Source organism: Chinchilla lanigera, unplaced genomic scaffold, assembly GCF_000276665.1.
Source record: "Chinchilla lanigera isolate Chin_1 unplaced genomic scaffold, ChiLan1.0 scaffold00141, whole genome shotgun sequence".
Classification (NCBI taxonomy): Eukaryota; Metazoa; Chordata; class Mammalia; order Rodentia; family Chinchillidae; genus Chinchilla; species Chinchilla lanigera.
In genome coordinates this window covers 35,717-103,941 of record NW_004955542.1, presented here as the reverse complement: position 1 = coordinate 103,941, position 68,225 = coordinate 35,717, and the positions used below count along the sequence as shown (strand labels likewise).

Sequence of the window (68,225 nt, the reverse complement as noted above, 5' to 3'; positions counted from 1 at the left end):
CAAAGCCACAAGGTGAGGCAGGCTTAAGGTAAGAACTATAATCAGTCAATAAGATTACAAGTATAGTCACTTAGGTAATATTGATCCAGTGGCAAATTCTAGGATGTATGTGAGGAGGGACAAAACTATGGTCAACCAATAAGTACACAACAAATGCAATTGCTTGGGTAATAGTGATTAAATGGGAATGAAAGGGGGAAACAAGTCACGTAGCAAGCACATGGGCAGACAAGGACTTTCCTGGAAAGCGTAGGTTAAGGAGGTTTGGTCCTCTTCTCCAAGGTGATTGATGTCTGTCTAGAATATCAATCACTGCTGCACATCCCTAGGGGAAGTATATGGGTGAATAGTTCTTTTTCTTCAAGCCTGACCTTCAGTGAATATTCCTCCAGCCACAGTTGTCTTCTGCACTGACCCCTTAAGGTCCAGCTGTGTCTGAATGCCTACAATATTTCTATCTATAGGTAGAAATAGTATAGGTAGCTACCTGTACTATTCCCCCTCTAAAGAAGTATATCCCTAACTGCCCTGAGGGGGCAGGGGTTCAAGACTAATCTGGCTGCTTCCAGCTGAAGAGGGTTGTAGTTGTGATTGGCAGTTAGAGATACCTCACAGAGGGTCTGTCTAAAGGCTCTCGATAGGCACCAGGTGTTCTTGTCTTGGGTAGATATATAGCTTTTAAGTCTGGACAGAAACAATTTAGTATGCATGGGCCAAATAATAAAATCGACAGGATAATTATTTATATAACCAACAAAATTTTCCACCATGAGGAACCAGTAATAGTTTTCCATAAAGAGGATAAGGAGAAGGTCCAGGGGATTTCAGAATCTGACATGTCATTAACTTGTCATCTAATATATTGAACAGCTAGAGATATTAGCAGAAGGATCAGGAATATACACATAACATTCAGCTTTTATAATTGTACAAATACCCACCCATGCTGCTGGTTAGAATATCTAATGCCATTCGATTTTGGAGGATGGCTTGCCCCTTTAATTTTACTTCATTCAGTAGAGAGAGACCAGCTGCAGTGTCATTTAAGGCCCACTGAGTATAGTTCATTAAGGCCTCAGTGTGTTGCATGACATCCTCTAACCCTAGGGAAGAGATAAAGATAGAAGGCCAAATGATCATACCAGTGAAACAGTCTTCTAGACCATCGATGCCATAGGGAGGGCAAGTTTGCAGGTTTGTCAATACTTCTGCCTTGTAACCATGCAAATCCCAGTGTGCATTGTGCATCTTCCTATCCATCCAGGTGGTAGCCAGGGCCACAAATTGGTTCCACAGGACCAGAGAGTGCTACTGGGGCCTTCCCATCTAATTCCAGGGTGATTAAACCAGTTTGTTGCAAACCAGTCTTCAGCCTGTGAAGTTATTGTGTGTATACATTGTTCAGGGAGTGTCCATCCCAAGTATTTAGTAGAGTTAGGCCAATGAAAATATGAGTGATTTTTCTGTTCCCAATGTAAGGGGGCCTTTCTGTTAAGATGTCCTATAGTGGCAGTTAACCATAAATAATTATCCCATATCTGAAAATAGGCCTCTTGATATCTATGGTTGTTGGGCCTCAGGATAGGACCCTTAGTTTTATTTCATAGAGGTCCTTTTTTGAGCCTTTAAAGAGGCTTCAGTGGCATTGTTAAAAAAAATTCTATTATGTCCAGGATTAGGAGTACAGTTTATTTAGTTACCTTGTAATGGTGGGCTAAACTATGAACCATTGAACTCTTTCATAATTCACCCATATAGTCTTGTAGTTTATTCCAGTTATCTCTTTGGAGTGGGACTACCCACAAATGAAGTCCAGATGTACTTGACAAGGGGAGCAGGCCACATGTCCAGCAACATGTTTGTTGTAATGACTGCATATTCTTGTGCCCACCTTAGAAGGGAATTGCATTCTCCCTTAAGTGGTAAAGTGATCAGTAAAAGGGCTAAGAGTAATATCTTAGATTACCTATCTGAAGACTTTGTTTTTTTCTTGAACAAGAAGTCTTCTATGTGTTCACAGGAGTATTCCAATGATGGTTTCTCTCCCTTTTTTTTTTTTTTTTTTTTTTGGTACCGGGAATCAAACTCAGGACCTTGTGCTTGCCAGGCAGGTGCTTGTGCCGCTGAGCTATATCTCTGGCCCCCAGTGATGGTTTCTCACACTCAGTGACAGTCTCTGGTTCCCAGGACTTGAGTTTGGTGTGGTATATCCAGGAGACCAGGGCTACTACCTTGACAGCTGATGGAGCTGACAGGTTGATGGTGTATGGTCCTTCCTGAGTTGGTCCTCTGTCCAATTATGTTGGTGGAAGATCTCCAAATGATATAGGAATGAAACTCCCAACCTGCTAGAGGTCCAAAACACCGAGTTTGTGTTCTCTAATATTGAATGAATTGTAGGAACAATGGAGGTTAAGAGTAGGAAGAATTTATTGAGAGAAAGAAAGCTTCTGTCTAAGAGGGACAGAAGGGACCTCTTCTTGCTCACTGAGCTGAGCCTCTTCCTCCCTGTGTGCGTATCTCAGTTTCCTGTAAATGTGTGTAATGCAAACAGTTCAACCTATTCACAGAGTGTCACTGTCACTGAATTCAGTTTTAATTTCCAGAAGGTTGATTAGGACATTTAGAAAATGTTGGTGGCCTGTCTTGGTGATGCTGTTGTATCTCTCTCTTCTGTGATTTGATACATAGGTTCTGTGTCAGGAATCACAGCATCTGAAGTCTTAGCGGATCTGACTGTTTTCTTATGTGTGTGATTTGTGATGTAAACTCATATTTGTTCAATTTTTTTATCTGTGGGGATTATTTAAAGCCAGGTGGGGCGGGTAGTCATCCCTTGCTCAGCTCAAGGTCTCTGGGACGCTGTGGTCTTGTGCATTTGGCTGCAAGCCTGTGTTTGGCTGCTTGGTGGCCCTTGATGTGCAGCTTTGGTGAGAGTCGGTTCTGTCCACACTAGCTGTCTCCAGCCACCCTTTGGGTGCTTGATCAGTGGCTTTTAGCATTATGTTACCCACACTGGTGCTGCCCTCAGTTTGCTCCTGTTGGGGAGATGAGGCCATTCTATCCCTACCATGGTACCTAGTTGGGACCCTACGGAAGACATGTGAGCAGGAGTTGTTAGTGTGTACACAGACTCGGATGATGCAGTGCCTCTCGTGGCTTTGATTTCAAGCAACAGAACAGGCCAGAGGCCAGAGGCCAACTGCATCTCCAGGGTGCTGGTGGTGGGGACACCCCTGCCGATACAACTCACCCTGTGTCTTCTGTGTCATCGGGTGTCCTCAGGAATCCACTGTGGTCCTTCCTTTGTTGGGGGCAGTGAGTTCCTTGGACCTCTCACTTCCCAGGGTAGATAGGCAGGTGGGGTCCTGAACCTGGCTGTGCAGGGGCTGTGGGGTGCTGGGCCACCACTCTGTGTGCCTGTGTTCCTCCTTGTCTCCTACTGAGCCCACTTCTGTGCCACATCCCTATCTGTGTGGGTCCCCCTGCCATGACTGCAGCCCTGGGGTCTCAGTGCTGGGACCTGGACAGGAGGGTAGTAGGATGAGGGGCTGACTGGGCTCCGTGATACAGGTCCAGATGTAGCCCATGGCTGTCACAGGCAGGGTGGGGCTCCAGCAGGTCAGGGTGGCCACTTGGATGGTTTCCAGCGTTGGGGTGGAGCCCTGGGATGGGCTCCTGGGGGTGACAGTGGGGGAGCAGGACCTCCAAGGGTGTGAGGGGAGGACATGGAAGAAGCTATAGAAACTAAGAGTACAGTGACTGGGGTGGGGGCATGTGTGGGGCAGGAGCCTGGTGCCTACATCATTGCAGAGAGAAGTTGGGCAGCACAGGTGCCCACATCTGCATGGGGCTGAATGAGGGTTCTGGAGATCCCTGGCAGGGTGTCAGCCTGCACAGCTTGATCACTCACCCTTGCTCCCAGGGGACGGCAACCTGCACCTGAACGTGACAGCAGAGGCCTTCAGTGCAGCGCTGCTAGCCGCCCTGGAGCCCTACGTGTACACCTGGACGGCCACGCAGCAGGGCAGCGTGAGTGCTGAGCATGGCTTGGGCTTCAAGAAGAAGGATGTCCTGGGCTACAGCAAGCCACCCACCGCTATGCAGCTCATGTGGCAGCTCAAGGCCCTGCTGGATCCCCGGGGCCTCCTGAACCCCTATAAGACACTGCCCGCCCATGCCTGACTAGCCTCTGCCAACTTTGTGGGGCAAGGCTACGGCTCCTGGGAGCATCCACAGGCAGCTCTGCTGATGTGGATGAGCTGAGCCCCTGCCACAGTTCCCTGTGTCTTGTGCCACAGGGCGGGTGACCATGGTCAGGTCTGAGCCCTAGGGACAGGTGTGCACATCTCCCCTTTTCTGGAAGACCTGCCCAGCAGGATGGCCAGGTCTGGTGGCCTGGTGTGGTTGTCATGGGTTCTTTAGGAGGGGATGAACACCCTGCCCCTCTTCAGCCATGGCCTAGGAGCCTTACTGAGGTGCCTGGTTGCCTTGTAGCCCTGCCATCAGGGAGGTGGCACATACTCTATGATGAATTTGCAGTAAAGGTGACTCAGCCACAACCCTCTCTATGTTCCTGTGACTGGATACTCGCCGAGGGGAGCTGTGAGGCACCTGCTGTCATATTCCCAATACACCAGTGTTAGGGGTCAGTGGTGCTGTCAGGACTGGCTGTCCCCATCCCTGTCCCCTCAGAGTTAAGTTCCTGGTGGCGGAATGGCAGAGGCCAGCTGGTAGGGTGGCTTGTGTGGCCCTCACAGTGGCCTGCAGGGGGACCTGAGGCTTTACCTGCCATCCCTTGAGGCCACCTGCTGCTAGTGTCCTCTGGCTATGGGTGGGCCATGTCCTGATGGAGGATAGTGGTTTTTTTCTGGTACTGGGAATCGAACTCACGACCTTGTGCTTGCCAGGCAGGCGCTGTGCCACTGAGCTAAATCCCCAGGCCCTGGAGGTGAGTGTTTTCCTGGAGTGCTCAATGCTCTAGCAGTGTCAGGGCATAGGTTGTAGGTCAGGGGTCAGTTTTAAGCCCCTGTGCTGCTAGATCGTGGGGCCCCTCCACTTTGCCAGCCTGGAGCTGGCTCAGTTCTCTGTGGGCCCAGCTACTGTCCCCTGTCCCTGACCAGATTTCTGCAGCAGCCCTATGGCATGTGTGCACGGGACAGGCCCTGACACAAAGTCTGGCTACGTGCATGTGCTTAAAGGTTGGCTGTGGATGCTCTCAGTTCTGACTCCCTTGGGGGAGATGTTCCCTTCCCCTCTTCTCTGCTAGCTCTGCCCTGGCCACAGTCCTGGGTGGGCAGAGCATGGGCAGCATAGCCAGGGACAGCTTGTGGGGTTTTCAGACCAATGTTACCTGCACAACCCCTTGTCCAGCCAGCTCTGGGTGGGGCCCTCTATTCTTAAATTTGTCCTCAGCCATGGTCTCCACACTGTTGTGGTCTGTCACCTGCCATGACAGTTGGGTGAGTCCTGGGGCCCTGGGAGGATGCTGATGCCCGATGTGGGCTCCTGCTTAGGATAGAGGATGAGTCCTGTCTTAGTGTGCTAGACCCTGGGAAGCAGGACCTCCCAAGAGCCTGGTGTGGGGCCTGCATGTGGGTTTGAAAGCACCATGCCCTTGCCCTGCTGACCATGGCACAGATTCTTGGAGCTCATGGGCCCAAGCGGCTGCCATCTCCTCTGCTGTCCCTACCACTTACTGGCTCACTTCTGTCACCCATGGCTGGGGAGGGGCACTTCCAGGACCCCTCCCACTTTTTTGTGCTGAAGTTGCATCATGAAGTCAGTGATATCCGTAACATGCAGTGAAATGTAGCCTGGCAGGTATGGCCGAGCGGGACAGGGAACCTGGTGCTCGCCGCCACTTTGATATTAACTGTAGCTCACCTGTGACAGGGAGGATGTTAGTTTTCACACATTGAGAAAATCCTGTTAGACTCATTGGGAAAATGACAAAACCACGTTTTGATTGGAGGACTTGTCTCTCTGGACCTTTTGGTGATACACAGTAAAGGTCCCAAGGATAGAGACCACCTGGAAAACACTGGGAGTCCCTGCCTTACCTCACAGACAACCCCTGGGAGCTGTGGATGTGGGTGTCTGGACCTTGCTGTGATGTGGGGTGGGGTCCCCAGCATCAGAAGCTCTAGCCCCAGGTGTTGGCAAGTCCTGTGGTCCCAGTTAGCAGAGAGGAACAGGTTTTGTCCAGGGTGAGCCTTGTGGAGGGTGAGGGTGGCCTGCGTTGAGGAGGCAGGAGCTGCCTTTGTGTGTGGATTACGATTTCATCTCCAGACTAAGCCCTGCAGTGTGAGACCTCACATTGCAGAACTCAGTGTGTGGGAGGGTGGTCTCAGGTGAGTAAGTTGTAGCCAGACTTCAGCACCCCAGAGAGAAGGGAGGGTACAGATGTGGTCTCAGCCCTGGTGGTGGTGGGGTGATCAGAAGCTCTGTCCCTATGGTCTCCAGCAATGAGGGACACCAGGGCTGCAGTGTCCTCCAGGAGAGCTCGTGTCCTGCAGGCAGGACCACTTGGGTTGGGATCCAGGATGTTGATAGCAGTGGACCAGAGGTCTGTGCTGTCCACTGTGCTGGGCTTCTGGGGTCCTGCCTTGCTGCGCCTGGCCATGACACCAGGTGACCCTGCCCTTGGCCTGGATCCCTCCCATTACTGCCCACCAGGGCCCCTGAGGCCAGGAGGCTGTGCCCCCTGCAGGGCCCCTGCCTTTGAGGTGTGTGGCCTTGGCTCAGGGTTGAGGCCATCTTGGAGGAGCCCTCCTACCCTGAGTGCCCCGTCTACCACTCTTCCTGGGACCACAGCCTGAGCAGCACAAAGGTGGCCATAGCATCTTCCCAGGTGAGGCCCCAGATGGCAGTTCCTGGTGACTGTTCTGGAGCCAGGGTCTGTGTGTCAGATGCCTGACATCACCTCTGCCCATTCCCATCCCACTCACCCAGGCCCCTGGTGCAGGGGTCCCATGAAGGCTCAGGGGACAGAGTCCTTGCTCATGGACACCTTGCTCTGCCCCACTCCTCAGTTCTGCTTGCCCTGCATGAGAGCACAAAGTTTCCAGACAAACACTTGGTGGGACACAGAGAAGGTGGAGCCTCCAGGTGCCTTCACATGTGGTCCAGCTGTGGGGATGGCCTGCTTGGTGCCCACAGGCACGTGTGCACTCAACCTCTCGCTCCTGACCTGCCATGTCTCCTGGGCTATAGCCACTCATCCCCGCTAACCCCATCTACCTGGGGTGTCCCCAAACCCATTGATCCCATCCACCCTGAGGGTCCCTATTACTGCCAGCCCTGACCACCCTGGGTATCTCTCTCCACTGTGTGTTCCTATTGTGCCAGCTGTGTGCACTCTGGGTGACCCTCTACTGACTGCCCCTGTCCAGCAGGTGTACAGATAGTTTGGGTGGGACCACCACCTAGGAGTCAAGTGGTGCCCATCTGCTTGTGGGCAGAGTGTAGGTGCCCAGAGCCACCTTTGAGTTTCTGTGGCCTTGGGCCCCTGGGGATAGTGTGTGATGGAATGTAGGGCCCAAGACTTGGGGATTGGTGGTGGTGAGGTGGGTTCAGCCTGACTGGGAGGATCTGCTACTGTCAGGAGAGCAGAGAGCAGAGGCCTGGGGTGGGGGCCATGAGGAGCCTAGGCTAGGCTCTTAGTGTGGTAGAAGGTGAGTGGCATGGGAGCTGACTGACTCCACCTGGCATGAATGCACTGCAAGGTCCCTGGCCAGAGGTGCCTCTGCTGCGGGTCCTGCTAGCCTGCCTATGGCCAGTCTGCTCCTGCTCAAGAATGGGAGGCTCCTCTGCACCCTAGACCTCACACCTGATACCCAGAAACCAAGAACTGGCCTCTATTCTGCTCTGATCCCTTCCCCGCAATGGTGCTAGGTTTGCCCCTGGCCAGCCTGGTAATGCTGGCTGAGAACGGGGAATCTTGGGCTCTGCTGGCCTCCTGGCACTCTCCTCTCCTCCTTACCTCTGGCCTGGCTGCGCCTGGCACCCAGGATGGGCTGGCCAAGACCAGAGCTGTGCATGTGGGACCGTCCTTCATTCTGAGCAGCTGGGGGCTTCAGGGCTGGCCAGAAGTCCTTGTGTCCTTGGTAGGTAGAGGCACATGGGCCTGTCCCACAAACTACATATTTTGGTTTCTTGAGTTACTGTCTTCCCCAGCTGCTACCTCAGCTGGGTGGGGCTGTGGCCTGCATACCCTCTGAATCCTGCTCCAGGTCACAGCACTGCCTTCCTCTAGCTGGCAGGACACTTGTCTCTGAGCCTCACTGTTCCTGGGCTGCCTGACACTGGGCCACCACTCTACACTGCAAAGTCCCCTCCCACCTGTCCTCAGCAGCACAGAGCACTGGCTCATACCTTCTGCCCAGGTCCCACACATTGCTCAGAATCCAGGAACCAAGACTTCAACTTGGGAAGGAGACACTGGTTTCAGGCCCTCACGGAGAATGCCTGTCTGAACCATGCACTGGCTGAGGTATGGGAGTTGCTTAGGGGACATATGATGGACACTCTTTTGTTTCTGGCTGAGCCTGTGTGCTGGGCAGGAGGGATGACTTTGATTCTCTAACTGTAAGGCTGGAGTCCTGGAAGCCAGACATTCTGTATAAATATGCTAGTGTTTCCAGTTGTAGCCTGTTAGAAAGAGCAAATTCTCGTTCAGTTTATTCAAATCTTTATGGTGCCATAAAAATAAAAATACTCATAAATAGGTTTTGAATTTAGGAGGAGCCAAAGAGGGAGAAAAATATATATCTTCATATATCATATGTATAAATATCCCATAAATTTATTAGTTCAGTTTCCTATAATTATTTCTTGTTTGAATTCTCTGTTTTTCCTTTTTCTTTTATGGTGCTAGGGATCAAACCCAGGCCTCATGCATGCTAGGCAAGTGCTCTACTAGTAGGCTTCACCCACAACCTCCTTGTTGATTGATCTTTGTTAGGGACTTCACAAGCCTATCTGTTTCTTCATTGACATTCTAGGAATTTCTGCTTAGTCCCTTGATCTTAAGATTGTCATCGATCTATCCAAGAGTGCTTGGTAGCGTCTTTTCTACAAACCTGAGTGCAAATCCTTCCAGAGAAGAATCAGACTGAATGACAAAGATTTGAAGCTGGGCAAAGTGATGCATAACTGTAATTCCAACTACTTGGGAGGCTGCCCAGCACACAGGCTCAGCCAGAAACAAGAGTGTCCATCATATGTCCCCTAAGCAACTCCCATACCTCAGCCAGTGCATGGTTCAGACAGGCATTCTCCGTGAGGGCCTGAAACCAGTGTCTCCTTCCCAAGTTGAAGTCTTGGTTCCTGGATTCTGAGCAATGTGTGGGACCTGGGCAGAAGGTATGAGCCAGTGCTCTGTGCTGCTGAGGACAGGTGGGAGGGGACTTTGCAGTGTAGAGTGGTGGCCCAGTGTCAGGCAGCCCAGGAACAGTGAGGCTCAGAGACAAGTGTCCTGCCAGCTAGAGGAAGGCAGTGCTGTGACCTGGAGCAGGATTCAGAGGGTATGCAGGCCACAGCCCCACCCAGCTGAGGTAGCAGCTGGGGAAGACAGTAACTCAAGAAACCAAAAGGAGGCTGAGGCAGGAAGATGGCACGTTTGAGGCCAGCCTGGACAATTTAGGGAAACACTCTCTCAAAACAAAAATAAAAAGGGCTGATACAGTTCAGTACTCGAGTGCTTGCCCAGTTTATGCAAAGTCCTGCATTCAATTCCCAGTACCAGAAAAACATCAACTTGGAATGATTAAAATGTCAATAGGAGTTCAGCAATTGACAAAGAAATTGTTTTGTTTTTTTTTTTTTTTTTGGGACTGGGTCTCACTATACAGTTCAAGCATGCCTTGAACTCACTTTGTAGCCCAGGCTGGCCTTGAACTCACAGTGATCCTCCTGCCTCAGCCTCCTAAGTGCTGAGATTACAGGTGTGTGCCCCCATGCCCGGCTTGTAAGTTATTTGTATTGCATCCAGCGTTTCAGGATAACAGGGATGGGTGATAGCACCATACCAGGCCATCAGACACTTGTGTCCATGCATGTATACCTTAAAGATTGAGCATCAATTTATTATCTGATGTTTCCTGAATAATCCAACATACCAAATAAGCCTAATTAGTCACCGTCTCTGCAAGGTGAGGCCACGTCCTTTGACCTGGGTCTCCAGGGCCAACCAGAAGACTTCAAAGTACAAAGAGGTTAAATCTAGAACTCTGAGCTCAAGGAAGTCTGCCAGACGTTGAAAGGTTAAAACAGATAGTCTAAATTATGGTCACAAATAGCTGTGGAATAAAATAGTTAATCATTTAAGCAGAGTTAGAAGTAATTACTTTATAGGGCTATAAAGGGATTAAAAGACTTAAAGCAAATAGATGTTAAAAAACAAAACAACCTAGACTCAAATATATAACTCTTTTAAGACTCAATATTCCTAAGTAACCAAAAACCTTGTAAAGATAACATGAAATACCGGAAATTGTCTTCTCAAAGTCTTTGCTTCTAGGCCACTTGCAGCAGCCACAGGGCACTTTGCGTGTGACAGTGAGCATGTGGGAGACCTGGTTAGCCCCTGGACGACAACCAGATGAAAGGAGCCTGAACGTCACAGATGGTGGATGTGCCGGAAGCTGGGTGTTGTCACCCCACCGAGGACAGCGACCAGGAGGGCATGCGGAAGTGTCTAGTTACACAGCATGATTCCAGATCACCAAGAAAATACAAGAGCAAAGAACTGCATTATCCAGGCCTTTAAGACGAGTCTGTTAGTGTCAGGCACAATGGCAGAGTCAGAACCTGGAGCTGAGGCAGGAGGATCACGAATTCGAGGGCAGCCTGGGCTACCAAGTAAGTTTGAGGCTAGCCTGAACTGCATAGTGAGACCCTGTCTCAAAAAGACAAAAAAAAAAAATTTTTTTTAAAGCAGCGGAAACACCTGGATTTGGGCCTGTCCCTTCCTCATTTGTCCAGCAACTGTCAGCTCTGCAGCTGACCCCTGGCTGCAGTGCACAGAGATGAGGACCCTGCATCTCCTTTCAGCTGTGGGAAGGGAGCTTTGCCGGTCTTTCCGTACCCACCAGGGCATGTCCATGGATGGATGGATCCGAGGGTGGGTGGGTGGGTGAGATGGGTCTGGTCCTTCTTGATACCTGGCCCACCTGCCATGGCCTGCCTGGGGATGGAGAAGAGGCCCAGTGAGGAGCCTAGCCTCCCATTCCAGCCCAGGAAGCGGCCCAGCCCTTCCTAAGAATGGAACAGTTAAGCCCTTTGAGGTGAGGGGTGAGGGTGTGGCCCACATCTGAGCCAGCAGGTGGGTTTCTTAGGATGTAAGATGACATTTGACCATCATGGTCACACCCCACCTGGTGCCTCTGCCCCGCCCCTGGCAGCCGAGAACTGGGGCAGCCTGGGTGGTGAGACCTGGGGCTCTCAGACCTCGCCTGCCAGTGGCACTGCTAGCGTCCCAAGCCAGCATGCTGTCCCTGCTGGGCAGCTCTCAGAGGTGAGGTGGGGTGCAGGGTGACAGTGGACCAAGGTGCTTTGCTCCCTGGGAGTCCTGAGAAGCTGGGAAAGGAGGATATGTCTTGGAAGTCTGCTTGGATTGGGATTTTAACTCTAAGTCTTCTTTAAATTTGGCCTCTTTTGGTTTCATTTCAGATGGCAGAGAAACCCTTCCCTGTCCTTCCTGGGCTTGGGTTGTTGTGGGTACCTGGGGCCCAGGGACCCATGGGGTTCAGGTGGCCTGGGGTCTGGGCAGGGTCTCTGTCCCAAGGCTAGACCTGTGCTTAAGAGGACAGTCTGGGGCTAGAGTCCCTCACACTTCTGTGCATTTTAGGATGTTTGGGAACAGGGAATGGGGCCTGGAGGGGTTAGGGTGCCTGTTCCCACTTCTAGGGGTAACCGATGGTGTGTACCTCCCCCAGGAACAGGGAAAGTTGGGTTTTCTTTCTGTCCAGGCTGGAGGGAGGCAGGTGTGGTCTTTAGATACCTTGCAGTCTACCTTGCTGTGGTGTTTTCGGGGTTCCTGTAGGGAAGAGTCTCCACCTCTGCCTATATCCTGACTGTAGCCAATTTTGCTGTTGTGACTTGTGGAGGCTACTTGCCTGGGGTACCTAGATCCCCTCCAGCTCAGGGCCTTTGGTCCCTGCCCCCCACACCCAGGAGGCTGCTGCCATATCTTGTTTTTACCTCGGTAGCAGTAATGGTAGTGGGCAGCTGGGCCTCCTGCAGCCAGGTGTGGCCTTTCCTGAGAAAGGTCCAAGCTCTTGTGCAGCCTGAGGGGGTGGGGTGCTCTGGGGAGCCCTGGACACTGGTCTGGGATCCTGGCCTTGCTGCTGTAGGATGCCTGCAGTGGCTGCTGGAGTTTATATCCTGATAAGAATGTCTTTGGCCTTGGCGGCTCTGGGTGCCCTGGGCTCCTGGAGCTCATGGGGCTCAGTGCAAGGTGCCTCCACCTCCCAGCTATGCTGAGTCATTTCCTGGCCCTGCACAGCACTGGCCAGTGAGCCCCTGTCCACTTTCCCGGAACTCTGCACATGCAGGAGGCTTGGCTCTAGGCCCAGGGCATTTGGTCAGTTAGTAAGCAAGGAGTGATAGCTGTGGGGACACATGGATAGGGTGGGCCTCAAGTCAGGCAGGGGCATCTGTAGCCCTGGGCAGTTGGAGGAGTTGCCTGGAGTGGACATGAGGGACCACCTGTCTGTGTGGGGTCCAGTTCTGTTCACTGACTTCAGTAAATCCAGTCTGCTAGGAAGGATACCAGGGGGCACAGGCCCTATGCCCGGATTCCCCTAGGCTCCAAAGTGCCGATCAGGGCCCTGCCTGCCAGGGCTCCTGGCTGTGATGCCTCAGGCACAAACTCTCAGCCACCAGCAGGTCATGGTGACCTCAGCTTGGAGGCATCCCCAGTAGGCTCTCTTTCTGCCTAGGACCCCAGCCTGTGGCAGTGGGGCATCCTGAAACCTGCCTTTCTGGAGTCTCACCAAGGGACAGAGCTCTGTGGCCCTGGGATGCACTGTGGCTTTGGGGCTGTGTAGTAGAGTATGGAAGCCTGGCCAGCTTGCTGGTACCCATAGTGGTGGCCATGTCTAGGTGGGATAGGGGCCTAGAAGAGCCCCTTGGAGGGCAGAGGCTACCTTCCTGCTCGGGAGAGCCCACACTGAGAGGTCAGCGTCTCCCAGACAGATCAGGTTCTCACCTGCTATTGGGCCTAGGAGGGGAGCAACTCTGACTATAGGAGTCACCGTGTGTCCATGGAGCCTGGTGACCTGTCCCCAAGAGGGTGGTATGCTGGCATGTCCTGGGATGTCACCCCACCTGTCAGTGGTTTGTGTTCAGAGCTAGGTGACCCCATGCCCTGGGGTGCAAGGTCCTCGTGGGGAAAGGTATGTGGTGCAGAGCCCATAGTAGGGCCACAGAGCCCAGGAAGTGCCTGGTTTTCCCATCCTTTAGTGGCTAAACCCCTACTGAAAGAAAGATCTAGAAAGAGGTGCTCAGACAGAACATTCTAGATGTCTGTGGAACCACCAGTTCCACCCCCACCCCTGTAGATCTTTGATGTGACTCAGGCAGTCCCTGAGATAGGGCCGTCCACCTCTCCTTAGTTACTGGCCAGGGGTGCAGGCTCTGGGTCCTGGGTGGCCCTGAGTGGGTCCTCTGGGAGCCTGTGTGTGGAGGCTTGAGCTGCCTGCTGCTGTGTTGTGGTAACCACTGGGGATGGATCAGCTGGGGATGCCTGGATGGCTGTCTCTCCTTAGAGCCTAGGCTAGGGCTCAGGCAGGGCATCCAACAGAACTGGGGAGACAGCGTGAGCACCCCGACCGGCATGGGGGCTTCTTTCCTGTGAGCAGCAGGGCTTCTACTCCTCCTGTGCCTCTCGGCCTGGCAGGCTATGAGAAGCTCCAGGATGGGTAGGGTTGTAGGTCCTGGGCCAGCATCTTTGTCCCCTGCACTGGCTGCTCACTGCGAGGAAGGGGCTGTAGGGTAGAAATGGCTGTGGCAGCTGCCCCTCAACACCAGTAGGCAGATAGAGCTGAGCATTCCCTGCGAGTCATTTTGGACAAGCCACAGGTCCTGGAGGCCACGGTGGGCTGAGGGCTTCAGTGCATGTCAGGGGGCTGCCACCTCTGCTGGCTGGCTGGGCTGGGCCTTCTTTGATGGAGGCAATACAAATTTAAAATTTTAGAATAAATGGTAATTCCCTCTCAGGGTGAAAATGGATGAGGGCATGGGGTTGTCTGGATTGGCACAGTGGCCATGCAGGGGAACTCAGAAGGCCTGGCAAGTGGGCCCATGACACCCATGCTCCCAAGAAGGGCAGCCACAGTGCCCAGGTAGGAAGCTGAACAGCACCACTTAAGTTCATCCTGGGTCCTCCGGGAGGCTGAGCAGCCCCCTGTGTGAGCTTCTTGGCCTTACCATGGAGAAGAAATGTCTGCTAGGCCAGGGAGTCTGCTAGCTCAGCAGTTACAGCACCTGCCTGGCAAGTGCAAGGTCCTGAGTTTGATTCCTGGCACCACAAAAAAAAAAAAGAAAAGTCTGAAATGTCTGCTGTCTTTACAGCAGGAAGCCGCTTGCACTGAGAGCCAGCCAAGTGTCAGCTGGTCACCTTCCTGCCTGCTGTTCAGAGTCAGGATAGTGGCTGCAAGCTTGTTAAATGTTCAAGAGGTTCATCTCTGTCTTAAGGGAGGATTCACAGTCAAGAGATGCTTAAGTCTATGTTCTATAGGGAGACTTTCTTTCCATTTTTGCACCCAGGAATTGCTATTTATTTTTAAGAATTTAAACATTGTGTTTGTCCTTCTATAGACGAGAGCAGACCAGGCTGGCCATGGCAGTGGGCAGGGCTCTGGGTTGTGGCTCTTGTATCTCCTCCTCAGGCAGGAAATGGGTTTGCAGGGTGGTGTGTGTGGCTGGAATAGGGCCAGGTGGCCAGCTGGGCACATCCTCCATGTCTGCCCGGATATGGGGTCTCAGGATTGCTCCTGCCTGGGTTGGCTCTTTTTTTTTTTTTTTTTTTTTTTTTTGTTTTTTTTTTTTTTTTTTTTTTTGGTAGAGGGAATTGAACTCAGGACCTTGCACTTGCCAGGCAGGCGCTTGTGCTGCTGAGCTATATCCCCGGCCCTAATCTTTTGGTTTTTTTTTGTGGGGGTGGCTCTTGATGGGGTACTGGTGGCCAGTGTGTGTTGGGTTTAATGAGCCTGAGCTGGGCGGTAACAGTGTGCATGTTTGAGGCAGGGCTTTATGTGGAACAAAGTGAGGACCAAGTAAATGACAGGTAAGTCCCGCAGAGCTCTTATCAGGTGGATTAAACCCTAACTATATGAGGCTTTGAAACACCCTGTCCCTCTCAGGTACAGGCTCTACAGGTACCTTCCCAGGAGCTACTGTCCAACAGCCATGGCCCCTCAGTGACTTGGGACCTGACTCAGGGTGGCCCTGTAGGGGTGGAGAGGAGCCATCCCCTCTCACTCAGAGGTGGCACCTCCAGTAGGGACCCTGACTGTCACCGCTGGCCACTTGCTCTTCTCCATTTGTCCCTGCCAGTCTTGGACCTGAGTGTCCACAGAGCTTTTGTCCACTGCAGTTGTGATGCCCACAAAGGCCCCTTGGGTTCACCATGGCTCAGGGGGCCTCCTCCAGGCTGCTTGGAGCTGTGTCTGGAGGACTTGGGGTAAGTGTGGAGGTGAGGGGTCAGGCCTGCAGGATGGAAGTGTGGCTAGAGGAGAGCCTTGCAGGGTGGGATGGGGGTGCTGCACTGGGGTTCTGACCTGTCCTGCATGCACTTATGGACCTCCTCATCCTACCATCTCCTACATTTTTGAGACCTGCCTTCTTGATATGGAAGACAGGAGAGCAGATGGGACAGGAGGGAACTGATAAAGCTGTGGCCTTGTGGGTGACTCTCCCACACTCATCGCCCAGCTCTGGCTCGAGAAGGCCCAGGAGCACACCAGCACCCAGATCAGGAATCTTCTGTGGGACTTTTGCCTAAATGCAAGCCCCTTGCATTAGGAATGTGAGGCCCTGTCCTAGTCAGCAAGGTACTCACCCCTCCCCCCCGCTTGCTGCTTCCCTATCCTGGGTAGCTGTGTGTGCCCCACTCTGTCTGACACTTCCTTCTGTCCACTGTCAGTCAGCCAGCTGCTAGCAGGGTTAGGGTCAGGCTAGCACCTGTGTCCTTCTGGGATAGGGTGAAGTAGGAGAAGACACAAACTGTGTCCCTTGGCAGGATGCCAATCCTCCACTGGGTTCAATACTGTGACTTCCTCCAGCCCCTGTGACCTCCCAGGGCCACTCCCACATGCTGTCTATCAGTTGTTGCCCTATGGTGGGTTTTGGCATTCTGTGCAGTTATGATGTCCAGGGCCTTCATGCTTTTCCTTGGCCTGTGTCTCTGCCTGTCCAGCTGGCCCTTGTTCCTTGTGCTGCTAGTCCTGGGCAGAGTGGGCTGAGCCTGAACCTGGGGTGTGTTGGTGTGACAGGGAGAGGGCCGGGGTGAGGGAGGGCTGTGTGGGCCTTCGTGACACTGAGCTCCACCCATAGGTCCCTCCGGACCATCCTACTTTTGATGCTGGCTGTGCTCCTGCTGGTTGGCCTCCTGCATGTGCATGTCAAGCTGTTCCAGCCGTGAGTCCATTGTGGGGTCCCTGTGGGGTCCCAGGAAGATTCTCCAACTCAGCAACTCTGGTGGCATGGCTTTGGGGGTGTGGACCTCATCCTGCCCACCCTGGGGCACTGGCACCTGCTGGCAGCCCGTGGCAGGTCACATGTCCCCACTGAGTTTCTGTCTCCCCTCACGGAGAGGCCAAGAGGCCTTCCTGTGGGGATCTATTAGTGTCCAGGGCCCCCTGAAGAGGTGGCCTGGCCCCCAGGGTGGAGTCTGGGAGGGTGAAGGTCACATCTGTGCCCTCTTACTGCCTGTGTACCCCCAGTAATCTTCCCCAACTGGTGGTACAGCTTCTGGCAAGAAGCCCCAACTCTGCACGAGTCTCTATCCATCCGCTGGTTCCCAGCTCAGTGAAGGGCTCTGGACCCTGCCCTCTGGGCACTAGGGCAGGGAGGGCCTAGCACCTGCCCCCTCTGGCCCTGTGTCAGGCTGGTTTTACTTTAGGGCCCTTCTTTGTCCCAGGGTGAAGGTTTGGGGTCAGCCAGGGAATGATGGGTGTGTGGCTGATGTCACTGGGCCAGTGCTACACAGGTACCCTGAATGCCAGGAAGCAGGCTGCAAGGGTGAGGGGTGCTTGAGTTAGTGCTGAGCCTACAGCCTGGGTGGGAACTCTTCTGTTGCAGTGGGTCCCCTGGCTACAGGGTGAAAGGGGCTGCAGACAAGGGTCACAGTGATGGGGCTAGGGTTGGGGACTGAGGTTGAGGGTGTGGACACGAGGGCCGTCAGGGCGGGGTTCTGTGGAGGGCACGCTGCCAGGGCTGAGCCTTCCTGGGTCCTCCCTCCAGCCAGCTCAGGGCTGAGGTGCAGGGGCCACCTGTCACCAACATCATGTTCCTCAAGACGCACAAAACAGCTAGCAGCACAGTGCTCAACATACTCTACCGCTTTGCTGAGATGCACAACCTGTCCGTGGCGCTGCCTTCGGGTCCCAACATCCACCTGGGTTATCCCTGGCTCTTCGTGGCGAGATATGTGGAGGGCGCCCTGCAGGCTGGGCCTCACCCTGGGCCTCCCCGACAATTCAACATCATGTGCAACCACCTGCGGTTCAACCTGCCTGAGGTGGGGCCCTAGGGCTGGGGAAGGTGGGGACTACGGGGGTGGGGTGAGGTGGGGAGTGGGGACAGAGTCCAGAAAACTGAGCAGGGTTCTGAGCCCCAAGCTGCAAGGGGCTTGCAGTTGCTCTTGGAATGAGATCCAGCAGCCTTCGGTTGTCTGCCTGGCACCTACAGCCCCCTCCAGTTCCTTTGCCTGCAGCCCTTTCTGCTCTGGATCATGGTGCACAGCACTCTGGTGAGGATGGGCCTCACACAAGTCCCTCTAGGGCATTTGGGTCTCTGCTGAGGGCCCAGCTCCTCCCAGAGGCGCCCCTGATTTTCCTTCCCAGAGGAACTGTGCGTGAGGGTGGAGAAAGGTGTGGCTCAACACTGGTGCAGCCCAGAACACAGGTCTTCTGGGTGGTGGGCAACACGGTGGCCTGGACTGGCTAGGGCCGGGTGGGCAGAGGCAATGGCGAGAGGGCGGCATGTGCCCGTGCTGGAGGACACAAGTGGCCCAGCTGTCTCCTGGCTTGTTGCTCCAGTGGGTGACACGGGGATCCGCATGGGGCACAGGAGAGAGAGGGGAACCCAGACCCCACACAGGAAGCAGGCTGGCCAGCAGACGGGTGGCGGGGCGCGCCTGGCCTCCCTGTGGCAGAGCGGCTGGCTGGCTGGTGGCCCCTGGGCACGCGGGTGTCAGGAGGGCAGGCTCTGTGTTCCCACGCTGTCACCTCCGCGAGCCCGCAGCACCTCCCGCTCTGTCTCAGCAGGTGCAGAAGGTCATGCCCAAGGGCACCTTCTACTTCTCCATCCTGCGGCACCCGGTCACCCAGCTCGAGTCCTCCTTCACCTACTACAAGGACTTTGCACCCGCTTTCCGCGCCGCGAGCAGCCTGGACGCCTTCTTGCAGGCGCCGCACCGCTTCTACAATGCCAGTGCGGGGCTGAGGAACGCGTACGCGCGCAACAGTATGTGGTTTGACCTGGGCTTTGACGGCGACGCGCCGGCCGAGGACGCCTACGTGCGCGCGCGCCTGGCGGAGGTGGAGCGGCGCTTCCAGCTGGTGCTCATCGCCGAGCACTTCGATGAGTCCATGGTGCTGCTGCGGCGCCGCCTGCGCTGGCGGCTGGACGACGTGGTCGCCTTCCGGCTGAACGCGCGCAGCCCGCGCAGCGTGGCGCGCCTGTCGCCCCTGGGCCGGGAGCGCGCTTTGAGCTGGAGCGCGCTGGACTGGCGCCTGTACCTGCATTTCAACCGCACCTTCTGGGCGCGCGTACGCGCTGAGCTGGGCCCGCGCCGCCTGCGTGCCGAGGTGGAGCAGCTGCGCGCGCGCCGCCAGAAGCTCCAGACCCTGTGTCTGCAGGACCGGCTGCCTCGCAGCGGGGCGAGCATTGCAGACCCGCAGCTGCGCCCCTACCAGTCCGGTGACGCAGACATCCTGGGCTATGTCCTGCGACCGGGCTTGGACAAAGCCACGCTGCAGCTGTGCCAGAGGATGGTGACGCCTGAGGTCCAGTACATGGCCCGCCTCTACTCGCTGCAGTTCCCCCAGAAGCCCCCCAAAAGGATACCCTTCCTGGAGCACTAGAGCCCTCAGGCGCCGCCCCTCTGCAGCCTTTCCTGGAGACCCAGGCCACCACTGCAAGAGGGAGAGCTGCAGACCCTCAGGCCGACACACTCAGGGCACAGTCCACACGGCCCGAGGTGAGGAGTCCTTCCAGGAGACCCGTGCCCTCCCCAACCGAGGCAGACTGGGCTGCGGTCCCAAAGAACCTCAGAGCAGCTCATTGAACTTCCTTGCCCCGAAGTGGCACTGGTTCCCGGGGATGAGCCTGTGACCTCCCTCAGAGCTGGGCCTGGGGTTGGCAGCATGGTGAGCGGTTTGTTTCTGAGAACGGTTGAGCTTGAGAGACAACGCCAAGCTGCTCCCACGACAAAGGGTTCAGCTCGAGCCCAGGTTGAAGGGGCTCCACATTCCCCTCTACCACTGGCCTGAGGAGTGCGGGCAAGAGGACACCTCATAAGACCAGGAAGCTGGGAATGGTCTGCTTGGCCTTGGTTGTCTAGAGACCGTGTTGGAGGAGGGGTCCCTTTCCTTGATTATCCACAAAGAGGACCTGAAGCCCCTGCCTCGCAGGACAAGGACAAGGTCCCTGCTGCCTGGAGCCCATGGGTAAAGTGGGGTCACACACCTACCCTGGGAAAAGTGGGGTACCTGGAGCACCCAGGAAATGTAGGCACTCACATGCAGAGCCCAGAGGCTCAGCCAGAGCCTGTTTGCCTGGGAGGGGGTTCCTTCTGTCATCCAGGGCCTCAGCCCGTAAGACCCCGCATCCCCCACATACCTGCTGTGGGTGGGGCATGTCCAGGTGGTCCCTGTTTTTCAGGGGAATCAGCATTTCACAGAAAGGGGGGATGTCCAAGCAATCAGAACAAGGAGCCCCTGGGACAGTTTAAGAACCTTTCCAGTACAATTAGAGATGTTACAGTGAATTTGAGAATAGGAGAGAATATTTGAACATGGATACAATGACTTCAAACCAAACCCGAATAGAGACAGTGAAGAAGATGGGCGCTTGCCGAGAGCCAAGGACCTCACACTATGCATAGGGTCACCTGGCTCAGCCCAGAGGAAGGTGTGGGGGAAAATCCCTGGGGGACGTAGGGGTGGAAGTCATATCCGAGATGAGCCCATGGACAAATAATGGGAATCCTCGCCAAGGGAAAAGATGAGAGGGAGGAATCTCAGTCAAGCCAAGAATGGGGAAAATTGCCACACGCTGAGGAGAGATGAGCTTCTCAGCACAAGTTCCCGTGTGAGCACTAGGCGAGGTCTGCCGCTCCCTCAGAGAGCGTGGGTGGGTGTGAGAACCCAGAGTAGGGAAGCACCGTGGCCCATAAACAGAGCAGGTGACTGTGAGGAGGGGACGGGCAGTGGCCACTGTGCCCACAGCCCTGCCTGTGCCTAGCCACATGTGCAGCGCTGCTCCCGGCTGCACAGCAGCTGTACAGTTGAAGTAACAATGGCATTTTAATGTCGCCTTGTTTTTCCTTCCAGGTTGGTGGGATTTAAACTGTTATCATCATTTTGGAGGTAAATTTGGGGCTCTTTACTACAATGTACAAAAGCCTGTTGTTTGTGGTAGAGAATTCTGGAAACCATCTGTTCAAATTATCCATTAGGCAGGAGTGTTTAAAATGCTGCTGTACTGTGGAGTCAATAAAACTGGGGACATGGAATGTGACTTAAACTCCTTTTCTTGGGGGCATTTTCAATCCTCCTCTGTGATGGTGGTGGGATCAGGGCCAGCCCAAGGGCCAGTGCCCTGAGAGGTTGGTTGGACTCAGTTCTAGATCGCAGGCTGCAGCCCATTAAGGATGGACCAGTGAAGGAAAGTGTTCCTTCTGTGTCGGGATCCATTGGGTTCTTGCTGTATCCCGGGAAGGAACAGCAGCAAGAATGAGAAAAAAATGGACAAGAGACAAAAGCTGGGATCAGGTGGAGGTCCTCTCTGTCATCGGAGAAGGGAAACTACTCAAGAACAATAGAGCGTTTATTTATACCAAGGGGTTGGTTAATTTTCATCTTGCTGTCCAGCAATCAGTTAACAAGCTACAATGGCTTGTTTACATGCTTTGGGGAGCTCCCATGTTCTTGGAGCTCCCGTGTTCTTGTTCTGGCTTCGTCCTGCACATGTAATTACTTTCCACCTTCTGCGGCTCTCAACACTTTACACCAGTGGGGTGAATCCTCGAGTGAGGCCAGGGTCCTGACATGGCCGTGGACTGTGGGGTGACTGGCGGAGGTGGGTGGAGGCTGGGCAGGATTGTGAGGCACAATGGAGGGATGGCATATCCAGGACACCTGTGCAGAGCACAGTGCCCCGTGGCAGGGGAGGCAGCGTAAGATACAAGTCTCCTGACTTTTTAGAGAGAAGCTGGGAATACAGATCCTTATGTGAAATCTCCAAGCTGAAAAAAGCCATCAACAAGTCAGGCATTTTTCAGGGTTGGGAGTTGAGGTTGTTGATAGTCATGGTCAAGCAATCGTCTGTGAGTGCCCCTCCTTGAGAACCTCCCTGCTTTATTTATTTATGTCAGGGCTGGCAGGAGTGATTCTGTCTTGATCCTGACAGCTTTCCTATTTCCCCCTTTCCATCAAGACCATTTCTTTGAAAACATTGCTGATAAGCCACCTTGTAGTTAGGTTTGGTTGTCCCTTATTGCTAGGATGGACTTGTGCCTGTTGTTGGCTTCTTTTGGTCTCACTGTGGGGCAAACTAGTGGCTGCTAGGTGTCAGTATCCAAACCCTTTTAGCCACATTTGAGCAACAAGGATGTCGGGAAAGAGTGGTTCTTGGCTGTTTGCCTGGAGTCCGTTGTTTGTTACATCCACTATTCATTCTGTCTGTTCTGTGGTGACAGTATCATCTCGAAGCACTGGCACCAGCATTATTTCATGAAGAGTTGTACCTCTGTGTAATTCCGATACGCAACTGGTACAGGGTTTAAAAAGGGAAGCAAAACCAACAAGAGCAAAACAAGTCAAGTTTGCATAATAGTTTAGAACTAAGAACCTAGGCTTAAAGTGACTGCCTAAATCAAATGACCAAGAGGAAGTGGGTGACAACTGCTGTCATCACTGGACCTGTCCTGTACACAATTGGGTCTCAGTTTCCTCAGGGGGATTTATTCAGATGTAGCATGTATACTAGCAATGCACAGATATTTTCTTATTTAACCAATAGATAGAGGGTATGTGTGTGTGTGTGTGTGTGTGTGTGTGTGTTGCTTGGGGTGGAACCCAGGGTCTTGCACAAGATAAGCAAGTGCCATACCACTGAGCTACAAACTTAGCCCTTTTGGTTTTATTGTTTTATTTTAAAACAGCCTTATTAGGTTCCATAGGCTGGCCATGAATTCATAATCTTGCTGCCTCAGCCTCTTGAGTAACTGGGATTACAGCTATGCAATACTGATCAACTACTAACTACTTTGTTGTTTTCGTTATGGTGCTGGGGATTGAATGCAGGACTTCACAGATGCTAGGTAAGTGCTGTTTTACTGAACTATGTCCTCAGGCCAATCTAGAGTACTTTTATCATTTGAGAGCACATGACTATGTTGAAGTAAGAGAGTGTTATAAAAAAGGCCCATGGTTATACTTCAGACAAAAACTTGCATTAGCGGTGTTGCTGGCCACCTGGTAGATAAAGGGTCCCATAGGTCAGAGCCTATCTTTGTTGCCTGTAGCATCTGTTGACTATAGGGCTTTAACCACAGCATGGGCATGTGCTGCAGATGGGCATCAGTGAGAGAAGTGTCGAGAGAGCAAGAGTCTCATCATAATCTGCACTCTTATTCTGATGTCAGTTTCTCATCCAGATTTGCAGTTTCAACTTCTCCAGTCATGGCACTGGGAAGTACGGTGACTTTCTGTGCAGCCCATGACTTGTTCCCTGAAGTGTATGTCAAGTTGTGCAGCTTCTGCTTATGGGCTTTAGGAAGGACAGTTCCTGCTCTTAAGAATTTCACTGATTGAGGGATCCTGGAAGACTTTGGGACCCAACCCAGTCTATAGGTAGATGATAAAAACCTTGAAAGCAATGCACAGAGCCATGATCAAATGACAGGTGTATTATGGTTTGCACTAATCAGCTTTCTCATTACTGGGCCCAAACACCTGGAGCCTCCACTGGATGGAGAGGGTTACCTGGTACCTGGTTTCAGAGGAGTCAGTTCATGGCTGGTGGTTCCAAGGCAGAAATATCATAGCTAAAGGGCCTGGCAGAAGACAGCGGCTTACCCCATGCAGCCAAGAAGCAGAGAGAGAAGAGGGAGACAGGGACAAGAACACACCCTTGCAGGTCACTCCCAGTGACCACTCTAAGCAGGCCCCACCTCCTCACAGCACATTCAGCTGTGAACTCATCCTTGGCTGGACTCACTGATGAGTACAGAGCCCCCTTATCCAACCACCTTTTGAAAGCCCTACCTGTGATCATGTGAGGCTTTGGAGGACATTTTAGATCTAAACCATAACAGCTTTTCTTTAACAACTATTGTCTCTATAGTCGCAATCTTTATCAGAGGCAACTAAAGAAAAACAGATTTACCCTATACAGTAGACCTCAGTTCAGGAACGCTTTTTTGGGGAACAATTCAGCTCCCAAACAGCAGCACTTGGCAAAATTTTGCTTCTGTTCTGGACCTCCACATCAGGTGATGAACATGACCGTGACCATATTCTCTGCAATAATAGAACAAATTAAGTTTGTGAATCGAGCTACCGCTGTAGTAACCTTGGATTTGGAAGCCTTTTACAGGTAGCAAGCCACACTGAGGCTGACCTGAGAGCCCACCTATGGTCTTGTGAGCTCTGGGGCCTGCCTGTGAGGCAGGAGGCTAGGGCTTGGCTAAGACTAGGTGGGAAAGTAGATCTAACCTGTTAATTACAAAATCCCAGGCCAGGGATGCAGAACAGTTCCCAAAGCCCTGTACATGGACTTTTCCCAAGAGCCCGAGCAGGTTTCTGATAGGATGGTTGAGACCTGATGCCAGCCTCAGGAGTGGGAGTTACAAAGAGGACAGTTGCCACTGAGCACTTATTACTGTGTTCCTTCACAGTGGTCCACCCTCACGCTGGAGGGTGTACTTCTTTTTCTTTTTTCTTTTTTTTTTGTCTTTTGGAGACAGGATCTTGCAGTTCAGGCTGGACTTGAGCTCACTTTATAGCCCAGGCTGGTCTCAAACTCTCAGTGATTCTCCTGCCTCAGCCTCCTGAGGCAAGTGCCACCATGCCCGGCTTGCAGGGTATACTTCTTTCCTACTTTTACTTGGCCAAATTCACTCTGCAGAGCCTGTTTCTTTTCCTTCTTTTAATAAATGTAAAAGCTTGCTACTGCTTTTACTTCTCTTGGCCAGTGTTTTGTTGGGGAGAGAAAGAACCTGGAAACCACCTTTAAGAGGCTCTAGCACCCCAAACCTGGTAACACTGAGGGATGACTTTGATTCTCTAACTGTAAGGCTGGGGTCCTGGAAGCCAAACATTCTGTATGAATATGACAGTGTTTCCAGTTGTATCCTGTTAGAAAGACAGCAAATTCTCATTCAGTTTATTCAAATCATTATGATGCCATAAAAATAAAGATACTCATAAATAGGTTTTGAATTTAGGAGGAGCCAAAGAAGGAGAAAAATATATATCTTCATATATCATATATCATATATATAAATATCCCATAAATTTATTAGTTCAGTTTCCTATAATTATTTCTTGTTTGAATTCTCTCTGTTTTTCCTTTTTCTTTTGTGGTGCTAGGGATCAAACCCAGGCCTCATGCATGCTAGGCAAGTGCTCTACTAGTAGGCATCACCCACAACCCCCTTGTTGCTTGATCTTTGTTAGGGATTTCACAAGCCTATCTGTTTCTTCATTGACATTCTGGGAATTTCTGCCTAGTCCCTTGATCTTAACATTGTCATCGATCTATCTAAGAGTGCTTGGTAGCATCTTTTCCACAAACCTGGTTGCAAATCCTTCCAGAGAAGAATCAGACTGAATGACAAAGATTTGAAGCTGGGCAAAGTGATGCATAACTGTAATTCCAACTACTCAGGAGGCTGTGGCGGGAAGATGGCACGTTTGAGGCCAGCCTGGACAATTTAGGGAAACACTCTCTCAAAACAAAAATAAAAATGGCTGATACAGTTCAGTACTCGAGTGCTTGTCCAGTTTATGCAAAGTCCTGCATTTAATTCCCAGTACCAGAAAAACATCAACTTGGAATGATTAAAATGTCAATAGGAGTTCAGCAATTGACAAAGAAATTGTTTGTTTTTTTTTTTTTTTGGAGACTGGGTCTCACTATACAGTTCAGGCTGGCCTTGAACTCACTATGTAGCCCAGGCTGGCCTTGAACTCACAGTGATCCTCCTGCCTCAGCCTCCTAAGTGCTGAGATTACAGGTGTGTGCCCCCATGCCCGGCTTGTAAGTTATTTGTATTGCATCCAGCGTTTCAGGATAACAGGGATGGGTGATAGCACCATACCAGGCCATCAGACACTTGTGTCCATGCATGTATACCTTAAAGATTTAGCATCAATTTATTATCTGATGTTTCCTGAATAATCCAACGTACCAAATAAGCCTAATTAGTCACCGTCTCTGCAAGGTGAGGCCATGTCCTTTGACCTGGGTCTCCAGGGCCAACCAGAAGACTTCAAAGTACAAAAAGGTTAAATCTAGAACTCTGAGCTCAAGGAAGTCTGCCAGACGTTGAAAGGTTAAAACAGATAGTCTAAATTATGGTCACAGATAGCTGTGGAATAAAATAGTTAATCATTTAAGCAGAGTTAGAAGTAATTACTTTATAGGGCTATAAAGGGATTAAAAGACTTAAAGCAAATAGATGTTAAAAAACAAAACAACCTAGACTCAAATATATAACTCTTTTAAGACTCAATATTCCTAAGTAACCAAAAACCTTGTAAAGATAACGTGAAATACCGGAAATTGTCTTCTCAAAGTCTTTGCTTCTAGGCCACTTGCAGCAGCCACAGGGCAGTTTGCGTGTGACAGTGAGCATGTGGGAGACCTGGTTAGCCCCTGGACGACAACCAGATGAAAGGAGCCTGAACGTCACAGATGGTGGATGTGCCGGAAGCTGGGTGTTGTCACCCCACCGAGGACAGCGACCAGGAGGGCATGAGGAAGTGTCTAGTTACACAGCATGATTCCAGATCACCAAGAAAATACAAGAGCAAAGAACTGCATTATCCAGGCCTTTAAGACGAGTCTGTTAGTGTCAGGCACAATGGCAGAGTCAGAACCTGGCGCAAGCCCAGCAGCTGGCTGGGGCCAGGGAGCAGTCAGCAACTCAGTGGACGCTGGGAAGATGGATCCCTACGTGGAGGGCAGCTGATGAAGAGGTGGACAGATTGTAGATTAAAATCAAAATCTCTTGGGTTTTTCTTAAGCACAGCTAAATGTTCAAGAAAAACGTTGCTTTAAACAGGGAGAATTGGATTTTGGTTTTATATCAGTGTGTTAATGCTCACTTTTAAGTAAACCTTACAAACAATTTTCTTTTAATTAAAGCCAATGGCTTACATATAAACAGTTTTCTTTAAATTAAAGGCAAAATTTGTCCTTCATGCATCTCTGGGACTGGCTCAGACCCTGTGTGTCCTGCTTAAACTTTTAACATTTTGGCCTACATGTCTTTCTTCCTTTTCAGGACAGTTTATTTGGTATGTCTCACTATGTAGTTTAGTCTGAGCTTGAGCTCATCAGGTAGCCCAGGTTGGTCTGGGCTCATAGTGATCCCCCTCATAGATCCAACTCATAGTGATCCCCCTCCCTCAGCCACCCTAGTGCTAGGGACAGCTCAGTCAGTATACTTGAGGACAAATTTTTTCTCCTACTAGTCAAGATTCTTTCTTACACAAAAAATTTGTGTTTCTAACATTCCTCACAAAAATGAGTCATGCTTATAATTTCCTTTACATCTCTTTCTACTTGCTGTTTTCTCTCTACATTTCTGTTCTCTTCCTTAAGTTTGTATTTTGAAAAAATCTTTAAAAGTTTTTCAGATGTAGACAAAATTACCTTTTCTCAATAAAGGAACATTTATGGCTTTCTTATAGTTTTCCTTATAAAAACATCTTATTTTCTTGTATTCTTTACATAGAGATTTACATGTATTAATTAGAAATTCTAAATCTCAGGAACCTGAATTTCTGGTGAAGATCCAAGAGTAATGAATTATCTGCCATATAGAAGTAACTTATGAAAACTCTTTTTTTTTTTTTTTGTCTTTTTGAGACAGGGTCTTGCTGTGCAGTTCAGGCTGGGCTTGAGCTCACTTTGTAGCCCAGGCTAGTCTCAAACTCACAGTGATCCTCCTGCCTCAGCCTCCCAAGTGCTGGGATTACAGACATGTGCCACTATGCCTGCCTAAAAATACATTTTGTAATTTATAGAAACATACTTTCCCATAGAACATTTTTTCTTAGTGTGGAATAGGATATTGTGATTAGGGTGGAGTGTCTCCTTGATTGGCTTTAGGATCTGTTGGGGGGATGGGTGGAGGACACTCATGGGTGTGTCTGTGGGTCCTGGAAAGTGGCCTTGGGGTCCATGTCTGGTCTCAGGTCCCGTCCTCTCTGGTGCTGTTCCCTGCCCTGCCTCCTGGCTGCCACGACTGAGCAGATTTGCTCTACCACACGTTTTAGCCATGGTGCCCCTGCCTTGGGGCCAGCTGATGTGGACTAAATCCCCTTAAAATGTGAGCCAAATTAAATGTCTCCATCTAGTAACACAAAAGCTGACTAATGCAGATGTACTGATTAATAGACCTATGTACATTATTCATATAGAATTCCTTTCAATGGAATCTAAGAAGCTAACAGGCTTTGGGTTATAGTTAGCAATTGGGGGGCTGGGGATTTAGCTCAGCGGCAAAGGCGCCTGCCTGGCAAGCGCAAGGTCGTGAGTTCGGTTCCCGGTACCGGAGAAAAACCAAAAAAAAAAAAAAACCACAAAAAAACAAAAAGCAATTGGTATTTCAGTATTTTAATTTTATGAGTGTCTGTGACAGAAAAATATAACTTTAAAATTTCATATCATGTGAAAATTGATTTATATTTAACCTGTTTTTTATTTGCATAATTAATTTACATTTAATAATTATACCAGATTACTTATCAAAACTGACCTGTTGGACAAACAACCTTAATTTCAAGTTTTTTCCCTGTTAAGGAAAAGTTCAAAAAGTTGAGTTTCTGTGCCTGACGCACAAGACACCCTTGTGTCTCATCTGCACATTTTTTCTTAGGTAAACTCATACTTTTATGGTCTTAAAGATCAAAGAGGTAAATATAATCCTGCCTGGCCAGCAAACCCAGGTAAAACTATGCTAACAATTCTAAAGACATCTTCATTTTAGTTTTACCAAATGTAAAACCAGCTTGTTTAACAAAGATGTACTTAAGTCATGTGAATCAAAAATCGTGTGGGTTAGTTATCATCTTGGCCACTTCCTCATCGTGGGGCATAGTACCAGACACCCAGAATCTGAGGGATGAGGGGCTATTTTGGCTCGTGTTTCTGAGGGTCCAGTCCATGTTCAGCAGGCTTAGGCAGAAAAGCAGTGTGGGAGGAGGGACCAGGGTAGGGGAAAGTGGCTCACATCAGGGTGGCCAGTAAGCAGAGAGAGACGGGATGAGCTGGAGAGGGAGGTACTTCCTTCTAGCCCACACCCCAGGGATTCAGTTCCTCTGACCAGACCCCACCTTCTAACAGCAAGTCAGCTTTATCACCTCCAAGGTTCAGTCACCTTCCGAAAGCCCCACCTGTGAGTATATGAGATTTTGTGGCACACTCTTTATCTGAACCAAAACATTCTGCTCCTGGCCCCAAGGACTCATATATATCCAAGAGTTTCAAAAGTTCTAACAATTTCAGCATTGCTGAAAAGTCCAAGTCCAACATTTCTCCTGAGACTCAAGGAAAACTCTTAGCTGTGAGCCCCTGTAAAAATAAAAAAGAAAGTTAAATACTTATGACGTACGATGGGCTGTAAATAGTTTCATTGCAAAAGAGAGAAATTAGTGGATAGAAAGAAATCAGTCTAAATCCAGACTTAAACCCTGCAGAGCCAACATTAAATCCTGTTTTTCCATGTCCAGCACCTTGGGCAAGTTGTGGGAAGACGTGAACTCTGAAGATGACAGACTTTGCTTTGAGAAGAGGACCCCCACTACACCTCTGGCACAATGCCAGAGAAAGGCTGCCTAGGAAATCGGTTCCCTGGGATTCACTTCACAGCTTTCAGCCATCCAGGCACTCAGATAATTCAAGGGGCTTTGGCTACTGTTCTAGCTGGCATCAGACCTTGGCATTATTCACATAATGCTGGTTTTATAGGCACACAGCATGCAAGAGTTGCAGAGTCAGGGAGGCCTCCGCCCAGATTTCAAAAGGTTTAGGCCAGGCAGTGTGCCCCTGAGAGTGCAGTGTGTGAAGCTGTGCGTGATGCTGAGAGTACAGTGGAGATCACAGGAAGCTGTAAAAGCCAGGGATGTGGAAAGTGTGCTGAGGAAAGCTGCAAGCAGTGTGCACATCCATCCCAAGGGAGAAGCCGTAACAGAAAGTGACAATGCCTCTGACAAAGTGTTTAAGTCACCTGTCAAACAATTAAACTTCAAGGTTTTCATTTGCCCTTGGTGGATAACGGTGGGTAGTCTTAAGACTGTGGACCAGATTTTTTGGGTAAGGCAGTACTCAAAGCAGCTTTGTTTTTTAAAAAAGCCTCTTTTACCCTTTCCCCTCCTTTTTTCAGTCTCAAACCAGGAAACACTTGCCAGATGTTTGTGCTTTAGCCAGTACCCACTGGCATAACAACTCTCTAAACAACTCTGAGTTTAACAACAAAATTGTCTTTTGTTTTTGTCTGCCAATACAGTTCGTTTGACTAATCAACATAGGCAGGAAATATGTTAGAAATGATTTTTAAAATGTTATTTGCTGTTTTTCATTTTTGTTTTTCTGGTCCATGTGACAGACAAAGCAATTTTTGTGCTGGACAGAGATCTTTTATTATTGCTCTGAGCCCAAGGTTTTGACTTAGGCATAGGGTGGCTGAAAAAGGCAGAACTGTTTTATCAGACTAGACCACTGTTCTCCAGGCAAACTGAATTTTCATCTCCAGAAGAGCTGTCTCTATGTCTGTGTTGCCATGGAGCTCTGTAAATTGCAATGCCATTAATTTGAAGTTGTTTTTCTTTTCCTTACCTTGGCTAAGATGTCATAGGAGAGACTTTTACCAGGCTTTGCCCTATTTTTGTTTCAATCTGTCTTTAATTATAATATAAGGAAAACGTCAACAGATCCAAAATAGGTGAGAAAACAGTAACAACAACAGCTACAACACAGTGAAGGAATCTGTAGCCTATGCATGTTAACCGTGGGCTGCAGTTTAAGGAGGATCCTTTCCCACTGATTTAACATTAAACACCAACAACTGCGTATGAGGAAGGACCATCACACTGATGCTGGAGTTCTGGGGTGATCTTCATGGGATGCCTTAAAATCTGGGATCCCACTTTGCTTCTGATCCATCTCCCAAGCCTAGAGAAAACCCTACAATTCCTGTCAGGGAATTTTAAGGATTTAGGCAAAGTATTTTGCTTTGATCAATGCCTGTAGCCCAGGATTTTATTTGTTTTAGTTGACAGATGTCCTTTGTCCAAGTTGGTATCACCTGTGACTGGGTTTCTAGTTGCATGGAAGTTGTCTTGTGGCGAACTTGCCTGCCTGTCATCAGGAGGCTTTCACAAACAGAGACGAGGGGTTCTCACGGCTAGGGGCAGCCATGCTTGTGGCTTTTCACTGGCCGTACTGTGGTTATTTTCTTCTTAATAACCATCTGGAATGGTTATTTTCACTCCCACAAGATTATCAGAAACATGTAGGGAGGAGAAAAGTTAAAGAGTCAAATCATTCGTAGCTTTTTTTTTTTTTTTTTTGTTTTTTGTTTTTTAAGCTGGGGGAGCAGAGTGCCAGTCTTGTTATATTGCCCACACTGCACTCCCACTTGTGGACTCAAGTGATCCCCTCACCTCAGCCTCCCAAGTAGCTGGACTCTAGGCATGGCCACTATGCCTGGCTCAAGGAATCAAATCACTGAACCAATGAACCAAAATAAGGTACTGTCAAGAACTTCGAAATTAGGCATGCCTAGTAAACAAAATATTAAGCTATATGTCCAGAACCAAAAGAGAATTCCGGAGAAGCTCCTCAAGGTCCTTGCAGAATATGACTTCTGTGGAAATCTGGGTGCTTACCATGTCCTCATACTAGGAAGTACTTGCCCTCATTGTCTAGGCAGTGCAAGGGCCTTTATCTAAGAAGGCCTTATACAAACCAGGCCCCAAGGTCAGCAGGGAGCCTCTTCCCAAGGGAGGGCATTACACCTGACAAGGGGCCAGGGCAGGAGGACCTAAATGGGTGGGCATCAGTCTCATTTCCCAGAGCCCCTTGCTGCGGTCCTGCCTCTCAGAAATGGTGGTGACTTTAGGTCAGGGGGCCTAGGCTGCCCAAGGATATTTCACAGACACAGCATGGTGGGGCTGGCGGGAGCCCTCGGAGACAGCTGGTGCCAGGTAGGGGTCACACTGGGCCCAGAAGGCTCAGGAAGATGGAGTTGGTAGGGGTTACTTGGTCCTGTGAGGCTGGGGAGTATGATGCGGAGCTGCAGCCCGTGGGGCCTGAGGACACTGAGGGTCAGTGGCACTGCTGCTGTGTTGTGCCCAGGACTCTTCTGCATCTGGAGGTGATGACCTGTGGGTGCCCTTGGTGCTTCATAGCCCTCCCAGCATGGCTGTTGTCAGCAGGTCCCTCCCTTGTCCTGAACCCTGTCAGAGGAAGCCTTACTCTCTGGGCTACATGCTGCTCTTTGGATGCTGTGTCCTCCCTGCAACTCCAGGCCTGGCTCTGGGTTTACACCCACTAGAGCTCAATGACCTACTGAGGCAGCATGGAAAGCTGTGCTGCAGCCTGGCGGGGGTAGGGGCTCGGCCTGTACCCACACAGTGGGCCCTGGGGCAGGGCAGCTGCCTGCAGCTAACACCCACAGTGACAGGAGAGTCCCCTCCCTGCTCAGCCTTGCACTGTCCCTGCTGGTTGTGTCTGCGCCCAGGGGGAATGGTTGAGCTCACCCTGCATCCCTACAGAGCACCTCCAAGATGAGATGTTGGCACGGGCCTCAAGGAACCTCCAGGTGAGATCCCACATGGTGCTCCCATGGGAAGATTTCCCAGCCCAGGCAGTAGCTGACACTGAGGAGTCCTGGGGCAGATGAGAGAGTGGATGCATGCGGAAATGGTGTGGGCTCAAAGCTGGGGACTGTCACCCTGTATGACTTTATGCAACTGGCACTACAGGTGACCCTCCGAGAGGGGACAGGCTGCAGTCTTTCTCTCACCCTGTCAGGAGTCTAGGACACCGGAGGTGCAGACTGGAGACACTGCTAGAACAGACAGATCCCTGAGTGCCCCTGTCTAGTTCTAAGCAGAGGCCCCTCTGGTTCATGATTGTGCCTCACAATGAACTGATGGGGCCAAAGACACTCAGGTCCAAAGGGTGTGGGGTGGTGCCCTGGGCTGGGCCCGAGATGACCCTTACCACCTATTCTGGGGCCTAGGTGCCAGAGGACCAAGCTGTCCAGGAGCTCCTTTCTCCTCCTGGGCCTTAGTTTCCCCTCTGTGACTCAGTGCCCCAAGGAGAGGGGTGGCACTAGTTTGTGCTGCAGTATAGCTGTCCAAGACAAGCTGAAGCCCTGCAGCGGACTGACTGGCCACACCCAGCAGGGTAGGCTATTAGAGGCTGCTTCCCTCTAAACTGCTGCTCCCTTCAGAATTCCGAGGCTCTGGGAAAACTGAGGCCTGGCCTGGACAAGGATGCCTCTCAGATGGGGCAGCCTTGTCCCTCTGCAAGCCTCAGTTTCCCCTGTGTGCAACAGGAGTGACTGCTGGTCTCTGGAGCTTCATCCGTCTTGCTTCATTCCCAGGCTGGGGTGGGCCTGGCCCCTGCTTCTGCAGGCTGGGCTGACATCAGCCCCCGCCCCCAGGGTCCCCAGCTTTGGGGAGCAGGCCAACTGCAGAGAGATGTCTCCTTGTGCCATTCTGCCTGGGAACATGTGCAGCCCGCACCTGCTCCCTCTTGGGCACAATTGCCCTTTGAGGAGACAGGAAGTGCTCTGGAAGCTGAGTCGGTGGCAGGGTCCACAGAGGCCAGTGTGCTGCCTGGATAGAGGTGGTGGAGGCAGAGGACCCTGGGTTGGGGTTGGAGGTGGTTGGCACAGCCCTCGGCATCTGTGAGGCCAGTTCCTGTTTACGTGAGTGTTCATCCCCTACTCTTCTCCATCCTGGGACCCCTGTGAGGGTCACAGGTCTCATGCATGCTGCGGCATCCTACTGGTGACCTCTGTGTGCGTGGGTGGGGTTCATGGCTGGTGTTGGCTGGTGGGGTAGTGGCTGAGGGCTGACCTCTGTGTCCCGTACAGAGGGCACACCCCAAATCCAGAGTGCAGGTCCTCCTCACCTCCCTGCACTGGACTGCACATACTTCCTCACTGCCCGGCTGGCCTCACTACAGAGGGCACAGTCCCCTGGCAGATCCAACCTGTGACTGATACAGGAGCTCTCTGGGGAAGGAGCAAGCTTAGGGCTGGGGCTGCTCCTGGAAGGCGGCCACACTCCTGGCTTGTTTTCTTTGGAGGCTTCTTGAGTGCCCCTCAGGCCAGGGATCTATAGATAGCGATGTGTGGGGCGAGCTGTCCCAGCAGGGTGCTGATCAAAGGGAGCCCGTCCACTGTAAGACTCATCCTGTGGGTGAGGGGACAGCGACCTGCAAAGGTTTAGGAAGTAGGATGCCCCCCTCATCCAGGAAAATTGCCCACTAGTCCACCCCTCAGCTCTCCCTAGCCTCCTCCTCTCCAGACAGAGAGGAGTCAACAGGGTCCCCAGAGTGATCTCCACTCCCTGTCCTGCTCCCCTCTGCTGGGGGTCAGGACCTCTCTGGCCCCCTAGGACCATCTTGCTGTCCCTGTACCCGACATTGTCCTGGCTGTCAGGCTCATAGGGGAGCCACTACCGGCAGCTGGCAGTGAGCATCCACCTGGCCGATCTCCTGTGGCTGAGGATGCCTTGAGGGGCCTTGTATTTAGGCCCCTCTGCTGCAGACCCTCTGAGGCATCTTCTGGGTTTCTGTGTGTGGTGTGTATGTGTGGTGCTGCACATTTGTGTGTCTGCTTGTGGTTTCCCTGGGGTCGTGCCCCTACCCTACGTAGGAACACTGAGCTCTACCTTGTCTGAAGCTCTGGGCCCTCAGCTAGCCTCCTGCTGGGTTCTATGGGGACAGGCTGACAGGGTCTGGGCATGGCACGCTGGAGAGAGGAGGGGCAGGGTGCACAGCCCTCAGGCCAGGGGCCAAGACAGGATCCCCAGGCGAGCATGGTGTGGGAGATAAGCGAGTGCAGAGGTGGCCTGGCTTGCCATGACCCTTACCTGCGCAGCATGGACACCCCCCGTGCCCCTGCGAGGACCGTGCTGTTCCGGCGTGAGAGGACAGGCCTGACCTACCGCGTGCCGGCGCTGCTGCCCGTACTGCCCGGGCCTACACTGCTGGCCTTTGCTGAGCAGCGGCGCAGCCCCGACGACTCGCACGCACACCGCCTGGTGCTGCGGCGCGGGGCCCTGACGGCTGGCGCCGTGCGAGTGAGTGGGAGCAGGGCGCTGGTGCGGGGGGTGGCGGAGCAGGGTGCTGTGGGGTTCGCGGCGTGGGGGCTGGCGAGGTCCGGACCCTGAGTATCTGCGGCAACCCCTCTCCTCTCCCACAGTGGGGCGCCCTGCGTGTGCTGGCGACGGCTGCCCTGGAGGAGCACCGCTCCATGAACCCCTGCCCGGTGCTCGATGCGGGCTCTGGGACCGTCTTCCTCTTCTTCATCGCGGTGCTGGGCCACACGCCCGAGGCCGTGCAGATTGCCACCGGCAGGAACGCGGCTCGCCTCTGCTGCGTGACCAGCCGCGATGCTGGCCTCACCTGGGGCGGTGCGCGGGACCTCACCGAGGAGACCCTGGGCACCTTGGTGCAGGGTAGGTGGGCCAGGACCAGGGCTGCGGCCTGGGGCAGGGGTGAGGGAAATCGGCCCAGCCTAGACAGTGCAGGATGGGGGGCCAGGTAGGGCGAGGCTGGGCCAGGGGAGGTGCAGGGTAGACAGGGGGTCACCAGGGCAGGGCCAGTGGCAGGTACGGGTGGGCCAGAGCGGATCAGGCTGGACATGGCCTGGGACATGGCCAGGGCCAACAGTGTTGGGTAGGAGGGTGCAGGGTGGCTGGGGCCTGGGCTGTCAGGAGTCTCCAGTCTGCTTCCCATCCCCAGCCTCTTGCCAAATGTGACCCCGCCTCCTTGTCCCAGGGCTGCCTGGCAGATGGAATGGGTTGCGTTGGTCTTCCACCTTTACCACCTGGGGCTCTCAAGGCACTGTCCTCTTCTTGGGCTTGTCTCTCTGCAGAGGAGAGTGGAGAACATGGAGTTCTCATACCCCAAATCTAACGGCCTCCCTGTCTCCTTTACCATTTCCTTTTCCCTCTTCCCTTTCCTCACCTGGCGTGAAGGGCCCTGGCCAGGGCCTTGGGGCTTGAGCTTTTCCCCACCTGTTACCCCCTCCTTAGTCCAGGAGCAGACTGCCCATGGCTGTCCACAGTTACTCTGACCCCTGCTTGTGGGCTCTGGCTACCCAGCCCCAGACATGGGCACCACACCATGGTGTGGGTGGACACAGGCAGGATGCAGGGCTGACCCAGATACCTGCAGTGAGGTCTGTACACACCTACCTGCTCTCTCCAGGCACTGCTTGTGGCCACCCACTTGATTTGGGTGGCAGAGTGCTGTACACTAGGATGGAGCTGTGGGCTTGGTGCTATGTGCTTGCCTAGCACATTTGAGGCCCTGATTTCTATCCCTGGCACTAAGACATAATCACACTTGGCCACATGGGCTCCATGACCCCATGGACAGCCCCACAAGGCTTGTCCAGCCTGGGAGGCTCAGGTCACGTGTAGAGCCCCAGTCAGTGGCACTGGCTAGACTGCATGTCCCTCACTCTAGTGTGGCCCAGGTTTCCCCCTCTTGGGGTTCCAGCAGCCCCTCACTGTACACTTCCTCTCTGCAGACTGGGCCACCTTTGCTGTGGGCCCAGGCCATGGAGTCCAGCTGCACTCAGGTCGCCTGCTGGTACCTGCCTACACTTACCGTGTGGACCGCCGGGAGTGCTTTGGCAAAGTCTGCTGGACCAGCCCTCACTCCTTTGCCATCTACAGTGATGACCAGGGCCGCACCTGGCAGTGTGGGAGCTTGGTGCCCAACCTACACTCAGGCGAGTGCCAGCTGGCTGCAGTGGATGGCGGCTTCATCTACTGCAATGCCCGAAGTCCTCTGGGCAACCGTGTGCAGGCTCTCAGCCCTAATGAGGGCACCTCCTTCTTGCCTGCAGAGCTTGTACCCACCCTGGCAGAGACTGCCCGAGGCTGCCAGGGCAGCATCATAGGCTTCCCAGCCCCGGGCCCTAGCAGCGAGGAGGGCTCAAACCCTCCGTACCTCCGTTCTAGAGTCCAGGAGTCACTCAGTGGGACCTTCTACCACCCACCACCCTGGGGGCATAGTCAGGAGCAGCCTGGCCTAGAGCCTGGGCTTGGTGAAGATGGGGGAACCTATGCCTCAATGCTGCCCTTGCCCTCTGTGGCCCCACTGCAAAGGCCCACATGGCTGCTATATTCCCACCCAGTGGGGCACAGAGTGCGGATCCGCATGGGCATCTACTTGAGCCGGTCCCCCCTAGACCCCCAGAGCTGGACAGAGCCCTGGGTGATCTATGAAGGTCCCAGTGGGTACTCTGACCTGGCGACCCTGGGGTCTGTGCCTGGCACAGCCCTAACCTTTGCCTGTCTATTCGAGAGTGGGGCCCGGGCCTCCTATGAAGATATCTCCTTCTGTATGTTCTCCCTGCAAGAGGTCCTGGAGAACGTGTCGGGGGGCCCTGAGTTGCTCCGTCATGGGAGCAAACCCTGGGAGCGCTGCCGGCTCTCCTGATGGGGCCAACTGCAGGTACCTGCCCAAGGACAAATGGACTGAATAGAGGGAGGTGATGAGTAAGAGGCCATGTGACCCCAGGAAGGATGGAGCCCTGTGCGAGCTTCTCCATGGGTTGCAGAGGTGATCTTGGTAGATGGCCTGCTCCTTAGGAAGGTGGGGAGGTTAGGACCTGGTGGGGTGGAGGCACTGGCCAAGTGGGCTCCTCTAGTAAAGCTATGAAACCCACCACAGTTCCAGGGTTGGGCAGTGGGGCCTCATGAGCCCAGCATACCCCCTTGTCTGCAGCCAGTTTTTCTCTGGCTACTTCCTGGCATTTGAACAACAAATAAAGGGATTGTGCCTGTATCCGAGTGGACAGTTCTTCCCACATCAAAACCCAGAGAAGGCCCAGTACTCCAGTGTGCTTATCTGACTCCTGCCCCAAGTCCCTTGCCCTAACCACCCCCTCCAGTGCTCGGTACAGCTGGCAGAGGTGAGGATGGGAGAAGGACAGGACATGAGGCCTCCTCTGTCCACTGCCTCCTTGGTGCCAGCCCTGTCTATCTGGGATTGGCTGATGAGCGACGTCTACACAGCTTTTGAACTTCCACCTGTGGAACAATGGGGTCCAGGGCCCTGAAAAGCAAGCTCTGGGTGGGTCTGGTCTGCACCTGCAACTCCTCAGTGCCTGCAACTGCCTGTGACCTCAGCCAAACAAACCACAGGGAAAGAACACCTGAGCTCCTCTAGTAAAGCTGTGAAACCCAAGGCCAGAGCAAAGCCCAGAATGGGTCACAATGGTAGATGGTGAGGGAGGGCAACTCCTGCAGGGAGCAGACTTCTAGCAGAAGCAATGGGGAGGGAGGACAGCAGAAAGGAATCTTCAAAGGTACTGGAGGAAAATGACCATACCAAAAAACATCCTTCAAGGCCAAGGCAAAATGATGGCATTTGCACACACAAAAGAGGACCTGGGTTTATCATGAGCACAGTTCGATTAGGGGAGTGTGAAAAGTGTCTCCGGAGGGTTGGCCACATGGATATGATCATAGCTATGCTTTTAGGTCTCACTGCACAGATTTAAATGCACAGTGGCAAAAAAGAGCACCAGGTGGAGTGGAGAGAATAGAACTAAAATGCTCTAGATCCTGGTACTGTCCAAGAAAAGGTGAAAATGTAGTTTATGTCACCAAGGGACATATGAAGAAACATGTAGAGCTAGTGCTGAAGGACAGAAGACTGTGTGACCCTACATTGCAGAGGAGATGTGTGGGAGGAGAAGGCACAACTTAAAACGGGATGAGGGGAATGTACCTGGAATGAGAAGGCAAAAAACAGCAAATACTGAGGCAACTAACGCAACCCAAACATATTGGAACTAAACATAAATTGACTCATATTCCAGTAAAAAGGCAAAAATGGCTATGCTGGGAAAACCCAAAAATACAAAACAAATACAATTATACTCCATGACAGCAGACGTAGATGTGCACAGAGACGCGAAACCCTGGAGGAAAGGGAGGCAGATGACTCCAGCAGCCAAAAACTGTTCAGAAGGACTGTTCACAGCTGCAGCAACGTAAGTTCCCACGGAGTTAATACTGTGCTCAAGAGTAGAGAGCAAAAGTACTTACTGGGTGTCTTAGTTACTTTCCTTGTTGCTGAGACAAAATACCCAATGCCCACAAGTTAAGGGAGGAAATGTTCATTTGGCTCACAATTTGTAGAGGTTTCAGCTCATAGCTGACTGACTCCAAGGCAGGATGGCACAGCATTGCAGAGGAGAAACGGTTCATGGTGGGCAGAAGGTAGCAAAGCAAGCAAGGGATAACCACAGCTCTTTCTATCCCTTATATCTTATCCCTTATATCTTATCCAGGCTGCTTGGGGCGAGTAGCACTCACACCCCTGATCCTAGTACCCTCGATCTTAGCATTACACCAAAAATGAATTCCAGTGTCACACACTCTAGATGCAGCCATCTCTGAAAAACCCCCACCTATGACTGGATGAGCCTTTGTGGGGGCATCTAGGCACAGCCATAACACAAGGGAAATAGGCAGATTCTCATTTGTTGTAGAAAGTTTACAACTCAGGACTCTTTGTGACTGATAGCAGACAACAAGAAAATCAGTTAAAACAGAAGGTTGTGCCTGCCTGGGGCCACCAGCTCACTGACGTGGTGGGTAGAATTCTGCACAAAGCTGTTGCTGCCTCAACGCTTTTCCATTCAGCAAAGTATGAGCGCTGGCGCTATGTGGGGCCACACAGCCAAGTCTCTGCAAGTTTCAAAGGATTGACAAGTACAGTGAAATTGAACTAGAAATAAAAATGAAATGAAAGAGAATTGAGCATCTTCATGTGTTTAGAAATAAAAAATACGATTCTAAATAACTTGTGGTTCAGAGAAGAAGCCATAGTGGAAATTAGAAAATATTTTGAGGTTAATTATACAAATACTACACAAAAATTGTAGGATGAAACCAAAGCCAGGCTCAGAGGGAAATATATAGTCTTAAAATGTGTATATTATTAAAAAAGGAAGGTAATCTTTGGTTTCAGGAAATTATAGGAAAAACAGCAAGTTAAATCCAAAGAAAATAGAAGGAAGAGAATAATGAAGATTGGAACAAAATAATGACACTGAAAAAAAATCATAGAGGAAATAAAGTCCAAAATTGTTTTTTATTTTTTATTTTTTTTCTGGTACCGGGAATCGAACTCACGACCTTGCACTTGCCAAGCAGGCACTGTGCCACTGAGCTAAATCCCCAGCCCCCAAAATTGTTTTTTAAAAGACAAATAAAACTGATAAGCATTTGATGAGGTTGCTCATGAAAACACACGCACGCACACACACCCAGGGACAAACAGGGCATGGCAGTTTCCTGTCTGTAATCCCAGCACTCTGAGAGGCTGAGGCAGGAGGATTGCAAGTTTGAGCCCAGCCTGGGCAACTTAATGACTCAGTGAGATCCTGTCTTAAAACAAAAAACAAAAAGGACAGAGATATAGCTCAGTGCAAAGGCCCTGGGTTCTACCCTCAGTACCAAAAAACAGAAAAAAACCCCTAGTGCCAGGAATGAGAAAGTGTGTACTGAAGATCATACAGAAGGTCAAAGATTTCAAAAAGTCGTCAAGAGTAACTTTATGTCAATAGACCTGAGAATTTAGATGAAATGGGAAATTCTTAGAAAATATGACATCAAAACTGATGCAATATGAAATAGAAAAACTAAAAATTTTAAAGAAATTGAATCCATAATTTAAAATCTGACAACCCCAGGTCTAGACATCTTCTCCAGTGAACCCTGTCCAACACTGTGGGACAAAATCCCATCTCAGGCATCACAAGGACTGCAGAGGATCTCTGCCCCTGTGCAGGTTCCCGGGTGCCCATGGCACCTTCCTTCCTGTTCCTGAGGACATGCATGTCACTCCCCTGGGAGGAGAGGACACCAGAGAGCTGGAGCTATTAGGTATGCTGGTGGGGGGAAGGGCTTATTCCCTGGAAGAGAAAATTGATGAGAAAAGTTGACATGGTCTTCTAAAGAAAGTGAAAAGACAGGTCACAGACTGAGAGAAAATCTTCGGAAAATCTGAATCTGATAAAGGACTAGTATCCAAAATACCAAGATAACTAAATAAAACAAAACAAGACTCAACAATGAGAAGATAAGCAACTGATTGAGAAGTGGACACAAGCTCCAAACAGACACTTCACCAACAAGGATGCACAGATGATCAGTACAAGCATGGGCATCTTGGGTTGTTGAGGAAAAGGCAGCAGAACAGGGAGAACAGCCAGAGACAGAGCCTGGACCACACCCAGTGCTGGGCCCTCTGGGAGGTGGGGTGCAAAGAGAGGTGCCTTGGTGGGCAGTGGCTGCTTCTTAGAAACTAAACTCACTTTGACCATAAAGCTTGGCAATTGTGTTCCTCAGGTTTACCCAAATGATTGAAAACTGAAATCCACATGAGAACCTGCACATCATGTTTATAGGGACTTTATTCACAATTGATGACATATGGAAGCAACAAAGTTGTCCATCAGAAGCTGAGTATAAACTGTGGTACATCCAGACAGTGGAACATTATGCAACCCTAAAAGAAGGGAACTGTCAAGCCATGCAAAGACAGGGAAGAAATTAAAGTGCATACTACTAAGCGAAAGAAGCCATCTGAAACACGTGATTCCAACTGAGTGACATTCTGGAAAAGATAAGGATTAGGGCTCAGAGAGGGAAAGGTGAGGGTTAGCAGGGCTGTGAAGCTCTTCTGTGCTGCATGGTGAAGCACTGGTCATCACAGGTCTTCCATGACTGGCAGCATGGGCTCCTTGGCTGCAGCCAATGCCCCACACCAGAGCCAGGTGCCACCACTGCGTGTCTAGGGCAGGGATGAGGGACACCTGCTTCCCTTTCAGCAAACCCAAAACTATTTTTAAACAATAAAGTATTAATTGAAAGAAAGTACAACTATGAAAGCTCTACACATAAGAAAAGAGAAAGTGGATGACAATATTTGCATGATCTTGAGACCATCTTCATGGCTATGGACTGGTGACATGTGACCAGCAGTGGGGCCTGGGCTGAAAGCACCTTGCCCTGGTACCAAATTGCCCAATAGGAGCCCATGCCGTACCTGGGAACCCACATGTGGTCATCCAGAAGCCCCTCCATGGCTTGGAGATGAATGAGGAAGTCAGCAGACTGGAGGGTAATCAGATCTGCTCACAGATGGTCATGTGTCTGCACCCAGTAGAGGGGGCAGCCTCAGGGGACCTTACCTGGCCCAGAATCTGACTCTATCTTGTAAAACTGAAACTCTGTTCCCAGTAATTATGAATGTTGTGATTTCTGTCGAGATGTCTCCCCAAATCCTCATGTACCGTTAGATGGGGATTTTTGGAGGCAGCTGAATCTAGAGTTTGTGATTGTTTAGTGCAATGGTGGGATTAAGGGTGCTGGGATTAAGGGTGGGATGATGTGGGATGATGTCACACATGTGCACCCCTTTGGGCCAGCTTTCCTGAGATCCCCCTGGTGAGTGAGGCAGTTGGGCTGGGGTCAGAGGATGCAGGGAAAAGGTCAGGACCATTTACAAGGGAAACTTGTGTGGGCCAGCCATGGGATGGTTGCCACAGGTACACAGCCTGCATTGGCCCCTGGAGGATCTTTCACATCTCTGCAGAAACTCAGAAGCTTCCTGGGGCAGGGGGCAGAGGGTTTCCTATACCAGGCAGAGACTAACCCCTCCCTTCCCCAGAAGCCTTGGGACCCTGGGGTGAGGCTGCTTCTCTGAGATTTGACCGCCCTCAAACCCACAGGGCAGAGATCTGGCCACACCTGGGCTCTCCTGCAGTGGGCAGCCCCTGTCAGTCCCTGTCAGAGCAGGGCACCCAGGGTGGTGCGGGAGCAGCGTGGGAAGGTGTGGGAGCAAGTCCCCGCCAGGGCCGTGACACAAGCACCCAGGCAGAGTGAGGGGACGGAAAAAATGAGTGCGAGGCGGTGGCTGCTTTACGGGAAGGCGGATGCGAAGTGCTGACTGGCCCGCGCCACTTTCTCGGTTCTTATCTGAGCCACTGCCACCAGCTGGTGGCCTGGCCCACCAGCACCACCGACCGAGTGCCGAGTGCGGGCGGATGGCTCTGCGACCACTTCCTCCCTCCCCGCCTTGCTTTTTCTGTTGAGTATCGATTTGAACTCATGTTCTTTTAAACACAAAGTGTATTAAACAATTAGATTTTTTTTTTTTTTTTTTTTGTGGTTCTGGGGACTGAACCTAGTGCTTTCTCACTGAACTACATCCCCAACCTGTTTTTTAAAAAAACTACATATTAAGAGAGATCACTCAGTTGCCCAGCTCAGATTTTCCATCCCTCATCTCAGGCTCCCAGAATGCTGGGATTGTAGCCACCAACCACCATGCCTGCCCAGCAATTTTGCCATTTTTGACACTCAATTCCTTTGTCTTTTTGACATGATCCAACTTGTATCCCTGTCCTGGGGATGCTGAGGTGCCACTGCCACATATCCCACCCCCTCAAGTCCAGACTAGCCTGGTTCCACTGTCAGGCAGGTGCTCCACACTGCAGGGTCCCCAGCTGATGGGGACTTGGGCCACTGTGCATGGGGGTCAGCTCTGGGTGACTCTGCCCTGGCAAGCCCAATGCAATGAATCCTTGTGTGTCCTGTCACTTCACAGTGCTGCCAGTGACACCAGGGATGTGTTTCTATGGAGACTGGTAGAACCAATACAGCTTTGGCAACATGTCTTGTTCCTTCCAGACTTCTGCCAGTCTGCCAGGAGCAGTTTTAATATGTATTTTTTCTTACTGTTATCATAGACAGCTAAGTTATATAGACATTAACAGGCAGGAAGAGGGGTCAGGCCCTCAGTGGAGTCAGTGCAGAAGATGAGACACATCAAATTGTGGCTGGAGACAAATTGGAAGAGAGCCAGTCCTGCAAGCCTCCCTAGAAATAGACAGCAGCTTGAGATAATCAGCACCACTTGGTCCAGGGAGTTTCTCAATAAACTTTCCTATTCTTAACTTCTTTTGTCCTCATATCCATTTTTCAGTTATCCTGACACAAACTTGGCATATTTAACATCTATCAGGTTGGGAGTCATTTCCCCATGACATTGAGTAAAACTGGACATCCTTCTACTGCTTAGGGATATCCATGAACATGTGAACACACAGGTACACATGCAGCATGTGTACACACAGCTATGTATGCAACATGCATGCACACATATATACACAAATGTGTGCAACATGCATTCATATGTGCATACACAATCATGTGTGGAACATGTGTGTAAACACATAGGTACATATGCAACATTGTGCACATGTGCATAAGCAAGGCATGTATGAAACACACATATGTATGCACACAGATATTATGTAACATGCACATACATATATACACACATGGATACACATGGATATATATGCATGTGTACAGATTTATGGATGTGTACACACACATTTTTGTGAACTGTTGATTACCTCTGCTCACTTTGGATGTGGCGCAGATTTTTAGATCTTTATATAATTTCTATTTAGATCTTTGTGTGATAGTGCAAATATTTCCCCTCAGTTTGCTAATGATTTTTTCCCCATGCTGAAGTTTTTGTTTTCCTATTTGTGGGGCTGAATACATCATCTTATCTGTCATCCTTTGGTGGAGTTTTTGGTAGCCAGGTTCAACTTGTGGGTTGAAAAGTCTGCATTTTCACACCCCTTGTTTCCTGGAGGCTCCCTGTGCACACTGTCCTGCTGTGTTTGGGAGGATGCAAGTGTGGTGCATACAGGTGGGCCTTACTGAATCCTTTCAAGTGGCTGCCTTGCTCTCAGCACGCTTATGAGGGCATCTGCCCTCCTCCAAGTGGGATTATGCACTCAGCTACCTGTCTCCAGTGCTGATCCCCAGAATCTCCTGGCCCCACAGTGGTTCTCCTTTCACTTCTTCACACGGTTTCCTGGTTATAAATGTTGTAGAGATGTTTCAGTTCCAAGCCAGGCTTGGTAGTGCAAGCCTTTAACCCCAGCACTCTGGGAGGCTTGAGGCGGGAGGATCACAGGTTACAGCCCAGCCTGGGTAACTTAGTGAGGTCTTGTCTCAAAAAATAAAAAAATAAAAATAAAAAAGGGCTTGGGGTGTAGCTCTATGAAGGTCCTGGGTTTAATCCTCTATGAAGGGCCTGTACTGCAAGCAAGCAAGCAAGCAAACAAATAGATTATATTTCTAGAAAAGTGTTTATTGGGATGGTGTTGAATTTATAGTGTGAGCAGGGAGAAGTGTCTTCAACATGGAGACATTCATGTGAGTCCTCTTCTGTCTTGTGGGTCTGTCACTCATGTGTCTGGTGTCTCTCCAGCGGTCCCATCTTACACAGGGCTGTTGGAATGAGATATCCTCAGAGCCCAGGGCAGCCTTCGTTTCTGACCCTGGGTTCCTGTCTGCTGGCAGACCAGATTCTTGGTACTGGGCTTCTGTTTAGATTCCTGGGGTCTCCCTCCTGAGCCCATATCATCTGAGGGCCGGGGCTCTGCCTCTCATGTGTCATCTTGGTGGGTGCCTGTAGGACCTTGACTTCCTTGCCTGTCCCAGATGTGCTGATACCACTTTGCTCAGGGAAGCTCAAAGGGTGTAGTGTAGCAGGGGTGTCTGCCTGGCACCATTGTGGGCAGCCAAGATCCTGGTGATGTGGTGGGCTTGGAGTTTGAGTGCCTGTCTCAGGGAATCTCTGCAGAGGCTGCAACCCCTTACCATGGCCTGGAGCAGCCCACTCCCCCTATAGCAATGGCCCACACTGGGAACACTGTGTCCACAGGACCCCTAGGTGGGTGCCTGGCCCGAGCAGGTAAGATACAGGCAAATGGCTTGGGGACACTCAGTGGACACATGTGGACACCCATGCTGGCTGAAGATGCCTGGGGCTTGTGGGAGGTGATTGGATTACGGGGCTCATACGTGACTTGTTAGCTAACTTCTCAGTTGCTCCCTTGGCTCTCAGCAGCTTTTCTCTGCCAGGCCCTTCCATGGAACTTCCTGCCTTGAAGCCAGCTGACCATGGGTTCAGACCTTTAGAAAACCTGAGCCAAGCTAAGCTTCCTGTCCTTTAAGTTGTGGATGTTGAGTATTTTGTCCCAGAAATGAGGAAAGTGATTAAAACAAGCTACCTCCCCAAGCAGTGAAGTTTCCCACACCTGAGGCTGCTTGAGAGCAGAGTTGGGGCCCTGGGAGTGATGCCTCCCCTCCTTGAATCTCAGATCAGCCTGCTGCATGGCCTGCAGGCACAGGACAGGACTCGCAAAACTTTCATCATTATTTAATTATAACTCCGCTGAAACAAATGAAAGGGGCCCCTGGCCCCCCTGTGCAACTTTGTCCACCCTGGGCAGGATCCTGGCCAGGCCTTTTTAACTAACACTGAATGGGGACAGTGCCCGCACTGCCCCAGCCCCTGCCCTCTGAAACCCTCCCCTCTCCATGGCTGGGTGATGCCCTGTCCTGCTACTTATCTTAGGTAGGCAGGGCTGGGCTGAGGTGTGTGCTTAGAAGCAGGTAGATTTGAGGCTAGATATTCCCCACATGCCTTGGTTTCCCCCTGTAGAGAGGCCTGAGGAACTGCCCAGGCAGGTGTGAGGGCCGAGGTGACTCCTGCAGATGGATGAGGGTGCTGGTTCCTTTTCCTGCTCACTGCAGCCTTCTTTTGTGAAAACTTTTCCAGATCTGGCTGAGGGTGAGGATCCCGGGTCCCTCCCATGTGATCTTGCCCCAACAAAGTTGCCTTGTGTACACCCCCAGGCATTGTGCTTAGCCCATGCTGGGACCACCTTACCAGGGACAGCACCCAGGCAGTCTCTAGCCAGGGTCCCTAGAGCCCACAGGGATAGTGCCTGAGTCCCTGGCCATGTACAACTGTGGCATGCAGGAGCACAGGCCCAGCCAGCTCTGTCCTGACCAGGCTGGTAACATGGCTGTGCCTAACCTCCATGCCAGGGAGAGAGATGTGGTTGCTCCAGCTGGTGGTGAGCATTGGGACGTGCGTCCTGAGTGGGACTGGCACAGGAGCAAAGTTGTCATGGCCCAGCACCTCGCATGCCCTTCAACTGACCACCCTGCCCTGGGCTTTCTATGGAGGGCCTGTGGGATGTGGAGGTCCAAGGAAGCCAGTCAGAGGGGCCAGGAGCAGTGTCCATCCTGTTGCCTTGGAGGCCGGAGACCCTGGGAGTCATCGGCTGAGCCCCTGCGGCCTGGAGAGGAGGCACCTAGCCCTTCAGGGAAGACAATGGTGGCATACTCTGTATGCACAGAGGAGGCAGGGAGTTCTGGGGTCTTCTCTCGTCCCTGGAAGTCCAGCACTCCATAGTCCATGGTGAAGATGGGCAACGCCAAGGGGTCTTCCTTCTTTAGGGAGAGAGAAGGGGTGTTGTGCTGAGCCCCAGAAATGGCCAGACTCCACAGTCCCAATACCCTGTCCCCTTTCTAAGAGCAGCTGCACCAGGGATGCTGAGCCCCAGGGCCTGATGGCTGTCTCGTCACTGCCCCTCTCTGTGTGCAGGGACGCAGCCCCTCCTCTCTGGCTCTGTTTCCCTCTCTAAACTGTCTTGTAAAGCTTTGCAGATTTAGGATTCTGAAATATGAGTTTTCCAGTTCCCACCTGCCCAGCACAGGGTAGGCAACCTCATGGCACTCAGGCTACAGGCCTTGGGGCAGCAGGAGGAGGGCAACCAAGACCCTGCTCTGAGGGCCTGGGAAAGGCCGAGATGGAGGTGAAAATCTGGGTGTGTGTGTGCCCCTTGGCAGAGGCCAGACTCACCAGGGACTGCTCCTTGCTCCCAGCTCCTTCAGCCTCTGCAGAAAAGCACATTTGGAATCAAGTGGCTGGTGCCAGTCCTCCTCCCAGGAGCAGGGTTTTAACCAGGGACCCCATCTGGGAGGAGGCAGCTAGGGGTTCTATCAGCTGGGCCTGAAGTTTTCAGGTCTGGAGGGAGTGAGTCTCAGGGAGGGATGCCATGTCTTCCCTCAGATCACAAGATCACAAGCTTCGGTGGAGCAATGGGAGCCTCAGTTGGACAAAGATCGGCACACCTGTGCCTGCTGCAGGGACACAACCCCCGTGCCCTAGCACAGATTGTACCTGGCAACAAGTGTGTGTGGGGTGTGTTGACATAACACATCATGGTGGTCAGGATGTGTGTATGTGGGGGGTATGGTGACACAGACCCTCAGGGTGGTCAGCTATGCGGCTTTATAGGAGGAAATGTTGGGCCTTGGGCAGGAATCAGAGGTCACCAAGGGTATGGACATGGCCTGGGGTCTGAGGCTTGGGGAAAGTGGTACATCTGTGACAAACTTACCTGGTTCAGTCCTGGAAAATACGGCAGCAAGGACCCAGGCCAGCAGCAGCAGCACCGGGATACCCACGAGGACACTCATGACCCCAACAACCAGGCCTTGAAGGTGACCCACTGGCCTGGGCGAGGGACTGGGGTGCGCTGTGGGGAGCTCCAGGACTCTCTCTGGGGACCCCAAAGACAGGAGTCAGGGATTGTGGTGAGGGACTCCTCAGTGTGTCCCCACACTCAGAGACACCCGCCTTGTCCTCTCCAAGGGCAAGGTCTGTCCCCTTTGGGCCTGTGGTGACTGGCCCCTGTCCTGGCCTGCAGCTTGCAACAGGGCCAGGCACACAGGAGGCACAGAGGTTCCTGTGCTGTCCTCTCCTGTGGGCCCTGCCCTCCCTCCATCAGCTATCCTGGAGCTTCCTAGGTGAGAGGCCCTGCCCTACCTGTCACCATGAGCTCTGCCCGGCAGCTCTCCTTGATCTCCGCCTTGGGTCGCAGTGAGATGGCCCCACACAGGTAGATACCACTGTCATTTTGTTGCACGGAGAGGACACTCATCTGGAAGCTCCGTCCATCGGGCAGCTGAGCCACCTGAAAGCGTGGGTCCAGGCTGCTGTCCCTGGGGAAGGCAGCCATCTTGTCTGTCTGGTTGCTGGGGCTCAGCCGGTACCAGTTCAGCACGAAGTGCTCTGATGAGTTGGAGAAACTGCAGGTGAAGGTGGCATTTTCGCCCTCAGGCACTGAGAGCCGTGCTGGGGAGAAGGAGGGGCTGCAAGACCTGTCTGGGGTCTCTGAGAGGGGAGAGAGAAAGGGATTGTGAGGAGGTAAGGAGGGGGTGGGTGGTCAGGCAGGCCCTGCATCTCTCCTGCATGCCTCACCCCATGGCAAGACTTTTCTTTGACTCTGTCTAGTGTTCCAGTCCTGACTCGGGGTCCAGAGTCATTCTGAGGACTTCAGCCTCCTTCCCTTTTGACTCCAGATTGCTGCTCCCAGGCAGGCTGGGCCAGCCCCTACAGATCCTTGGGTGGTCCTCATGTGGGCTGGCCTAGTGCTGTCTGCCCTGCCTTTGTAGGGGAATGGTCACCAGGAAGCCAGCTGGGTAGGTGGAGGTCCTGAGGGCCTCAGCAAGGAGCAGGGAGGCAGTGGCAGGTAGTATAATGTAGGGCTTGTGTCTCCCAGCAGGACCTTGTACTAGAGGTCACAGCATGGGATACAGAGGCCAGCTGGGACACTGCTCCACAAGCAGACAGAACGGAGCCTCAGGCCGGGCCTGTCAGTGCCACAGCAGCCAGGGCCCTGCTGTGGCACTGCGTTCCTCATCTTGGCTCAGGCCCAGCTCCCTGATGTATGAGTGTTCACACACAACCTGCACTTACACATGGCCTCTACGCTCAGAAGCCCCCAGCGGGCTTTCCCCTTCACAGGAACATAGAGGTAGACATCAGGGCTTGGGGTTTGGAGCAGGCAGCCTCATGACCTGCTGCACTGGGCTTTACCCCAGTAAGAGCCTTTACAGTGAGTAAAGGTTCACTTTACAATGAGAGCCTCCATGGGCTCAGCACTCTGTCAGCCGCACCTGAGGTTCCCCATGTCACATGGGAAACGGGAGGCTGTTCTCAACCCTACTAGGGACCCCTGGGGGCTGGGTAGCCATATAGCAGCAATCTCCGTAGCATCCGTCCTAGGACCTAGTGTGTGACTGTGGCCAAGGCCGACATTTGCTTCCCTTTCTGTGCCTGCCCCTCGTGTCTGCTCTACACATCGCTCCTTCTTTCCCCCCTTGCTGTTTGGCCTGGCTCCATCCTGGATGACAGTACTGGCTGGGGCTGGTTCCCCACATGGTGACAGGAGCAAGGCTGTGGTTGCCATGGTTATGGGTCCTCTTCCAGGGACAATGGGACCTGTGGAGACAGCTCAAGGACCAGCCTCACAGAGAGGGGCTCATGGATGTTGGAGGCCGGTGCTCCTGCTCAGGAAGGAAGAGGTTATTTGGAAGGATCTGTCCATTGCCAGTGGGGATTGGGGGGCCCCAAGTGGCAGGTGGGCTGCGGAAGAGATGCCACACTCATCCAGCTCAGTTTCCCTCCTTCCTGCCACCTGCCTGTGATGGACAGACAGGGATGGGGGCCATGCAGGGATTGTGCCCTGTAGCAAGTTCCTCATGCCTTAAGGGCAACACAGACCCCCGAAGTCTACAGCAGATCTTTCCTCTGCCTGTGACTTCCCACCACACATAGCTAGCAGGTCACACCATGTTGTCCAACATGTCATATTGGGAATTTCCATTGACAGTGCCAGCAGGCATCTTATTCACATAGTAATTCAAGAAACACAGAAGACTAAATGAAAACCTCCAGTAGCCCAGCTCAGTGATACATGCTGGCAATCCCAGCTACTCATGGGGCTGAGGTAGGAGGATCACAAGTGCAAGACCAGTCATAGAGTGCTTGCCTGGCATGTTTGAGGCCTCAGTTCCACCCCTAGCAGGACGTGAAGAGGCTGAGTCTGGCCAGTTGGGATGGTACATTCCTGTAACCTCAGTACTTGGGAGGTGGAGGCAGGAGGATCACCAGGAGTTCTAGTCTAGTCTGGGCTACATACTGAGTTCAAGGCCAGCCTGCACTACAAAGAGAGACCCTGTCTCAAGAAAGAAGGGGACAAGTCAGGGAGAGGCCAGCCATGGTGAGCGCTGGGGCCCTGGGATGCAAGGATGCCCGGATGGATGGATGTCATCCTGTTTTTGTCCTTATAGTGTCCCCGCTCATGTCCTGCAAGGTCCAGAAAGAACCTGGGCCCTAGGCTGGGTTTCCAGGCTAGGCTGGTGGCCCAGGGATAGAAGGATGAGGGTAGGAGGATGAGAAGGGCACACAGACAAGGGTGTCCCTTCTCCTCATGGAGGATAGTTTTACAAGGGGCTCAGAGGCCAGGGCTCCTGAACTGATGCCCCACTGTCCCAAGAATCTACTGTGGACTCTCAGAGCCATGCCCAGCTCCCCTGAAGTCTATAACCTGGGCTGCACCAGACTTGGTGTCTCTGGATCTGTTGTGTGGCCATTTTGGCTTTGGGCCTGACATAGCTCTCCCACCCAGCAGAGGCCGCTTGAAGGCTGCACCAGTGTGGCAACATCTGTGGTCCCCTCCTCTTGGGCTAGAAACCCAGGGTCCCCTCCCAAGCTTTCCCACTGACCCCCAATCTGGACACACAACTCTCTCCTCCAAGTCCATTGCTAGGCCTGGGCCCAACTATCAGAGCCTCCAAACAGATCCCTACACCCTCAACACCAGATGACTGGAGAGGTCCCTGGGGGTCAGAAGAGGGCCCCACCCCAGGGAGTCCCAGGGCAGTGTCCTCTTCCCTCCTGCACAGGTCCTGCCCTCCAGGTGGGCTCTGGCTGCCCGATCAGCTCTCTTGGCCCTGGGGCTGGTCCTTACCCTGTCTTCATGGTTCTGGCCCTTGCCCTCCAAGCCTGAGTGGTCATAGTTAGGTGGCCTTGGCTGCCCCTGGGCTTTCCATTGCACCCTTATGTGGAACCCTCTCTTGTGGGTCTAGGCCCAGCACACTCCTTCCCACCCATTTTTCTGTTTGGATCACTCTGTCCTTCATGCAGTGGGCCTTGAACCAGGACTCTGGTACCAGGAACCGCCTGGGGACCCCTCAGGCTGAGCGTCTAGGTGTTCCCTTGCCCCTTGCCTGCTCGCTGAGGGTAGGACTAGAACATGGTAGCCCCTTACCTGTACCAGGACTACTACCCAGGGAGCGCAGTATGGGGATGCAGAGGGGACACTTGCCTCCTGTTCACCCCAGCCTGTCCAGACCCAGACCACCCTGCCTGGAGCTCCCACTGAGGGCCAGGCTGTGATTTAATGTTTTTCCAGAGTTCAGCGCTAGACTCTTAACCACCAAAGTTATGTGCCAATAGTGCCTGGAAGTGGGCCCTTCCTTAGACTCCCAGCTTCTAGAATGTGAGTGGAATAAACTTTTGTTCTTTATATAGACCTGTTATGTTCAATGACAGCAACAGAGGTGGAAATAGACACAGACAGCCATCTCCTCCAGGAAGCCTCCTGGCTTCTCAGCAGGTCAGGAGTCTCCCGGAAGGTAACATTCAGAAGTGACTGCTGCTGGTTCCTGGGGAAAGTGAAGTCTGGGGTATTTCTTTGCCACTCTGTTGCTTTCCCTGGGAGCCATGGAGGGGGCTGACAAGCAGACATTGTGTCTCAGACCAAGAAGGGGGAGGCTCAGAGGTGACATCAGAGATGACAGGACCATCTGGAGGTGTAAAAGCATTGCAGATGGGCTTTTGGGGCTCCTGGTGACCCAGCAGCTCTCTTGAATATCCTGTGCCCAGAGCAGCAGCCCAGCAGGGAGAACCAACTTGAGAGATGCTCCTGATCACTGTGGGTCCCCGGGGTACTTCACAGCCCTGGCTGGGAGAGGAGTGGGCTACACTGTCTATAGCCAGCACACAGGGGGTCCTGTGTTCTGCAATAAAGGGCATGGGTGGAATTGTGCCCCCAAACTGGTGTATAGGAACTGCACTTCAGAACCTTGGGGCCCCTGACCTCACTGAGAAGAGCGTGGCTGTGATGGGATTGTTCAGGAGGATGTCATACTAGAACAGGGTGGGCACAACACTGGGAAAGGGGCACAGGTGCGTGCATGGGGCGCACACACACACAGACACACAGACACACACACACACACACGGATGAGAGCCGAGTTCAGGGAGATACTGCTGCCAGCCAAGAACTCCAAAGTAGCCGGGAGCACCCCATGAACTCCTTGACCTCCTCCAGCCTCAGAACTCCAAGGTGCTGCCTTCCTGGCTTTGTCACAGCAGTTGATAATGTGAGTTGATAATGTGCAATGCAATGTCAGAGGCCCAAATCTACCCAGGGCAACTTCTTTCTGGACACAGGCCCAGGTCTTCCTCCCATTCCAAGCTGCTGGGTTTGGGGTATCTCATGAAATGTAGTAAAATGCACACATAAGCGAGGGCTACCCACAGCGAAGACCAGGATAAGTATGCTAAGCAAATTCAGAAGGAAGACTTCAGGGACGAGAGGATTCCTGCAGCCAGGGTGGTGGGTTGGGGACAGGATGAGTACAGCATCACTTCACCAAGGGCCCCCCACTGTGTGAACCCCACTTGCACAGCCCGGAGTAAGGGGAGCCCAGGCCCCTGTCTTCTGGACCACCCTTCTGACAAGATGCCCATGGGCCCTGGGACCACCATGTCCAGGCTGTGTCCTCCATGGGGTCCTGGTCATGACCCAGGCTTTCTTCAGAGTGCCATCATGGAAGGACAACCAGGTCCCAGGGAGAAGGCACAGGGGTTATGTGGGGCATGAAAGAACCGAGTCAGGGAGTGGCCAGTAACAGTGGGGCTGGGTATTGAGCAGTGGAACTGAACATATTTGTCAAAGGATCAGCGGGAAAAATGAGAAATGAGTTGCTGCAAAGTTAGGCTGGCCAGCTTGCTGATAGAGCATATAATAAGTGTTACAGGAATTTTTCCTTAAAGACAAAGGCGTCCCCTAAAAGTTTGACTATTACTAACAATACAGATATGGTCTGTCTTTAAAGCAGATTTGGTTTTAGTTAAATTTTGTTTAGAGGTGTAAAAAAAAAGTAAGGCCTGGGGCCTTGGGACATGAGGACACCTGGATAGATGGGTATCACGCTGTCTAGGTCCTTGCAGTAGCTGCTACCCCCTATGTGCCCTGCCAGGCCCAGTGACAACCTGGGTCCCCAGCTGAGCTCCCAGGCCAGGCTGGTGGCCCAGGGGCAGAAGGATGAGGGGTATGGACAGGGTGGGTCCTTTCTCCTCTAGTAGATAGCCTCACAAGGAGCTGAGAGGCCAGGGCTCTGGAACTGAGACCTTACTGTCCCCAGAGACTGCTATGGACACCCAGAAATGTGCCTGGCCCCCTTTGAGTCCATACTCTGAGCAACCTTTTCCACGGCCACCAGCAGCTGCCAGTCCTGCCAAGTGGCTGCCTGGAAAACAGTGTAGACAGGAGATGTCTAGGCCCAGGGACAATGAAGTGAGGGCTGTGGTCTCCCAGAGAGGGCTGATGACCCCCTCTCACCAGGTACCCAGGGCTAGCTGAGGGGAACAGAGGTCCTGCCTGCCCAGCAGCAAGGAGGGGCCCCGCTAGAGCCTAGAGAGGGCACCTGGGTGCCAAACCCACAGGACAGTCTGGGGTGTTGGGGACTGGTCCTCACTGACAGGGACAAGAGCCCTGACTTGCCCCAGCTGGCCCCACACATCACGCGCACACCTACCTAGGAGCCATCCCGGCTTCCAGCCCAGCTGCAGGACTGCCCAGATGAGTGACCAGGGCACCTGAGAGACCCGCATGCCCAAGCGCCAACCTGCACCTCCTGTCAACGGCTGCCACCTCCTCGGCTCAGGCAGCGGAAAGGAAACTGTCCCAAGTCATGCTGGAGGGAGGGGACGTGCCCTGGGCCCCCGCCCCCTCTTCCTCCACCTCCACAGGGGCGGGGAGAGCTGCTGGCAGGAGGGGGGAGGGGAGTGCTGGGGGAGGGGAAAGCTGGGGAATGGGGAAGTGTGGAGGGGTGGAGGATGGGGGATGAGAGAATTGGGGGAAGGAGAGAGAAGAGACAAGGGAAGGAGGGAGACAGCAACAGGAGTGGAGACAACGATGGAGTGGGAGCAGCCTGCCCCAGGAAGGGTCTTTCTGGCTCTGACCCCTGCTGGGGCAGTTTATGTCCATTTCCTCACCTGTGGCTTCCTCCTGTCCCCTCCAGAGCTGCCCTCTGTGTCCCCCTGCTCCTTGATTCCTGCCTGGGGTTCTGCGCTGCAGGAAAGTAGACCTTTCCTTCCTGCAGAAGGGTACCTACCGACCCTTAGTCTGGCTGTTGCAGACCTGTTGAACCATTGGGGTCTGGTAGGGTCAAGAGTGGAGCAGCTGGGCCAGGGACAGGTTGGGTCACTCAATGCCTGGGTCCTTCAGACTAGGACCCTTCCCCTTAAAGCTGTGGAACCAGGACACTGCCCCCTCCTGTGGGCTTCCCAGATAGCCCACTGTGGCCCACTGACCTGTGCTGAGATCCCTGGCTAGCCACATCCCTTTGCCTTCAAGGACCTCACTGGGGCCCACCTGCCTCAGCCTCCAAGTGGGGAGCTTATCACAGGCTGCCCTCCCCTCGAGGTCCTGGCCATCTATTGTGAGGTAGGTGGGTCATTTCACTGCATCCCGCCTGAAAGCATGATCACAGAGTAGAAAGCAGGAGGAGTGAAACTGCTGATATTAACGATGAGGCTGAAATAAGAGATGACCTGTGGGCTGGAAACCTTCTGCCAGCTGCACCCAGGAGGAGACATGGGATGGGCCAAGGTGGGAATGAACTGAGCGTGGCCTTGATGGTGGTTGGTGTGGAAAAAGAGCATCAGCGATGGTAGTGGCATGCTGTGCCATGCACGAGGTGAATGAGGCCACTCTTGGCCGTGCACTTGGGTAATGTGGGCCTTCAGGACGTCAGGGCGCTGGCGTTGCCACAGGTTGCCAGTGGGAAGGGCCTAGGCAGGCTCTGGTCAAGACCCCTGCCCCCAGTCCCCAGCACACGGTGGAGCTTGCCTCCGTGACAGGACCCAGGGGAGGCCGGCGCTGGCTGGGCCCTCCACCTTCCCTAGCCCTTCTTCCCAACAGGAGCCTTATCCCCTCCGGACCTGGGTGTGGGGTAGCCAGACAGCACCCTGGCTAGGAGGGGGCCTGGGAGAACAGGCAGCTGCCTGGGGCCTGTCACCCTTTCAGCTGAAGCCCTGCTCAGTGCTGCCCTGCAAGAGGTTGTACAGAGGCCCCATGCACTTTGCCTGAACTCTTCAAGGATGCTGCAGAACTACAGGCAACACTATAACCAGGACATGACTCTGTTCCACTGTGTGCCTTGTGCCTGTGGGGTGAAGCACTGGAGTGAAGAGGGACTTTGGAGCCAGGCTCGCCATAGAGGCTTGGGCACCACAATGTGACATCCTGCGAACACACTGAGAAATGAAAGCTGGGGTTCACACACAGACACAGGGATGTCACAGTGGTTTTCATGATCCCCAGGACCTGGAGTCTGCCAGATGTGCTAGGGCAGGGCAGGGGTGACTAACAGGGACCATTCATACCACAGACTGCTGTGAGGACCAGGGAGCTGAGGCCCACAGCTGGAGGACCCCCAGGGGGACATGTGTGCTCAGGCCAGCCCTACAGTGTGTGCACATGGCCTCAGCTGGTGTTTAGGGAGGTTCTGAATCACCCCTCCTGCTGGGCAGTGAAAAGGCTGAGGCCCCGGCTAGAGCCCAGCTGGGAGCCTTCTGAGCCCCCGCTAGAAGTCTCCACAGGGCCTCTGACCTCCAGTTTCCAAGGCGTCAGCCTCAAAGTTAGAAACCATGAGCCAGTGCAGGTAGAGAGTGGAAAATGGGGGACAGGGGATCCCCAGTGCTCTGAGGGCAGCAGGAAGTTTCCATCCTCGGGGACAGGGACAGGCTGGGGAAGTGAGGAAACAGGGCTACTCTGAAACTGCCTCTGTGTGGCGCTACGTGGGTGGCAACAGCGCTCCAACCCGCGCCTGGGCCCAGTGAGTCCCATCCAGGCGTGGCCGCCCACAGGACACCCAGGCTGGGCTGGAGATGCAGCCTGATTCACAGCTGCCTTGAGGTTGGAACAGGAAATGGTTAATAGTGTTTGCAAATAAAAACTTTCTGTTCATCATGTGTCTGAAACATTTCCCAGAAGTTAAAGAGAGTAGCTAACGTATCTGCCAAATTAGGAGCTTAATTTTACAAAGCCAAATGGGGTGTTCCCATACTTTACCCTACAGAAGAGGGAGGGCCCCAGAGAGGAGGGAGGATAAGCGATTCCTTCCTGCCTCTCTGAAGCTAACTTCCTAGAGTGTGCTTAGTAATTCAAGTGTGGACTTAAGTTTCAGTTTTCAAAGATGTTTGTTTGTGGGTACTTGTGTATGTGTGTGTAAGTGTGTGTGTACACGTGTGTGCAGATGAGTATGCTATGTGCTATGTGCAGTTATGTCAGGACCATGGCCTCTGGGGTGGAGGTTTTTCCTCCTTGAGAGCAGGGACCCTAGGAGCAGAGTTGGGCCTAGGTCCTGCCTCCCTGGGGTCTCTGGCCCTGCAGAGCCTGGACCAGATCACACACTGGGTGTGTGGTAGTGGTAGCCCAGACATACTTGCTGACTCTTTGGGAATGAGAGGTACGTTCAGTGCCCCTATGAAGACACTTCTTCCTGCTCTTCCCTGCCCCTTTCTGCATCTGTTCTTTTGTCTTTTGTCTTTCCTGGTCTCTATCTCTCTCTTTCTTTATTTTTTATTTTAAAGTGAAAAAAACCAATAAAAACAATGATACAGAATTTTAAATCAAAATAATAGGAAATTAACAATGGTTAATATATTGTGTATTGTTATCTTCAAAGTAGTTGCTCAGATTACAAGATATAGGTATCTCTTTCTGTCTCTCACCCTGTCTCCACCACACACACACACACACACACACACACACACACACACTCATGTGCACGCACACGCATGGCAGTGATCATAGTGGGAGCAAAGCCATAGGTCAGCTGATCATCCTTGTTCTGGAGCTCTGCCTGGGCTCCAACCTCACCCTCCTCTTGTGTGTTGGGTATGCTCACGTGTGTGTGTGAGAAGGTGTGGTCTCTACCACCCTGCTGCAGAGCTGGTGCTCCCTGCGAGAGCCTCTTGTGGGCTGAGCAGTCCAGCATCCTCCGTGGCAAGGACTCTGCTGGATGGATGCTGTGCTGGCCGCCAGCGCAGGGCTGTGGCAACACACTTCAGGGAGGTGGCTGTGTCCTGTCAGCCTCTGGCTTCCCCACTGTCCCCTTCCAGCAATCACTCACACCACACTGGGGCCCAGGGCCAGTATTCCCACAGCCTCAGGGCTTCTGAGTCCTTTCCTACTGGGCATGGCAGGAACTTGCAGCAGAAGCTTGAAGCACAGGCCACAGAGTACACCAGGACTATGTCTGTGACTGGTCACTGTGCTGGCTGGCATGGAAGTGGCCTCTGTGAGGCCCATCTGTGGATCAGGATCCTGATGGGTATATGGCTGCTGCTTCTCCAATGCTGTCCTGGGTGTCTGGAGAAGTCTGGGATGCATTGTTCCGTGCACTTTTTAAGGACTGGCATTGGGATCCTCAAGGCTGCTCTGGGTAGTGGCCAGTCCCATCCCTAAGGCTTTTCCAATCATTGAGCCTGACTTGGTCTCAGGAACCATGGAGCCTGCAGAGCAACAGAGATGCTGGGCTGGTGGGTGGTGGGGAAGCATCCAGGAACCCAGGCTGAGGCTGGGGAGAGGAGCAGGCAGCAGTTGTCTCCTTGGACCCTGTGTGGCTATGACCAGGCCCTCCAGAGACCCCCACACCATGGCCTGAACCAATCAAACAACTCCATATTAGGTTTTCGTTCAGATTGCTGCAGCCAAGTGGGGTGATGATCATAATCCCAGAGAACAGTGCTTGCAGGGAACATGGCAGCTGGTGCATTCTCCCTTGAACTGGAATTCTGGAGGTAGGTGATCCAAGAGCAGTGTGGTGACACCAACTCTCATCTGGGCCCATGTTTCTGGTGCTGTGCTCCCTCAGGACTTGCTTCCTCAGGCTTCTAGCCTCAAGGGCACTCATGGCTGCTAGAGCAGTGGCCACCATCCCTCCTCTGATGCACAGAAGAAAGCAAAAGTAGAATGAACAGTGCGGCTCATACAGCTGGTTGACCCCATACTAAGGAGCTTTTCTGGGGAACATCTCAGAGATTTCCTCTCATGCTTGTTGCCACACTTAACTGCAGGGGAAGACGATGTCTTGTGTCTGAAAGGGAGCGGGAAAGAAGTTTCAGGGTGAAACATCTAGCCACAACAAAAAACTCCTTGGTCTGGATTAGCTGTAGACTGGACAAAGAGGAAGAGGGAATTGGTGAATTGGCAGGAAAATGAGAGATGACCATTCAGGGGAGAGGGTAGAGAGGTGGTGATTGGAGGGCAGGTAGGGATCTTGTGTTTGATCTGGGGCCAGAGGCAGGTGGGTGGGATTTGCCCAAGCCTTGGGAAGTGCAGATGGTTTTGGGGACATCTGTGCTAAGTCTGCATGATGATATTGTCAGGGCCAGAGAAACAAACGATGTGACCTGAGGCTAGGGCAGGACCAGAGTGGAAGGAGAAAGATCCACACAGAGCAGGTAGGCAGTTGGGCAGTCGAGGAGCGGTTAGCCTGGGCTCAGTCAGGGGCAGGTAGGGCACGCCACTGAGCATTGGTGACCTGGCCCAGGCTGGAGCAGGGGTGTCTCCTGCCCAGGGGTGGCAAGAGCGGTCCTCGATGTTAGGCAGGTTACACGGGGTCAAGAGAAGGGACCTGAGGGCAAGCTTTCCCATGGCTGCAGACCCATGCCAGGGCTGTAGGCTGTGGGAGAGAGGGCTAACAGTCCTTTTGACATAATGGGTACTGGGCAGTCACTTGTGATGATACAACACTTCAGTCACTGGATGTATGTGCCACTGAGACCTGATTTGCAGAGTGAAGGATTTTGATCTCGCTTTTCCACAGGTGTGTCTCTATGACACCTTACCTGTGAGAGTGAATGTATTTACAAGAAGGCACATGGACTGGCACAGATGCCAGTGTGCCCACTGCGTCATGCTGATTGATGATCTCTGGGTGGTGGGATCCTGGGTGATTTTGTCATGCAGTGATTTTCCTTTCTGCTTCCCGTTTCTGAGACAAATCTGGTTGCCATGGAGGCCGTGCTGTTGTCAAGGCAGCTGATTGGCTGACACTCGGGTGCAGGATGCTTCCTTGGGTCCGAGCGGGTCAGCCCGCATTGCGCAGCCCAGCAGCAGCATGGACAGGGCTGGGGTGGATGCGTGGGCAGACACCTTTGCCCAACTCATGGCCGAGAGGAAGCCCCAGGACTTCTGGGCTCTGCACCCTCAAGACAGCCTGGTCACCGGGCAACCAGACCACGATAGTCTCCAGTACTGGCTGAAGGGGCTTTCGAGGTGCGGTGAGGGTTGGGGGTCCTGGGAGTGGGAGGGGGCTGAGGGTGTCTCCCACCAGCCTTAGCTGGGTCTGGTCCCTGAGAGGGGTGGGTGTCACTGGAATCAGAATCAGGGCTTCTTTCTGGCCTGGTCTAGTCCTCAACAGGTGGGTGGGGCCAGGAGCTCTTGTCCCTTCTGGGAGATGGAGGTAGGTGACATGGAGTCTGTTCTGCTCATTCTGGCTCCTCTGGCCAACACTGTCTCAGATGTGTGGGTCTTATGTTTCCACAGCATTGCCATGGCATCTCGTGGACAGGTGAGAGCTGAGCAGTGCTTGGCCTGAGGAATTGGGGAGCCATCTCCAGTCTGGCTTTGGGGTGCAGTGGGGGGTGGGAGAGACATTTCTGGCATGAAGACAGACACTATCAGTATAACAAGGACATGGCCTGTGCCATGGACTTCTCCACTCTGCAAGTCATCCCTGACCCTGTAGGATGCCCTCAGGCTGCTGGCAGGTGTCACTGTTGGTTCCTGGGCAGAGGGGATTTTCTGCCCTTTGAAATGGCTGCCACAGCTCCTCAACATTTGAAACCCTGGGGCAGGAGCATGATGGTCCTGGCTGTTTCAGTTCTGGAATAGTGACGCTTCTCTCTGTGAGACATCACTACCTCAGAGCCCAGGTGCAGAGCTGCCCTAGAACAGTGGGGTGGGGGACGATGCAGGCTGCAAAGGATGGGAGTGGGTTTGGGAAAGGCTCCTTACTCCCTGCTCCCCAAGCTTAAGGGAGTCAGAAGCTCCCTTCCCTAGGCAGGAGCTATGTCCACATGGGTGGAGGACAATCCCACCACCCCAAAGCTCCCAGAGAGTCAGGCTTCCAGAGGCCATAGCTGTGCAGCTGTGCAGCAGGGAACACAGGTTTTTGGAGAGGGTCCCCTGCATGGCCAGGAGCTGCCAAGGATGCCCCTCAGGGCATTCATCCCAGCCCATCCTGGGGTCCTGAGCTTGGTTTCTCTTGGTTGAGGGGACAGGTGCCCAGCTGTCTTGCTCCCATCAACTGGCAAACACATGCGCTCATCTGTGGGTCTATGCCAGGCTGAACCTTCCCAGGGCTCCCAGAAATTTCCCATGCTTTGCATGCAGGTGCCCTTGACTCGATTTCCCTCAGCAGATGGGTGGAAAGTGGAATTGCCCCTTCTTTGGGGATGGGTATCTATCAAGGTCCATCCCTCAACACCCTTCCTGCTGAGCCATGGCAGGGGCCTTGTTCTCCTGTCCTGCCTTGTCCACTCACAGTGGGCTGCGTCTGATACCTGCTAACCCCAAGCCACAAGCAGCAGAGATACCTTGCAGATCTTAGCAGGTCAATCCCACGCCACTGATGGGAGGCATTTGTGCTCAGTCCCTCAGACCACAGGGCTGCAGGCAAAGGGGTGCAGACAGCAGGCAAGGGTCCCAGGGACACGGAGCTCCTGCATGGTGGGAAGAGGTGCAGGCCTGTATCAGCCCACCCTGCTGGTTGGTGGATGAGGTTTGAGGTTTGAGTGTGGGATGTGGGACCAACCAGAAGTGTCAGACGGTAGGCCAGATGGTGGGGCCCTAGCAGAGCCCTGAGGGTTCAATGTGGGGTCTCTTCACAGCTCAAGGTACCCTTCCACTCACCTGTCCCATCTCCCCACAGGCTCCAGTGCAATCGCTGCCCTTGGACCTGGGGCTCTGCCCATGTGCGCATTCTCTTCCGCCTGTGGTGGGACAGGGACCACCGCCGGGGGCATGTGAGGATGCGCCTGTGGGGCCCACAGTGCAGGCTGTGCCCACCAGATGCCCCTGGGGAATGCCAGGTGAGCCCTTCCCACATCCGGCCTCTCCTCCGAGAGCTGGTCCTGCACATCTTACGAACCTGCTATGGGGACAGCCCGGGACAGGGCTCTAAAAGCCGTGCTGGTGATGGCTGCGAGGCCTGTGATCTGGGCGTCTGCTTCCTCCAGAGAGAGCCCGAGCCCACCAGGGTGTCCCTGGCCAAGAGTGTGGAAGCCTTGGAAAGTAGGGGCTCTGGGAAGGGCAGTGAGGCCACCACAGCTGGCCAGGGCCAGCTGCTCCACCCTGGAAGCGGCCCCCTGGTCAAGCATGCCAGGGACCCCAAACCTGTCTCCATCCCCATCCTGGTGATTGACTTCATGGAGGAGCCCTTCTCTGAGGACAGCGACTTCTTTGATGAGGGTGACCCGATAGTCACCATTCCCTTCTCTCTTGTGGACACGGAGGCCAGCCATGGTCTTGCTCTTGGGGAGGTCATTGGCCAGGGCTCCATCTGCTTGGCAGGAAGCTCCGGGGCTGTGCCTGAGGGCCAGAACATCCCAGTGCACTTCAGAGCCCCCATCTTCCCTGGCCAGGGCAGCATCCTGGAGACTTTTGAGCTCCCAGGCTTCCTCTTTGGGGGCCAGGGCTCCCCACCCAGCCCTGTTGGCATTGCTAAAGGCCAGGGCCCCATCTCCTTCAGCGTTGGCTGCCTGGCTCCTGGGAATTCCTTTCCCTCTGTGTCCTATGTCATTGGCCTCCTGGCCAACGGGGAGGGCGCCATCACTCTCCCCTTATCTCTAACCAGCATCTTCAGGGGCCAGGACAGCCTCACCCGTGTCCCCGAGGGCAGGGGGAGGGGAGATGGTGGCCAGAGCTGCACCACTGATGGTCACAATTCCCCTCTGGAGACACACGCAGAGCACCGAGCTGCCAGCAAGGGCGGCCCTGCCACTTTCCCCTTCACCTTTACTGACAACGCCCCCTGCAAAGACTCTCTTAGTGACGTCGCCAAAGGGAGAGAGAAGGGAGCCAGTGCAGAAGGCCCAGGATCCCTCATCATCAGTCAGGGCTCCATCACCATCCCACCCTCAGTCCTCAGGATAGCAGGGAGCATGGGCCCTGGAGACCCCCAGCGCCATGGCTTCGTCACCTTCCACCACTACAAGAGGAGATGGCTGAGCTCTGGGTCCAGCAGGTCCATCAGGGAGGAAGGTGCCGGCCCCCGAAGGGCCCGCCGCAGGCCCCGCTCTGAGCGCCGCCAGGACTTCTGGCTCTGGGTGTCTGTGACCATCTGTGCCCTGTGGCTGCTCTGCATGTTCAAGCTGAACCTTGCTGGCCTGTAGAAGCCTGACACCCCCTCTGGCAGCCCCACTGTGACCCCCACAAACTCACCCCAGGAAAATGTCTCCACCCCCAGCCAGAAACTGGTGCCTGCTTTCCTGACCTGTGTCCCTTTCCTGACACGAGTGCTGGTTTTGTGGATGTCTACTGTGAGTGTCCTGTGAACTGTAAACGTGTGTTAAGCTCAATAAAATAAAACCAAGCCCAGAAGCTGGAGCCACCTGCGCCTTTTACTCAGAAGAGCTCAGCACCCTTGCTGTGTGGACAAAGCGTTTGGGGCAGGCCCCTTTCTGGGCTCCTGCCCACTCCAGGAAAGATTACTCCTAGAAGAGGTCACACTTCCCTTGTGATCTGCATCCCACCTAGACTGTAGGGGGAGCCCTGAAAGTGCTGGGGCACCCTGTGAGTCCATCCAGCACAGCAGCCAGGAGATTCTCCCACCTCTTGGGACCACACTCTGGTGGTCCCATTTGGGAGACCCCAGTTTCTGTAACAAGGGGCAAGGCACGTGGGGATCCCAGCCACCCTGTCCCTCCTGTCCTGGAGGAGGGTGGGGGTTGCCGGGAGAACCCAGCTCTGAGACAAGGGTGTCTTTTGAGACCGCAGAGGTTTTAGAGGGGGAAAACTGTGCTTGGGACCTGTGGTCAGGAGTCCAGTGGTTTCCATCTGACTTGGATCTCACAGTATATTTGGAAGCCCAGGGAGGTGGCCTGCGCCTTTGAGATGACCCACCAGAACCCTGAGATACCTGAGCCTGGAAGGTGCTGCCCCTGTGGGACCCTTGCCACATTGTGACAGAAGGATGGCCTGCTGGAGGGCCAGTCACTGGGTAGAGCTGGGGGCCCCTTGACCTTCTGCCAGCTGGGGGCTGTTGGACCTGCTGGACAGAGACGCACTGCCCGATCCTCCTGGCCCTGGATCTGCTCAGCAGTCCTGTGAGTGTCCCCGATCTAATGCAGCACGCAGCCCCATCTCCCCCTCCCTTACCCACCAAGCCCCCACCCTACAGTGTGCTCCCTGCCCCTGGCCGTAGGACCTGGGAGACAGTGTCCCAGTGGGCATAGCAGTCACCTCAGGGCAGGGGACCTGCCTGAAGTCACTCGGGCCCCACTCCAGTCCCCTGCACAGCCCAAGCTTTCCCGGAGGGAAGCCCACTGCCCCAGCTGGCTGTGCAGTTTAGCTGGAGACTCTGACCCCATCCTGGGGCTCCTGTGGATCCCCCGGGTCCTCACAGACTGACTACCCTCCTGCTACCTTCAACGGCGAGCTCCGGGGCGGGTGGGGATCTTCGCCCCGTGACCGCTATTGTGGGATGTGGCTCCGGGGTGATGTGGGGCTCTTCTGGAGCTGCCACCACTTGGTCGCCCGAATCCCTGGGCTCCTTGGCTTGTCCCCTGCCCCAGCTGCAGTTGATTAGCTCCCTGTACCGTCTTGGTCTCCCCAGCACCTTCTCCAGTTCTTCCCCGTGACGTTCTGAGACCCCTTCCCCAGTCCCCAAACCCCTGCCCAGCCTCTGGTCTTCAGGCCCGCACCTCTGCCCCAGCCCGGCCTCCTCTTGTCCTTTGGCGCCCTCGCGTGGCGGTGGGTGGGACGTCCTTCCTATCTGTGAGGGCTCTACGCCCTGTTTGCTCACCCTATTTTCGTGGACCTTGAGGAGAGCTCACCCCGTTAGCATCACCAGTGTCGATTTTCACTGTTACCTTCCATTCACTAGCAATTATACTAATTAAATCTCACTAGCAGAAGTGAGACCGAACGGAGCCTGCACTGTGGATCTATGGCACGTCAGCCATTTCCAGCTCTGTGTCCTCCGTGGTCCTTGTGGGGAAGTGGAGGCATAGACCCAGATCCCAGTCCTTCCTACACTGATCAGTGAGGATCCTGTGAGCACTGTGATTCGCTGTTCTGGACCTCTTGTAGAGGTGTCACAGGGTGGCTCCCATGGGAGGCAGACGCTGGGGAGAGGCCCAGGGCTGAGGTTCTGTGGAGAAAAGGAGGAGAGGATGGGATGGCACAGGCTGACAGACCCAACTGGGACCCCTGCACCATCCAGCCCCCACTACCTCAGACTGCACCTTCTAAGAGAGGCATCCCCAGACAGTCCCTGTGAATGTACCTCCATGCCCGAGCATGGTTGCCCCAAATCTGAGCAGATTGTAGCTGTTTACACAGGAGGGGAGGGTTGGCATGTCACTAGGGGCACAGGTGTGCAATCTCCTTCCATCGTGGTAGCCCAGAGGTTCTCAACACACCTGCTGTGGGGCTATGATGGTGAAAACTCACCAAAGCTCAATAGGAAAATGGCCATGAACTTAAATGTGGAGTTGCTGAGAACCATGGCATGAGTAGCATCTGCCACAGAAGTGGGAAGGGGAGCATTTCTACTTTGTGCCACCATATGACTGCTGACAGTGATCTCCTGGGGGAGACACTCGGGATGAGGTGGGCTGCTCAGCAGTCCTGTGAGTATCCCTGTGCTGTGCTCTGCTGTCTCACTCAATGGCTGGTGTTTTTCAAGGCCTTGGCCCCATAAGCAACTCAGCTCATGTGTTTAGTTAGCATGTGATCACATAAATGAGGCTCCAGTGATCTGCAAATGGGAGCTTGTGGGGTACATGTCCTGGAGTGGAGCAGGCTGCCGGAATCACTGATGCTAGGGAGATCCAGCAGCAAAGCCTTCACAGTTGTATCCTATGGAGCACCTCCATCCAGGATCACCTCACACCCTGACCTTGGAGCACCCGAGCATTCTCTTGGAAGCATGCCCTGCTATCCACACCGTGCTTCTGACCCTTGTCCTGATGCCGGGGAGCCCGTTGATATGGTTTGTGTCTAGATGTCCCCCTAAAGCCTCATGCAGTCATGGGGTGGGCTTCTAGATTTTATGATTGGTTCATGATCCAATGCTGGGATTATGGGTGTGAGTGTTACACCCACCCTGGGGTGGGTAGTTTGCATACATTGTAAGGGAGGGAAAGAGCCTTGCTCTCTGCCCTTCCCCACTTTTTGGTCTTGTTGCTTTTGCTGCCCTCTGCCATGTGCCACTCTGCCTTGGAGTTAGCCAAGTATGGACTGAAACCTCCATAATAAACATTTAAACATAATAAACATTTCTTTCCTTAATTTTGGCCATCAGGTATTTTGTCTCAGTAACGAGAGAAAAGTAACCAAGACATCCATGCTACTGGACCTTCCTATGCATGTAATCCTTGTGACCACCTTTGAATGTGAGGTTGGAGGTAGAGCAAGGACCAGTAAGCAATGGGAAGGTAAGGGAGAAGAACTGAGAAACAAGACAACAATAATGACTGTGTCAAACATCAGGAAACCAGTACATAAAAGTCACCCTGTCTCCCAAGGCCCCAGGCATGTGCAAAACCAAAAGCACGTGACCTGGCCTAGTTCAGACCTCATTTGTGTTGTGGTTTTGACTCCCTCCCTCCACAGCCTTTGACAGCATGTCACTTCCTCTGAAAGCCTGGTATGGTTATAAACTCCTCCTCCAGACAGGTGGGGGCACCAAGTCTGGTGCCCCGCTCAGCCATGATTCCTGTCCATCCTCAGCCATAGACCCTCCCAGAACTGTAGGACGTTAGCAACCCAGTGTTGCCCCTATCTACTGTGAAGTCTTTTTACTTTTAGCAAATCTTACTCCCGCTACTCTTTCTGAATATTTGCTCAGTTCTTGGTTCAGGACAACAAGAACCTGGAAACCACTTTCCCTAGAGACCTCCCCCCACCCCAATCATACAGCCAACACAAATGGGGCTCTTATTGGATGACAGTTGGCCTGAGAAGTTTCTGGGTGTATCAGTCAGGGTTTTACTGGAGAAACAGATACAACACAAGATGTACAAATGTAAAAGAAATTACGAGATTGGCTTATGACGGTCAGCCAGAGAGTTGTATGAGGAAGCGTGCAGAGAGTGTCTGCACACTGGAGGTCGAAGGAATCAGTCCAGGGTCTGGAGGTCACTGCAGTGTTCCGTGCAAGTCCGTATCAGGAAGCTGATGGATCTGCGATGGAAGGCTGATGAGTCTACATTGGAAGGCTGAAGGATCCAAGGCAGAAGCTGACGAGTCTGCACTAGAAGCCAGTAGATGACGTCCAAACTGACAGTGAAGACTGGAGATCCTCCAAAGAATGAAAGCCTCTCTGTCCTTCCTTATTTCCCTTTTATATCACAGAGGTGATGATCCACCCTAGGTTGGCTCCTCTACACCCTAGGATGTAGAATTGCTGAGCCAATTGCTGAGTCAAGTTTAGTTAAGTTTCTAAACTTCTCAAATTGAGACAATCAATCAACCACTACACTAGGCAAAGAAGGCTGAGCTCTGCTCTGTGGTCTCATCCAGGAAGATGCCCTGTGTCTACAGAGGACAAAGCTCTAGAAACGCTATACCTGGCTCCAGAACCCCAAGTCTTCATCAAGTATTCATCCCTCAGCTTTGGGCTGATAGCACCTGAGGAAGCTCAAGCTCCAGCTTTTCATTCCTCCTCCTCATTCCTCTTGCTGGCAGGGAATGGGTGTATCAGCCACCCACACCCCGGCCTGGAGCAACCATTCCTCTAGAGAGGAGGAAGGGTTGGGCAGAGGGTGCTGGGGACCCAGTGAGCTCCTACTGGACTTGGCCCAGGTTCTGATTCTTCAGATAGAAAAACAGAATATGACTAAGTTTGTAGACAAAACAACAACAACAACATCAACAAAGTTGTGTAGTATTTGTGCCGAAGATGGGCATGGGCATTGATTGGAAGGTCAGTAATTCAAGACTCTGCTTCACTATCAGGGTTACTGCAGGGAGCTGTGACAAACTGGGTTTGTTTTCTCCTGCA

At 52.9% G+C, this 68,225-nt stretch overlaps 5 protein-coding genes across 13 annotated transcripts in view; 4 read left to right on the top strand and 1 right to left on the bottom strand.

The window, feature by feature from the left end:
* The window catches only part of D2hgdh (D-2-hydroxyglutarate dehydrogenase), a 31,069-nt gene extending 26,506 nt beyond the window's left edge, over nt 1–4,563 (top strand). For all 5 annotated transcript variants that reach the window (XM_013508086.1, XM_005411112.2, XM_013508084.1 and 2 more), the window contains one exon: nt 3,926–4,563. In XM_013508086.1, the coding sequence (XP_013363540.1) occupies nt 3,926–4,185 (260 nt within the window). In that variant the 3' untranslated portion in view covers nt 4,186–4,563. The remainder of the gene's footprint in view (nt 1–3,925) is intronic.
* Nucleotides 4,564–9,900: 5,337 nt separating this feature from the next.
* Nucleotides 9,901–20,970, top strand: Gal3st2 (galactose-3-O-sulfotransferase 2). 5 transcript variants are annotated; one of them, XR_001232163.1, is made up of 5 exons: nt 10,870–11,518; nt 16,561–16,644; nt 17,470–17,746; nt 18,492–19,898; nt 20,784–20,970. XR_001232163.1 is itself a non-coding variant. In XM_013508082.1 (4 exons), exons 2-4 carry the CDS (start codon nt 16,586–16,588, stop codon nt 19,311–19,313), a joined length of 1,158 nt encoding a protein of 385 aa, XP_013363536.1. In that variant the 5' UTR covers nt 9,901–10,863; nt 16,561–16,585; the 3' UTR covers nt 19,314–20,970. The 5 variants fall into 5 exon arrangements, 4 of the variants coding, with proteins under 4 accessions (XP_013363536.1, XP_005411165.1, XP_013363534.1 ...); XM_013508082.1 differs by lacking the exon at nt 10,870–11,518 and adding an exon at nt 9,901–10,863 and having other exon boundaries at nt 18,492–20,970; XM_005411108.2 differs by having other exon boundaries at nt 18,495–20,970.
* A 12,515-nt stretch (nt 20,971–33,485) lies between these two features.
* On the top strand, nt 33,486–37,728 carry Neu4 (sialidase 4). The gene is made up of 4 exons (XM_005411104.2): nt 33,486–33,625; nt 34,805–35,006; nt 35,129–35,384; nt 36,464–37,728. Exons 2-4 carry the CDS (start codon nt 34,806–34,808, stop codon nt 37,378–37,380), a joined length of 1,374 nt encoding a protein of 457 aa, XP_005411161.1. The 5' UTR covers nt 33,486–33,625; nt 34,805; the 3' UTR covers nt 37,381–37,728.
* Nucleotides 37,729–46,194: 8,466 nt separating this feature from the next.
* Nucleotides 46,195–54,652, bottom strand: Pdcd1 (programmed cell death 1). The gene is made up of 5 exons (XM_005411106.2): nt 54,519–54,652; nt 48,673–49,020; nt 48,245–48,406; nt 47,704–47,738; nt 46,195–47,291 (listed from the first exon to the last, which is right to left on the bottom strand). The coding sequence occupies exons 1-5, from the start codon at nt 54,592–54,594 to the stop codon at nt 47,058–47,060; spliced, it is 855 nt and encodes a 284-aa protein (XP_005411163.1). The 5' UTR covers nt 54,595–54,652; the 3' UTR covers nt 46,195–47,057.
* A 5,404-nt stretch (nt 54,653–60,056) lies between these two features.
* On the top strand, nt 60,057–63,598 carry Rtp5 (receptor (chemosensory) transporter protein 5 (putative)). Its single transcript, XM_005411103.1, has 2 exons — nt 60,057–60,271; nt 61,929–63,598. The coding sequence occupies exons 1-2, from the start codon at nt 60,114–60,116 to the stop codon at nt 63,388–63,390; spliced, it is 1,620 nt and encodes a 539-aa protein (XP_005411160.1). The 5' UTR covers nt 60,057–60,113; the 3' UTR covers nt 63,391–63,598.
* Nucleotides 63,599–68,225: the final 4,627 nt, after the last annotated feature.

Bases quoted from the DNA above. Each gene is read 5' to 3' on its own strand.
- Pdcd1 (XM_005411106.2), bottom strand. From the start codon at position 54,594: ATGCGGGTCTCTCAGGTGCCCTGGTCACTCATCTGGGCAGTCCTGCAG. The intron at 49,021-54,518 runs GTAGGTGTGCGC...CTCCCCTCTCAG, and splicing joins GAAGCCGGGATGGCTCCTAG to AGACCCCAGACAGGTCTTGC. The intron at 47,739-48,244 runs GTAAGTTTGTCA...GCTTTTCTGCAG, and splicing joins ATTTTCCAGGACTGAACCAG to AGGCTGAAGGAGCTGGGAGC.
- Gal3st2 (XM_013508080.1), top strand. From the start codon at position 11,364: ATGGTCACACCCCACCTGGTGCCTCTGCCCCGCCCCTGGCAGCCGAGA. The intron at 16,645-17,469 runs GTGAGTCCATTG...TCCTCCCTCCAG, and splicing joins CATGTCAAGCTGTTCCAGCC to CCAGCTCAGGGCTGAGGTGC. The intron at 17,747-18,491 runs GTGGGGCCCTAG...GCTCTGTCTCAG, and splicing joins TGCGGTTCAACCTGCCTGAG to CAGGTGCAGAAGGTCATGCC.
- Neu4 (XM_005411104.2), top strand. From the start codon at position 34,806: ATGGACACCCCCCGTGCCCCTGCGAGGACCGTGCTGTTCCGGCGTGAG. The intron at 35,007-35,128 runs GTGAGTGGGAGC...CCTCTCCCACAG, and splicing joins TGACGGCTGGCGCCGTGCGA to TGGGGCGCCCTGCGTGTGCT. The intron at 35,385-36,463 runs GTAGGTGGGCCA...TCCTCTCTGCAG, and splicing joins CCTGGGCACCTTGGTGCAGG to ACTGGGCCACCTTTGCTGTG.
- Rtp5 (XM_005411103.1), top strand. From the start codon at position 60,114: ATGGACAGGGCTGGGGTGGATGCGTGGGCAGACACCTTTGCCCAACTC. The intron at 60,272-61,928 runs GTGCGGTGAGGG...ATCTCCCCACAG, and splicing joins TGGCTGAAGGGGCTTTCGAG to GCTCCAGTGCAATCGCTGCC.